The sequence below is a fragment of the Sciurus vulgaris genome, assembly GCF_902686455.1.
Source record: "Sciurus vulgaris genome assembly, contig: HiC_scaffold_632_arrow_ctg1, whole genome shotgun sequence".
In the NCBI taxonomy this organism is placed as follows: Eukaryota; Metazoa; Chordata; class Mammalia; order Rodentia; family Sciuridae; genus Sciurus; species Sciurus vulgaris.
Window position 1 is genome coordinate 2,012,715 of NW_027632957.1, and position 72,089 is coordinate 2,084,803.

The following is a 72,089-nucleotide window of genomic DNA, read 5'->3' on the forward strand; positions in this document are numbered from 1 at the left end:
GTTTCTAGAGACATATGAATTGCCTAAACTGAACGAGGAGGACATAAACAATTTAAATAGACCAATTTCAAGTACTGAAATAGAAGAAGTCATCAAAAGCCTTCCAACAAAGAAAAGTCCGGGACCAGATGGGTTCTCAGCCGAGTTCTACAAAACCTTTAAAGAAGAGTTCATTCCAATACTTCTCAAGGTATTCCATAAAATAGAAGAGGAGGGAACCCTCCCAACTTCATTCTATGAAGCCAATATCACACTGATACCTAAACCAGACAGAGACTCATCAAGGAAAGAAAATTTCAGACCAATATCCTTAATGAACATCGACGCAAAAATTCTCACCAAAATTTTAGCAAATCGCATACAAAAACATATTAAAAAGATAGTGCACCATGATCAAGTGGGCTTCATCCCAGGTATGCAAGGTTGGTTCAACATCAGGAAATCAATAAACGTAATTCACCATATTAATAGACTTAAAGTCAAGAATCACATGATTATTTCAATAGATGCAGAAAAAGCATTTGTTAAAATACAGCACCCCTTCGTGCTCAAAACACTAGAAAAAATAGGGATAGTGGGAACATTCCTTAACATTGTAAAGGCCATCTATGCTAAGCCCATGGCCAATATCATTCTAAATGGTGAAAAACTGAAAGCATTCCCCGTAAAAACTGGAACAAGGCAGGGATGCCCTCTTTCACCACTTCTATTCAACATCATTCTTGAGACTCTGGCCAGAGCAATTAGACAAACCAAAGAAATTAAAGGGATACGAATTGGAAAAGAAGAACTCAAACTATCCCTGTTCGCTGATGACATGATTATATATTTAGAGAAACCTGGAAATTCCACCAGAAAACTCTTAGAACTCATAAGTGAATTCAGTAAAGTAGCAGGTTACAAGATCAATGCCCATAAATCCAACGCATTTTTATACATAAGTGATGAATCTTCGGAAAGAGAAATTAGGAAAACTACCCCATTCACTATAGCCTCGAAAAAAATAAAATATTTGGGAATCAATCTCACAAAAGAGGTGAAAGACCTCTACAATGAGAACTATACAACACTAAAGAAAGAAATTAAAGGACACCTTAGAAGATGGAAAGATCTTCCATGTTCTTGGATAGGAAGAATTAATATTGTCAAAATGGGCATACTACCTAAAGTGCTATACAAATTCAATGCAATTCCAATTAAAATCCCAATGACGTACCTTACAGAAATAGAGCAAGCAATCATGAAATTCATCTGGAAGAATAAGAAACCCAGAATAGCTAAAGCAATCCTTAGCAGGAAGAGTGAAACAGGGGGTATTGCAATACCAGATCTTCAACTCTACTACAAAGCAATAGTAACAAAAACGGCATGGTATTGGTACCAAAATAGAAAGGTAGATCAATGGTACAGAATAGAGGACACGGACACAAACCCAAATAAATACAATTTTCTCATACTAGACAAAGGGGCCAAAAATATGCAATGGAGAAAAGATAGCCTCTTCAGCAAATGGTGCTGGGAGAATTGGAAATCCATATGCAACAGAATGAAACTAAACCCATATCTCTCACCATGCACGAAACTAAACTCAAAATGGATTAAGGACCTCGGAATCAGACCAGAGACCCTGCATCTTATAGAAGAAAAAGTAGGTCCAAATCTTCACCTTGTTGGTCTAGGATCAGACTTCCTTAACAGGACTCCCATAGCCCAAGAAATAAAAGCTAGAATCAACCACTGGGATAGATTCAAACTAAAAAGCTTTCTCTCAGCAAAGGAAACTATCAGCAATGCGAAGAAAGAGCCTACAGAGTGGGAGAATATCTTTGCCAATCATACTTCAGATAGAGCGCTAATTTCCAGACTCTATAAAGAACTCAAAAAACTCTACACGAAGAATACAAATAACCCAATCAACAAATGGGCTAAGGAAATGAATAGACACTTCACAGAAGAAGATCTACAGGCAATCAACAAGCATATGGAAAAATGTTCAACATCTCTAGTAATAAGAGAAATGCAAATCAAAACTACCCTAAGATTCCATCTCACCCCAATTAGAATGGCGATTATCAAGAATACAAGCAACAACAGGTGTTGGCGAGGATGTGGGGAGAAAGGTACACTCTTACATTGCTGGTGGGGTTGCAAATTAGTGCAGCCACTCTGGAAAGAAGTGTGGAGATTCCTTAGAAAACTCGGAATGGACCCTGCATTTGAACCAGCTATCCCACTCCTTGGCCTATACCCAAAGGACTTAAAATCAGCATACTACAGAGATACAGCCACATCAATGTTCATAGCTGCTCAATTCACCATAGCCAGATTGTGGAACCAACCTAGATGCCCTTCAATTGATGAGTGGATAAAGAAACTGTGGTATATATATACAATGGAATATTACTCAGCCATAAAGAATGATAAAATTATGGCATTTGCAGGCAAATGGATGAAATTGGAGAATATCATGCTAAGTGAGATAAGCCAATCTCAAAAAGCCAAGGGACGAATGATATCGCTAATAAGTGGAGGATGACACATAATGGGGGCGAGGGAAAGGTTAGTGTTAGGGTTAGAGTTAGGGTTAGGGAGGGGGGCAAGTATGGAGGAAGGAAGGACTGTATAGAGGGTAAAGAGGGGTGGGAGGGGTGGGGGGAAGGGAAAAAATAACAGAATGAATCAAACAACATTACTCTATGTAAATTTATGATTACACAAATGGTATGCCTTTGTGCCATGTACAAACAGAGAAACAACATGTATCCCATTTGTTTACAATAAAAAAAAAAAAGAAAAAAAAAAAGAATATCTGGGGATGTGTCTTAGTGTTTATTTGACCCTGGGTTCAATTTCTGGTTCAAAAAAAATAATTTGTGATGAGTTTAGATAAAATTGTGTATAGAAAATGACAAGGAAAAGGTAAATTTGAAACATAAGTATTACACATTTTAATTCTATACACATAAAAATAAAAAAAATTGATATAATAAATATGCACAAGAGAGTTTCATAAGATCATTAATTTTCTAAAATATTTTAAATTATTATGCATACTTTCCTCGGTTTATTTCTTCTCAGAAATCACAAATAGGAACTCAAACTATTATAAAAAACAAAGAAATACCTTTTCTTTCTAGAAAGACTAAGCCCCTCCTATTACAGCACTTACAATTTATTTGGGGTTTCAGTGGGCTTCAGTAGATGTAAACACATGCAAAAGTTCGTTATTAATCCTCTTTGAATTTTTTTTTTCCTACTGAGGAAATGAGACCATTAATAGAATTAGTCAAGATAATTGTTAGAATGGAGTAAGTAGGTTGCTTTCAACTTAGGGATGTATTTATTATTATTACTATTATTATAGCTACTCCATAGGAAATGCTGCATGTGATCTCAAAACTCAGTATTGTAAACCATGATTACAAATATGTAAATATTTCAAATATAGTGCCTTCTGAAGTCAAGAAAGTATAGAAAACATCATCTTTAGGAATGATAGAATGAACTGGAAAGTTATTTTCTAAAAGAACATAAAAATATCATTTATATTCTTGGCTAAATATATTATATTGTTCTTTGTCTAAGTAGCTTGGCCTAGCTATTTCCCACATTTGCTAATGGCAATATATGGTTTCAAGGCAGTTTTTTGCTCTAAATTTTACTTTTTCATGTTATCTTCATAATCCCCTATACGAAATACTCACACCATAGGCATATTTCTTGCTTGTAAATTTTCTGTTTTCAGAAACTATGCCAATTACTATTAACAAACACTTTGTTCATAAAGCAAACAGAAACAGCTACCCCTTGACTCCCAGAAAATCACCCTTTTGAGTGAATTTCTTTTTATAGACTCTGTGCAGAATAGTATCATGTACAAAACTAACTAGAGTGAAAACTTATTAACCCTCTGAAGTAGGGATCAAGAGCTCTTTGATTAATTTTTTTTTTTACTGGAATCAAATGAGAAAAATAACCAGTTTACATAGATAACTGATCTAAAATTGATCAAAATTGATCCTCACAATCTACACCTAAACAAATTCCATTGAAAAACTTTTCCTCAGGTATTTAAATGTGATGTGTTCTTTGTTGTATGATAAAAAGGGAAAGAAATGTTGATATGATTTTGCCACAAATATTTGGCAAATTTAGAGTCTTTTATAGAATTTTTTATTCATTAACTTAAAATGTATTCTAAATATTTTTATTATAGTTTATAGTTCAGTAAATATATATATTTATTTTATAATTTTGCACTCTTCAATGTAGCTGAATTTTTTGCAGTATATTTTTGACCTGTTCATAGCTGTTTGTGTTTTTTTTACCCAATGGTTCTTTAGTTCTTATGCACATGTCCTCATCATCTTTTTCTCACTTTTTTCCTTTTCTTTTTGATTAAGGTTTTAAGACTCTCAAGTTATTCAGTGCAAGAATTAGCTCATCTATTTACTCTGACACTAAAAATGATCATTTTATACATCAATTATGCCTCAGTTCCTCACTTGTAGCTGTTGAGACCAATCTCCTTCATTTCTTTATTACATGCAGATAATCTCTTTCATTTTCCCTATAAAAGATTTTAGTATATAATTTAGAGTAATTATTGTCTTGAATTAAACAATTATTTTCCAACATAATTTGCCTGAACTTGTTAAACCCACAGCCTTCTTAGAAATCAATCCATCTCCCCACCACCAAAAAAATAAAATAAAATAAAATTAATACAGTTCTAATTTTTTCTATATACATTGAATTAATCTTATGTAACTCAGTAATTGAGAAATTCAAGTATGTAAGGGAAATATTACATTTTTGTGTACATTGTCAACAGTTTCTGGTTTTCTATCCAACAATTTATTTGAAGACATCTCTGATGGTGTTTTTATGCTGTTTTTAGAATTTTATATTAGAATGTGTTCATGTGAATTGAGTACCTTTCAATAGTGATACATGTATGATTTTTACCATGTTACTTTCTGGCATATTACCAAGCACTGCAATGATTTAACAATCATTCTCTTATAGATTCAGTGTCTTGCAAATAAAATAGATTTCTTCAGAAAAGTAACCTATGTGTATCCATTCTTTAATTCCCAGTCAGAGACTTTTCTACTGCATTTTCCATGTAGGTTCAGTTGACAATTATTATCCATGTCCCATGATATTTAGTGCTCTTTTGATGCAGTTCTGTGCTCTTATAACTGTCCAGTTATGTTTCTGATCAATGTAGTTTTGAATTTACAAATCTCCCTGCATTTATTCTGCTTACTATTCATTTCTGCTGATATAGTTAATTGTTCAAATAATATTTTTAACATCTTTTCTCTGATGACTAATATACTGATATGTCACCATAAGTTTCTTCACTTTCAAATTGTTTGAGCAACTTTCCTTGAATAGGTAGAGTATAAAAACAGATTTACCATTAAATACAAGTAAAATGCTTGACTAAAACAAAAAAAAAAGTACATGTTAGGTGAACTACACTGGAAAACTTAGAACATATATAGCAATTTGTAGCTCTGTGAACCTGAGCAATTAAAATTTTTAGCCTCAGTTTCCTCTTATAAAACATAAAGAGAGGAGTAATTATGTAAAGTCTGGGAGAAGAATGAACAAATATATGTAAAGTGCTTAGTTTATCTCACACATTGGAGTCTCTTGGCTTTATATAAATATTGTTTTACTTATAATACTCACAATATTTGTAAAACTATTGAGAAGTTTTGTGAGGGAAGGAGGACATTGAGCATGTGCACAAATGATGTAATGGAAGAGAATACTCACGGGAGGTTAAATTACATAAAAGTAATTTCAATATTATTTAAAAATGAAAACATATTTTGGTTGGAAAAGTAAACATCTGTAACACAGACCTGGGAGCAGTGTATGACAGCATGGTACATATGAATAGAACTAGTAGAAAGTTAATGTATAAGTTTCTCTGACAAAGAGACAGTTTGCATTCAATGGAGAACACAAGTGTTGCAAAGAAAGAGAGTTTAAGTGTCTTCATTTGATTTTGAGACAATAGGGAGATTTTGGACATAATTGTTTTACAGAATGAAAGAAGAGGATTGATGTTGAATCCTTTGAGAAGGCTATTAATTGTTGGTTTGTGTTCTGGATTACTGGAGTAATAACAAAATGGGCATTGTATAAAACATTTATGTTCCATTAACACGACTAGGAGGAATAGAATTCATAGATACAAAGGCATTGTTTTTTTTTTTTTTTTGTTTAAAGCAGTGGAGAAGTACAAGGATGTAGTGCAATTATCTTTCCCACATTCTCTGAAGGCAGACTGAAATAGAAAATTATCTTTGAAAAGGAAGTAGTCAGGAAATGCACATAAAGGAAGGGGATGGGAATAAAAAAAGAAGTTATTTCAAATGTGGGAATAGTTTGAGAAACACAGAAACAATATTAGAAAGACATTCAGTAAATACTTATTGCTTGTTGGGCTTATATTTGTCTGATACATAATATTAAAATGAAAAATTATAAGATCATAAACACTTAAAAATGAGTGATTGACTCATACATGCTATGCTTTATTCTGAAATAACAAATACATAGCCAGATTTTATGGAATCTAACCAATTGAGTGAAGTCAACCTCCCACATTATTAAATACTATGAAAAAAAATACAAAACAGTAATAAAACAGAAAACAGTAAAAATATCTAGGTGGTTTATCAGTTTAAGAATAGCACCAAAATTATGAATCCAAGATGCCCTTGCCTATAAAAAGGATAATATCCTACTTCTACTAACTAAAACATAAAATTACTGATTTCTGAGTTGGAACACATCATCCAAATATGTGGATGAGTTTGATTTTGGTTAATGCATACCCTAGTGTTCAGAAATGTACAGTGTTTTCTCTGCTTTTCTTTTTGCATTCACTACAAAGATTCTGAGATTCAATCTTTTCAATTAGACATCATGCTCAATACTGAAACTTTCAATGGTATCTAAGTGACTACACAAGTTCCAGTCTATGGTAAATTTTTCTGGACCCTTAAAGACCTTACATTAAAGTTGAAGTACATTAGAATGGGTTAAGAGAAAGTCAATTCTGGTGAGAAAATCATCAGCAATATCTACTATGGGAATAACTTGCTACCTCCTGTAGCCAACAGAATTTTTTTACTATAGGAGAAATATTCAGAAATAATTTTGTGCAGAAAAAATATTTATTCTTTTTTTGGTAAGGTAAAGAAGCATATCACTTTGATATTTGAAGCACCTGATTTGTTCATTTGATGTTTTCTTGATAATCAAAACAGTTTAACTCTTCAATCAGGACCATTACTTAATCCTTCCATGTAAGTATTTGTATGTTGCATTTGCATGGGTTAGAAATTACAAATGAGTTACAGTGAATTAAGTTTTGAAAACAGCAGGTTATTTACTTTAGACATGGTCTTAAAATCTGTCATCATAGTTTTATATGTTGGTACAGAATTTTGGAAATAGCTTTATGACCTAATTTATATACCCTGCTTAATTATCAACATTTATTCTGAGGTTTCATTGTGTATGCTATATTATTCTTTAGTCATCCACAAGAAACAGAACATAATAATAAACTAGTAGTTAGATTAATGTAATTGACAACAGTATCATAAAATTACATTTAATTACTTTGATAATTTGGAGAAAAATATATCTCTAAATTGTGAATGTTTGGATGTTTCTGTATCAAGTTTCATTAAATAATATTAAAATATATATAAAAGAAAACTAAGTTCTGTAGAAAACAAGTTTCTGAAAGCATCCAGAAAACCACTCTGGATGCAGAAACTCACATAAGAGATTTTATGAAGCAGAAGAGCAGAGTGTCATGGAGAGGGGGAGGGAAAGAAGGAAGGAGAGGGGGAGAAGGAGAGGGTGCAAATGGTGGGGAAGATATTCTTAAGTAGTGGAAGTTCTCAGGCTAAAAATCTAGAAAGTTAGTGAGTTATCTCAATTATTGTTTACAGTCAGTAACAATCTAGGTTGTAAAATGGTGGGGGGCAGAATCAGGGAAGAAATGGTGGCATCCTTGCCAACCAATCATCCCTTCAGTTTCAACACAAGAAAATAAAATGTCATACATCAATGGAAAACAGAAGTTACCATGCAAAAATCACTGCTGTATGAGGGGGTGGGGGAGAGAGAGAGATTTGGTTTCTTTACACCCAACAATTTTGAAGGTAGTGTAAATTATAATTGTCTTCTCTGGAATGATCTAGGTCTGATTTATAGAGTCCAAGACTGACAAACGGGGGTAGAAATTGTCATAGCTCAACTCAAATCTGGCTTAAGGCTTTGAAGAGATATTATATAGTTATGACCACAGTAAAGTTGTCCACTTTCAATTTATAGAGCACAGTGATGGATGCCACTTTGAGAGCCTTGAAGTGATATGTACTAACTCCAAACAGTGAGAGAGACTTCAACATTTTCAACAGTATCCATCAATTCATTGCCAAGAATGAATATGCTGGTTTTGTGTATGCCTTAATTATTCCATGGCAAAAAATTTGCAATTTCCTAGAATGATTTTGTTACCTTCTTTTATAAAAAGAAACTTATCTCGCTCTATTCGTAACACTGCAGCATAAAATAGAGAAGAGTTTTCTTTTATAAACAGAAACATGAAGCAATGCTAATAGGTCTCAGACATTTTATTTTTCTCTGAGATATGGATGAATTAAATGCTTTATTTGTCATTATGCATTTTCAATTAGCCACAAATGAGGTGATGTGTGTCGAATCACTTCTAGATTGATTCCTCTCTTATGCCATATTCTGCTCTTTCTCTTGGTCCCTATCTAAGTTAACTGATACTGAAATGGTATTTCATACATTTGTGTTCTTGACCTTCTTCCCATAACTTGCTAATTTTTCCCCTTGTGAATGATTACACTAGATTCCATTCAACTTGAATCACTGTGATTGATTTTCTATGGTTTTCTAGCACTCACTTCAATTAATCAATAGCATCAGTGTGGAGCTATCTTCTAATGATTGATGCTTTCTTGGATGATAACATTTTTCCTTGGGTCTGTTCCCTCCAAAAGTCTTACTATTTAGGTAAAATTCACCAAAAACCTGAGTAAATTGGAATCCTGAGAATCTTACATAATTTTATTTTATGATTATTTAAATTCAAGCAACAACCAAGCTATGACTCTTCAACTTTATGTACTCATACTCTATCCTCTCCTTCTCATCAATGTATACACAGCCTTAATTTAAACTATTGTAGTATTCACCTCTAATTACCTTCCTACACCCCAAATGACACACAGTGTAAATTGATCAATAGGAATTCCATGCAAATCTGTTAATTTTTCTCCAAAACCTATAATAGAGTGTGGTCCTTAACCTTGCCCAGTTACTCCCATAATTTCACAACTGGAATGGTCAGTTTAAGCTCCAAAATGGTGGATATGAGGACAATTCCTTATATCAGCAATATGAAATTAAATATAGTTTCCTGAACTCATAATTCTGTTTCATGCCCCAATTAAATTACACCTGCAAATTCCTGTATCTAAAATGTCCCTCTATTCTTTTCTCACTTAAATAATCCATATTCTTCCTTAATACACATTCTTTTGCTTTTACTCGTGAAGGAGAGTGTACATCTACTCTTGTATCTGAAACTATGTGAGAATCTAGTTACATACAAACTCATTTGTAAACTTCTCAAAAGTCTAAATGGACCATATTAATGCATGTAGGCAGAAATTTTAATTTTCAAAATATATTATTTCTGTGGCACATACCTGTAATTCAAATGGCTCAGGAGGCTGAGGCAGAAGGACCAAAGTTTCAAGCTAGCCTCAGCAACTTAGTAAGACCCTAAGTAATGTAGCAAGACACTATCCAAAAATTTAAAAGAGTTCTGGGGATATGGTTCAGTGATTAAGCACCCCTGTTTTCAATCACCAGTATCCCCACAAAAATATGTGTATATATATATGATTTATATTACATTTATAATATAAATATAATTTTAAAACAATTATTTACTAATGAAATTGGTAATTGATATATTAAGAATCTTTTGCATATTCATATCACTTTTTTAAAAAGTAGTGATATTTTAATGTATGAATTCAAAATTAAATATTCCACTGTGTAATAATGAATATAATACAACATACATTTATGTATATTTGTGAAAATAATGGGCCAATTAGTTGCATCTCCTGTTATCCTTGAAAATACAATATATAACAGGATATTTAAAAATCAGGTCCGAGGATTTTAGTCACTTAGTTGATTTATTATTTCACATATTCTGTACATAATTTTTGTTTGGAAGGGAGAAGCTTTTAAAGATGTTAATAACTAAACCAAATAGAATATATTGTACATGCTAAACATGATAGAATCACAATTTAGAATTTACAAAATTCACATAAACAAACCTTAATTTATTTACAACCTTAACTAGCATTGGTGAAGGTAGTTTTACTATTCTGAGAAAGTCAATTTTATATATTTTTGAAGAAGGATTTCTGTAATTAAACAGGCTCAGAAAATGGACTCAACCATGTTAGATTTCTGTGAGCAGTAGTCTTCAGAGTTTTTATATTGCTAACTTGATGAAATATTTCATTTGCCAAAAAGAGTAAGCCTCCTGACATTTGACCATGTCATGCAGCCACATTATTAGACTATTTTACAAAGCTAGTTTCCCCAAAACGCCACCTTGAATATGTCACGTGGATGCTTCCATTGTTATTCAATATTTAGTTAATTATAATAGTCATAATAATGTCATAATAGTCATAATAATGACTGTTATCATTCCATGAGAGTCAACAATGAGAAAACAATGAAACAGTGGTCAAGGGAAGATAAAGAAGGGAAGTCATTTTGAAGGGATCACCAGTCATGAAGATAAGAATTAATCAGCAAGATATCATTATAAAACCATTGGGGATAATTGGGAATTTTTTTTTTTTTTTTTTTTTTGGTAGAGATGAATGTACTGGAAATGAAAGATTTAAGACTCTTTATGGAAAGAGGTGAATTCTAAATTTCAGGGAGAATAGAAAGAAAGAACAAAGAAACATAAAGAGGTTTTCAAGATGGCAGATTAGAGGGTGACTGCATCTCCTGGCGCTCCAGAACTCAGGATTCAAGAAGGGGAGGTATTGAGAGATTCGGAGACACTGGATGAGTCGCTCCCACCAGGTGAAGCTCGGCCCTGGCAGCAGGCCTGGACAGTGGGCAGCTTCCCAGAGCAGGGCAGGGCAGTGACAGGATTTCCACCAGCAGCCCGGCTCCATCAGACAGCAGGCCCAATTCACTGCCAGCTTCTCAGAGCAGACCCGCCCAATGAGAGGCTTTCTGCACACACACAGTCCCCAGTGGCGGGCCCTGGTCCTGTCTACAAGCAACTTCTCGGACCAAGGCAGGACCGTGAGAGGCTTTCCTGAACAGCTCTGCTCCATCCGGCAGCAGGCCCAGCCCACAGCCAGCTTCTAGGAGCAGACCTGCCTAGTGAGAGGTTTTCTGAGCATACCCAGTCCCAAGTCCCACACCCAGTAGCGGGGTCCTGATCGCCAGACAGCTTCTCGGACTAGGGCAGGGGGGCAAGAGTCATTCCCCAGCAGCCCAGCTCCATCCGGCAGCAGGCCCAGCCCTCAGCCACTTTCTCGGAGCAGGTCTGCCCAGTGAGAGGCTTTCCGCGCATAAACAGCCCCAAGTGGTGGCCTGGTCCAGTCCTCACACAGCTTCTTGGACCAGGGCAGGGCGGCGAGAGGCGTTCCCCTGCAGCCCGGCTCCATCAGGCGGCAAGCCCAGCCCTCAGCCAACTTCTCCGAGCACACCCACCTAGTGAGAGGTTTTTCAAGGATACCCAGCGGTGGGTTCCGGTGCTCAGACCACTTCTCGGACCAGGGCAGGGCGGCCAGAGATGTTCCCCAGCAGCCCGGCTCCATCCAGTGGCAGGCTGAGCCCACAGCGAGCTTCTCAGAGCAGTTCCCCTAGTGAGAGGCTTTCCTCCCACACCCACTCCCCAATGGCAGCCCTGGTTCCGTCCTCAGGCAGCTTCTCAGACAAGGGCAGGGGGGGGTCTGATGTTTTCCCAGGCAGCCCGGCTCCATCTGGTGGCAGGGCGGGTCCACAGCAGGCTTCTCGGAGTAGGCCCACCTAGTGAGAGGCTTTCCCAGCACACCCATCCCCCAATTCTGCACCCAGCAGTGGGCCAGGAGCAGCTTTCTTCTGAAGCACTGCATTATCAAGTTCTTCTAAGACTTCAGGCTACTGAAGGTTAAGAGGTGATATGCTGGAAATTTACAGGGACACTATAAGCCAGTAAAGGAAATCTCCAATATCTCAGAGTCCCACTGATATTTGAACAATATGAGAAAACAAAAGAAGAAAATGTACCAAAATAAACTAGATGCTATATCAATAAAACCCAATGACAGCATGGCAGAAGAAATGTCAGAAAGAGAGTTCAGAATGTACATAATTAAAACAATCAGGGAAGCAAACGAGGAGATGAAAGAGCAAATGCAGGCATTGAAGGATGAGATGAAAGAGAAAATGCAGGCATTAAATTATCACACCAATCAACAGTTAAAAGAGGAAATACAGGAAGCAAAAGATTATTTAAATAAAGAGTTAGAGATACTGAAAAAAAAAAAACGAACAGAAATCCTTGAAATGAAGGAAACAATAAAACAAATTAAAAACTCTATAGAAAGCATAACCAATAGAATAGAACACCTGGAAGACAGAACCTCAGGCATTGAAGACAAAATGTTTAATTTTGAAAACAAAGTTGAACAAACAGGGAAGACGGTAAGAAGTCATGAACACAATCTACAAGAATTAAGGGATATCATGAAAAGGCCATATCTGAGAAATATTGGAATAGAGGAGGGCACAGAGAAATAAACCAAAGGAATGAACAATCTATTCAATGAAATAATGTCAGGAAATTTCCCAAATATGAAGAATGAAATGGAAAATCAAGTACAAGAGGCTTATAGAACACCAAATACACAAAATTACAACAGACCCACACCAAGGCACATTATTATGAAAATACCTAAAATACAAAACAAAGGCATAATTTTAAAGGCTGTGAGAGAAAAGAATCATATTACATTCAGGAGGAAACCATAAGATTATCAGCAGATTTTTCAATCCAGACATTAAAAGCTAGAAGGGCCTAGAACAACATATCAAGCCCTGAAAGAAAATGGATGTCAACCAAGAATCTTATACCCAGCAAAATTTACCTTCAGATTTGATGATGAAATAAATTTCTTCCATGATAAACAGAAACTAAAGAATTTACAAAAAGAAAGCCAGGATTACAGAACATTCTCAGCAAAATATTCCATGAGGAAGAGATGAAAAACAATGATGCAAATCAGCAAAGGGAGGAACTGGCCTAAAAGAATAACCAAATAAAGGAGAAACCAAGTCATGTCAAAAAACAAAAATGAGCCAAATGACTTGAAATACAAAACCTATCGCAATAATAATCCTGAATATTAAAGGCCTGAACTCATCAATTAAAACACATAGACTGGCAGATTGGATTAAAAAGAAAAATCCAACAATATGCTGCTTGCAAGAGACTCATCTCATAGAAAGAGATACCCACAGACTAAAGGTGAAAGAATGGGAAAAAAGGTACCATGCACACCGACACAGCAAAAGCGCTGGAGTATCCATCCTCATTTCAGATAATGTGGACTTCAAGCTAAAGTTAATCAGAAGGAATGAAGAAGGACAGTTCATACTGCTTAAGGGAAGCATAAAACAGCAAGACATAACAATCATAAATATCTATGTCCCCAACATTGGTTCATCCATGTATATCAAACAAATCCTTCTCAATTCCAGAAATCAAATAGACCACAACACAATAATACTAGGTGATTTTAAAACACCTCTCTCACCACTGGACAGATCTTACAAACAAAAATTGAATAAAGAGTCCATAGATCTAAATAACACAATCAATAATTTAGACTTAATGGACATATATAGAATATACCATTCAAAAAAGAGCAAATAAACTTTCTTCTCAGAAGCACATGGATCCTTCTCTAAAATAGAACATTTTATGCCATAAAGCTAATGTTAGCAAATATAAGAAGATAGAGATATTACCTTGTATTCTATCAGATCATAATGGAGTGAAATTTGAAATAAATGACAGAATAAAAAACAGAAACTACTCCAACACCTGGAGATTAAAAATATGCTATTATATGATGAATGAATAACAGAAGACGTCAAGAGGTAAATAAACAAATTATTAGAAATAAACGAGAACAAAGACACATCATATCAAAATCTGGAACACTATGAAAACAGTACTTAGAGGAAGATTTATTTCATGAAGTGCATTAAATAAAAGAAGAAAAAAATCAATAAATAAATGACAACACTACAGCTCAAAACCCTAGGAAAAGAAGAACAGATCAACACCAAAAAAGTAGAAGACAGGAAATAGTTAAAATCAGAGCTGAAATCAACAAAATCGAAACAAAAGAAACAATAGAAAAAATTTAAAAAATAAGCAGTTTGTTCTTTGAAAAAATAAACAAAATTGATAAACCCTTAGCCACACTAACAAAGAGAAGAAGAGAGAAGACCCAAATTACTAAAATTCAGAATGAAGCAGGAAATAGCACAACAGACACAATTGAAATACAAAACATAATCAGAAGCTATTTTGAAAATCTATACTCCAGCAAATCAGAAAATCTTGAAGACATCATCAGGTTTCTAGAGACATATGAATTACCTATACTGAACCAGGAGGACATACACAACTTAAATAGATAAATTTCAAGCAATAAAATAGAAGAAGTCATCAAAAGCCTACCAACAAAAACAGTCCAGGACCAGATGTGTTCTCAGCCGAGTTCAACAAAAACTTTAAAGAAGAGCTCATTCCAATACTTCTCGAAGTATTCCATGAAGTAGAAGAAGAGGGAACCCTCCCAAACTCAATCTATGAGGTCAATATCACCCTGATACCTAAACCAGACAGAGACACATCAAGGAAAGAAAATTACAGACCAATATCCTTAATGAATATCAATGCAAAAATTATCAACAAAATTTTAGCAAATCGCATACAAAAATATATTGAAAAGATAGTGCACCACGATGAAGTGGGTTTTATTCCAGGGATGCAAGGTTGGTTCAACAATTGGAAATCAATAAACGTATTTCATCATATCAACAGACTTAAAGTCAGGAATCACATGATTATTTCAATACGTGCAGAAAAAGCATTCGATAAAATACAGCATAACTTTATGCTCAAAACACTAGAAAAAATAGGGATAGTGAGAACATTACTTATAATTGTAAAGGCCATCTATTCTAAACTCATGGCCAATATCATTCTAAATGGTGAAAAACTGAAAGCATTCCCCCTAAAAACTGGAACAAGGCCGGGATGCCCTCTTTCACCACTTCTATTCAACATTGTCCTTGAAACTCTAACCAGAGCAATTAGACAGACCGAAGAAATTAAGGGGATACGAATAGGAAAAGAAGAACTCAAACTTTCCCTTTGCTGATGAGATGATTACATATTTAGAGGAACTGGGAAATTCCACCAGAAAACTTTTAGAACTCATAAGTGAATTCAGTAAACTAGCAGGATGTAAGATTGATGCTCATAAATTCAATGCATTTTTATACATAAGTGATGAATCCTCCCATAGAGAAGTTAGGAAAACTACCTCACAATAGCCTCAAAAAAAAAAAAATACTTGGGACTCAATCTCACAAAAGAGGTGAAAGATCTCTACAATGAGAACTACAGAACACTAAAGAAAGAAATTAAAGAAAACTTTAGAAGATGGAAAAATCTCCCATGTTCTTGGATAGGCAGAATTAATATTGTCAAATGGCCATACTACCAAAAGTGCTGTACAGATTGAATGCAATTCTAATTAAAATCCCAATGATGTACCATACAGAAATAAAACAAGAAATCATTAAATTCATCTGGAAGAATATGAGACCCAGAATAGCTAAAGTAATCCTTTGCAGGAAGAGTGAAGCAGGGGGTATTACAATACCAGATCTTCAACTATACTACAAAGCAATAGTAACAATAACGGCATGGTATTGGTACCAAAATAGACAGGTAAATCAATGGTACAGAATAGAAGACATGGACACAAACCCAAATAAATACAATTTTCTCATACTAGACAAAGGTACCAAAAATATGCAATGGAGAAAAGATAACCTCTTCAACAAATGGTGCTGGGAAAACTGGATATCCATATACAACAGAATGAAACTAAACCTCTTCTCTCACCCTGCACAAAAATCAACTCAAAATGGATCAAGGACCTCGGAATCAGACCAAGACCCTACATCTTATAGAAGAAAAAGTAGGTCCAAATCTTCAACATGTTGGCCCAGGATCAGACTTTCTTAACAGGGCTCCCATAGCACAATAAATAAAAGGAAGAATCAAGAACTGAGATAGATTCTAACTAAAAAGTTTTCTCTCAGCAAAGGAAACTATCAGAAATGTGAAGGCAGGGCCAACAGTGTGGGAGAAAATCTTTGCCACATACTTCTAATGGAGTGCTAATTTCCAGAATATATAAAGAACTCAAAAAACTCTACACCAAGAATATAAATAATCCAATCAACAGTTGGGCTAAGGAAATGAACAGATACTTCACAGAAGAAGATGTACAAGCAATCAACAGATATATGAAAAAATGTTCAACTTCTCTAGTAATAAGAGAAATGCAAATCAAAACTACCCTAAAGTTCCATCTCACCCCAATTAGAATGGTGATTATCAAGAATACAAACAACAATAGGTGTTGGCGAGGATTTGGGGAAAAGGTACACTCATACATTGCTTGTGGATTTGCAAATTAGTACAGCCACTCTGGAAAGCAGTGTGGAGATTCCTCAGAAAGCTTGGTATGGAACCAGCACTTGACCCAGCTATTCTACTCCTCAGTTTATACCCAGAGGGCTTAAAATCAGCATACTACAGAGATACAGCCACGTCAATATTCATAGGTTCTCAATTCACCATATCCACATTATGGAACCAACCTAGATGCCATTTGAATGATGAATGGATAAAGAAACTGTCATATATTTATACAATGGAATATTACTCAGCTACAAAGAATAATAAAATGATGGCATTTGCAGGCAAATGGATGAACTGGAGAATATCAGGCTAAGTGAGATAAGCCAATATCAAAAAATCAAAGGAAGAATGATGTCGCTGATAAGTGGAGGATGACTCATAATGGGGGGGCAAGAATGGAGGAAGGAGGGACTGTATAGAGGGAAAAGAGGTTTGGGAGGGGTGGGAGGGGGTAGGGGGAAAAATAACAGAATATTCAAACATTACCCTATGTAAATGTATGATTACACAAATGGTATGCCTTTACTCCATGTACAAACAGAGAACCAACATGTATCCCATTTGATTACAATAAAAATAAAATATAAAAATTAAAAAAAAGAAAGAAAGAACAAGGACTGCTAAGTGATATTTCATTAGATATTAAGAATAGTCCATAGGATGAATGATTGATGGAGATGAGTCATTTGGACACAAACATAGTGGGAAGATATAGTAAGAGAAATCACAAGTCACCTCTCTACTAGGTTTTTTATTTGAGCTAAATGATGATTCTGAATGTATGCAGTATTTCAAAAGAGATAAACAGGATTAAGAGAATAATAATCTAATGCTATGAAGAACATTGGCCTGTGATATCTCTGTATGAACCCTACTCTAATTTTTGTGAGAAGAACCCAGTATCTGGTGCTTTCTGCTCATGCAGGCCTACAAAATCACTGGGCCTCTTCTCTTTGCTTCCTGGCCTTCCTTTTGTCACTTTCAGTCTGTGTGACCTTAAACTGAATTCATATAAAAATTGCTTCCAAATTACTTTTTCCTACATGAACCTACTATCTGAAGTTTAAATGGAAACCCTCTTAAATATCCATTTGAATTTTTGAAATATATACTGACTAAAACTGGGTTTTCTGATCATTTTGCCTCCAAACCTGCTTCTCTCAAGTCTCTGCTACTGAAGTTCATAGCAACACTTATCTACAAATTGCAGGGGCCAACATTCTTCTTAAGGGAATCTTTTAGTATCTTCTTTTTTTGACATGATATATGTATATATTCATAAGCAAAATATGACTTCAAAACATGTTTAACCACTTCTCATTGTTCTGACCTTGTCACTCAATCTCCCACCTAAATTACTGCAATCAACAGAATTCTTTTATCTTTTGTATCTAAAACCCAGGTATTTCATTTACAGTTGAGTGTTTATAATAGAAATCTACTAAAACCAAACACATATTATTTGATTCCTCTAATAAAAGTAATCTAAATTGTTGTTTATATGACTCAGATTAAAAGCACAACAAAAAGCCCATGATAGTTTACAAATTATTGATCTTGTGTACCACATGAAGGTTCAGCTTCCTTTAGCAACCAAGGACTTCTGTTTTCTGAACACTGGCAACGTTCTATCAGAAAATTGTATACTCATGTTCCCTCTTCCTTAAAGGCTCTTCTGCCTTGTATTTCCATGACTTGCTTGCTTGCTTCCTACAATTATTTATTCCTATAATTATTAGCTTTCCAATAAATATTTCCCTTTCTATTCTATTTACAATCATAATGCTTGTACTTTATCAAATATTTTTCTGTAAGCCCTACCACATAAATTTCAACATATTTGTTTTATATGATTTTTTGGGTTTCTAACTTATGCTTCATGGAGGCATTGAAATATTTTGGTTTTGCTTTACTATTTTATTGCCTGTACACACACCTGACACAAAATTTTAATGATTATGTGTTTGCTTGTTTGTGTGCATGAATAAGTGTTTGAACCATGTAAATTCCTTACTCTCTGTGATCGATCAGATTTGGGTACATTTGACAGCACCTTTGAATAAAACGTTTTGTTTAGTGACCCGAAACCTAGGATCAAGATTTTTCTCAAAAAAGATGAGCTGAATCAAGCTGAAATTCATTGGAGCAATTTGAATGGATAACTACAAGAATGTTGGCAGAATTTTTTGAAAGAAAAAAATAGGAATATTATTATATAAAGGAGGCAAGAACAGGTGACATGGAAAAAGAAAATGGACAGAAGAAAAAGGGCTTGTTTGAAGACAAAATGATATTCTAATGAGGTGGTGGAATAAAACTGATGGACAAGAGTCAGACTCTAAAGATGTTGCCATATCAGTTACAGATTCTGTCCTCAACATTTGACTAAAACTTCTATTTCAGAAAACATCAATCCATTTGTTTCTTACAATTACACAGGATGTGCATTTCAAACTGACTCAGCTGAAAACACCATTTAACTTCAACTTTTATAAAATCACCTTGATATTGCTTTCCAATTTCTCTTTCCAAGCTGTCTCTAAACTCATATTTAATTATTTATTTTTCTTTTGGCAACACTACCTTGATGGTTTACCTTAGATTTTGTAAACATCCAAGGTATTTGGCATTTTGTTCAGGGAACCATATTTTTGTTGTTGAAAGTGATTTGTTCCATCCTTATTAGTCCAAAGCCCCAAGGGATTTGGTATTCACATTCCAAATATTGAACATTGGAATTTTAAGTGTGAGAATCAGCAGGCTGCAAGGACTCTGGCTTCCTAGAAATATCTCAGAACTTTTTACTCTGAGAAACTTCCACATTCTTGGACAAGAGAAAGAGACAAGTCTTTACAGCTTGTAGAGCAGAAAGTCAAATTTCTTTCTCTCATTCCCACAAGTGCATTCTACTCAGGTTATTTTGTCTCAGAGACACATTTCATGTGCTCTCAAGGAGCAGGTAGGGCACTAGGATATCTTTTTTTGAGTCCATCCTTTTGGAAGACCAGGAGAGAGGCTGCTTCTGCTTTCAGTTCTGCCAAAATTAGTGTAGAATAAATCAAATAGCCTAGCTTATAGCAAATAAAGTTAATATTATTGTGCAAATAGGCCTGATTTATGGAGTGTATGGGTCTTTTAATAATGAGGTATACACAACAAGATTGTATGGTGTAACAGAATGTCCTCAATTTATAGAATATTGGAAAAAACAGATGGAACGTTTGTAGCATTTTCTGTGTTCTTACATAACATAGTTTGGTCATTATTATTTAATTAATAATTTAAATAATTATTTCCCAATTTAACTAATTCTATAAGCATCCAAGTGAATTTTAAAATTTGGATATAATTTTAGAAATTTTTATGAAATAAAAAAGGTATGTAAGCAATTCTACTGACAACACAAATATATTTGATTTAGAGAAAGTCACAAAGATATATATTCAAATAAGTGACTTTATTGACAATATTCATTTCTGACCTGGCTAGGGTTAGTAACTATACAGCTAATTTTCTAACTGTATTCAAATCTAATAATCTATATTTTATTTCTGTCAATATGAAGTGAGTTACTCATCTTGAAAATATAAACTAAGATAGTGTCTATATCTACTACATGTGATATTCTAAAAATTACCCAAGTTGATCATAAAAAATTTAGAAGCTATTAATGAAAATGGCAACATTTAATAAATGCTTTTGTTAGTATGGACAAACACATTCTAATTAAATTCCCTATTTTCTTTCATTTCAATTTGTCACTTACTCCAACAATGATGTACTTTTATAACTATTGTAGGCGTGGTCACTTTAATTCTACTAGGATTTCTGCTGCTTCTGAGTTTTTAAAATTAATTTTACATTGGATAAATTTACATATTAGGTAGATAGTGTTAATGATAGGGAAAATAGAGAGCTGTAGTAGACTTTAAATATAAAAGATAAATCCTTTAATTATAAACATAAAAACTTGATTTTGTACTGTGTATGATAACTTGACAAGAGTGATTTAAGCAATAACCTGCACAATTTGACTAAATTTAGTATTAAAAGTTTTGTTGCAATTAAAGAAATTGAAGGTGAATGAAAGGTTATGATGGTTTTACCATAGAGAAAAACAAAGCAAAACACAGAATAATTTCATATAATTATATATAGTTTGAATTAATGAAGTTGTTTGATAAATTCCAGTCTAAAAATGTGAATCAACACATATATTTAAAATGAGTGATTTACTGGACTAATAAAATCAGCCCTTAATTATTATGCACAGGAAGTCCTTTAAATTTGGTCAATCTGATGAGCACAACAAATGTTTGGTAACACATAAAAATTCATTTGGAGAAAATATAATAAGATTTCATTGAATCATAATCATAGTTTATGTTATCAGTAAGATATAACATCTTGCCACTTTTATTTCCATACTTTTGTGAATAAGATTCTTAATTTTTTGTTTTTATTATTTATTAAATATTATTTTTTCATGAGAAATAAAGTAATAAAGTAAGATAACTACTATATATAAATGTATATAACTGATTTTCCTGATGATTCCTTAAAATTATCCTTTAGCACATTTATGTCAACCAGAAAAACAAAGTTTAATGTAACTATGATATAACACCCTGAAATGTACCAAAGTGAAACTAAGTAAAATCTAGTATGAGGTGATTAGTTTCCCAAAATGAGGAGACTGTGCAATTTATAATCCATACCAAGTAGATTAGAGTGTAGATGTTTAATTATACCAGTTTTACAAAAATACACTGATACTGTCTGCTATAAACCAGGATACCACAGATGATGATGATCACCATACAAACGAATGTAAAAAATGCATACTTGTATTTTATTATACAATATATATGTTATGTATGTACAGATATACACTGGTATTTTATATTATTTATGTAGTATATATAAGTGTATATAAAATTCATGAAAATGTGCTCATGTGCACATTTATATGTTTATCTGTTTAATGAATGCTTTTTAAACTGTTAGGTAAATACTAAATGGAAGAAAAAAGCACTGGTCCAATTCAAATAATAAGAATTGCTTTTAAATAGTTGCTTTTGTACAGTTCTCTTTAGAAATGACCGAGTTGAGCAGTGTCTTCAACTTGCCCTTTCACAAAAGCAAATACCTTTTTTCTTTCCTTTTTAAGTTTCTCGGCAAATTTCATTGGTAGAAAGAACTCCCTCCATAGACACCTAGTGCAGTTGTGGCAGACTAGCTCTAAAGTTGGTAAGGAAGTGGAGTCAAGACCCCAGGCTGAGGGAGTTGGGTGGAAGCAGGTCTGTGGTGAGCAGCCTGCAAACTCAATAATCGTGGGAACAGCAATACATTGTATAGGCTTCTAGCCCAATCACAATGTGCCATGGGAGATCAGACCACCAGGTTTCCATATGAGTTCCCTTGGTAACACTCAGTCAAATTGGGGCAGTTTTATACTTTTCTAGGTAGGAAAAGTGGAATGCTCCTCCCTACAACTTTTCCTTACACACTTAGGACATCCACTGCTGCCAGCCAACAACTAGGATTTCTCCCAACATTTCCCCCATTTTTATTAATTTGGACATGGGATTCCTTCAGGAGGACATGATTGACCTGAACCCTTGTGATTCTTTTGTTGAAAGTGGACCACAAACATTTTATAAATGCAAGTATTAGAAGAAAGTGTATGTAGGGTAATTCTAACATTATAGTAGGATTTATATTAAGCAGGATCTATTTAAAGGTAATAACATAAGACTTCTCCCGGGAGGAAGAAGGGGGCCATGGCTGATGTTCTAAAGTCCCAAGAAGCGAGCACACACTACATCCTTTATAGGTTAAGTTCTCTTTTATTCTCCAGTACTTTCCCCCTTGTCTCCCCTTCCTGTCAAGGTGACTAGGCCTGATTGTGCAGGAAGATGCATAAATAGAGAAGAAATTGGGCAGGGGAAGGGAAAAGTGATTCAGTCAGGTAAGTCTGGTAATCAATGGGCTCTGCAGATTATTGACATTCCATTCTTCCAGGGGCAGTCTCCAACTTCCAGAGGCAGATGGCTTTCATGGACTCCATTTCCTCCATTTGACTTGATCCCCTATTTCTACACTAACTGCCTGTCCACAATTCTGGCTTCATTTCCCCCTTTCACTTTAGAAACTCTTTACTGCTGTAAGGAAAGAGAGTGATGACTGCTCTGGCTCCTTTAAGCTGGAAGGGAACAACGTGGGGCAAGCAGTTTGGAGTTCCCTTTTAGAAACTGGGTCAATGGAGGGGTCCATGGTAGAAGTCTTGATGGGGAAGAGCAGGTTGCAAAGTCATCTGGCGGTGGGTGCTTCTATGAGAGAGAAACAAACGATGTGAGTATTGAAATGAGATTAATACTAAATAAATGTTGCAGCATCTGGAACATGAAATGAAGATGACAGAAGTCAATAATCCCTCACTTGGAGGTGGAAAAACTGAGAAATTGCTTCCATAACAAGGCCTAACAAAGGCTGGAGAGAGCAAGGTCTTTATGGGCCTTGTTATCATTGTTAACATTGTCCAAGTTATAAATGTAAACACCACATTTAACTCGTAATGTCATTGATGTACCCAGAAAATATAACTAAACTAATTTGTGTCATCTGATTTTGTAAAATATCCTTTTATTGGTATAGCCTGTGTTTAATAGAGATCTCTATTTCAGTTACTTATGGCTAGATAATCATACTAGCAAACATAAATTAAGCCTACCTGTATAGCTTAGGAAGGTCTGCAGGCCTTAAACTGACTTAAAATTTCTGACTGGCCATTTCTCTTGATAGTTATCAGTCACATTTACCTAAGAATCACTCTTTTGTAACTTCCAAACTTTACTTATTCTAGTGGGCTAACACAAGTGTATTTTATAAGTTACATTTAACTATTGATCTTTTAAATGTCCAAGAATGTTTTAACTGTTATTCTAGATGTTTATGATAAAGCTGATAAAATTGACTTGTTCCTGACTTGTCATGAGTCAGCTGAGCTCCCATAGGGCTCACTCGTGGGGTACTTGAGAGCAGTTTCTTAGGTCCTTTATTGCCATTTGCTAGATAGGGTCTCCTTGATGAGATGGATTCCCTTGGAAGCATCAGGGATGTATCCATTTTCCAATGACCCTTCTCTGCAGCAAGTGCACTGATTCGCTTTCCATCCTCCAGTGATCTCACCAATTTCCTTGATTGGGGAGGTCATGTGATGCAGATTTGCAAAGCCCCACAGAGAAGACCTCTTATTCCCTGGATTCAGGCTGACTTTGAGGGCAAGAGCCGAATACTGGTTTTTCTTGGCCTCTGTATTTAATGTCAATCTCTAAATTTGATCTTAAATATCAAGGAAGCCAGTCTCACCAGTCATAAAGTAAGAGTAGTGGGCTTTAACATGAGTGTCTATAAGTTTACAGTTATTTACCTTTTTTTTAAACTGGAGTCTGTATTAGTACTGGAATTTACCATTACATACTATCTGTTCTGAAGGTGATGGCTTATTATCACAAGTTACCTAGGTTGTGTGTTCTTGAAGCAGTACCTCTGCAAATATTAACTGGTAACAGTTTTACAAAATGAAATTAGCAACAGTAAAAATACATTCAGCTTATATAATAGCTATCTTGAATTTTGGCTGAGCATTTTGGCTCTACGATATAACCCCTTTTGAGATAACAGTAATTCCACAACAAGAACAAATCCTCTGACTATAACTTTAATTTTTTAATATTTTTTTTTTATTTTTACAGACACACTTTGATTCATTGTACACAAATTGGGTACAACTTTTCATTTCTATGCTTGCACACAATGTATAGTCACACCATTCATGTAATCATACATATATATAGGGTAATACTGTTTCATTCTACTGTTTTTCAATCCCACCTCCCCCCAACCCAGTTTCCTCTACACCCTCCAAAGTATCTTCAGTCTTCTCTTCCCTCTGCTACCCCCATTGTTATATATTGTCATGCATTTATCAGAGAAAACATTCCTGCACTACGGGGGTCTCGATAAGGAAGTATGGTCTTAAACCAACATGATGGAGATTCGGGCCTACATTTTCTCCTATTTGGTGAAGGGTCTCAGGTCTAATTCCTATATCCTTGATCCACTTTGAATTGAGTTTTTTACACTGTGAGAGATAGGGGTTTAGTTTTATTTTACTGCATATGGATTTCCAGTTTTCACAGCACCACTTGTTAAAGAGACTATCTTTTCTCCATTGTAAGTTTTTGGCACCCTTGTCTAGTATGAGGTTACTGTACTTATGTGGGTATGTCTCTGTGTCTTATAACCTGTACCATTGGTCTACCTGTCTATTTTGGTGCCAATACCATGCCATTTTGGTTACTATTGCCCTATAGTAGAGTTTAAGATCTGATATAGTAATACCTCCAGCATCACTCTTCTTGCCCAGGCTTACTTTGGTTATTCTGGGTCTTTTGCTCTTCCAGAAAAATTTTATGATTGCTTTTTCTGTTTCCATGAGAAATGTTATAGGAATTTTAATTGGAATTGCATTAAATCTGTTAAGTGCCTTTGGAAGTATGGCCATTTTGACAATATTAATTCTGCCTATCCAAGAATATGGTGATCTTTCCATCTTCTAAGGTCTTCCTCAATTTCTTTCTTCAATGTTTTGTAGTTTTCATTGTAGAGGTTTTTTACCTCTTTGGTTAGATTGATTCCCAAGTATTTTATTTTTTTGAGGCTATTGCAAATGAAGTTGTTTTCCTCATTTTACTTTGAGATGTTTCATCTGTTGTGTATATAAATGCTTTAGATTTATGCATGTTGATTTTATTTTGCTTATATTTTGCTGAATTTATCCATGAGGTCTAGAAATTTTCTGGAGAACTTTTCTGGATCCTCTAAATATAGAATCATGCCATCAGCAAATAGTGACAGCTTAAGTTCCTCATTTCCTGTTCATATCCCTTTAATTACTTTAGTCTGTCTAATTGCTCTGATTAGTATTTCAAGGACAATATTGAATAGAAATTTTGAAAGAAGACATCCCTGTCTTGTTCCAGTTTTTAAAGGGAATGATTTCAGTTTTTCTCCATTAAGAATGATGTTGGCCATGGGCTTAGCATAAATAGCCTTTACAATGTTCAGGTATGTTCCTACTATCCCTATTTTTTCTAGTGTTTTAAGCATGAAGGGATGTTGTATTTTGTCAAACGCTTTTTCTGCATCAAAGGAAATAACCATATGATTCTTATCCTTAAGTCTATTGACATGATGGATTACGTTTATTGATATACAGATGTTAAACCATCCATGCATTCCAGGGATTAACCCCACTTGTTCATGTGCATGGTTTTCTTAATATATTTTTGGATACGGTTTGCCAGTATTTTGTTAAGGATCTTTGCATCTATATTCATCAAGGATATTGGTCTAAAATTTTCTTTCCTTGATGTATCTTTGCCTGGTTTGGGTATGAGGGTGACATTAACATCATAGAATGAGTTTGGTAGGGTACCCTCCTTTTCTATTTCCTGGAATACTTTGAGAAGTATTGGAATGAGTTCTTCTTTGAAGGTCTGATAGAACTTGGCTGAGAATCCGTCTGGACTTGGGCTTTTCTTGCATGGTAGTTTTTTAGTGGCTTCTTCTATTTCATTGCTTGATATTGATCTGTTGTAATTGTGTATGTCCTCATGGTTTAGTTTGGTAGGAGCATATGTTTCTAGAAATTCATCAATGTCTTTGGTAGTTTCTATTTGGAATACAGATTTTCAAAGTAGCTTCTCATTGTGTTATGTATCCCAGGGGTGTCTCTCTTGATATTTTCTTTTACATCACAAATTTACTAATTTGAGTTTTCTCTCTTCCTCTCTTTATAAGTGTGGCTAAGAGTTTGTCCATTTTGTTTACTTTTTCACAGAACCAACTTTTTGTTTTGTCATTTTTTTGAATTGTTTCTTTTGTTTAAATTTCATTGATTTCAGCTCTGATTTTAATCATTTCCAGTCTTATACTACTTTTGATGTTATTCTGTTCTTTTTCTAGGGCTTTGAGCTGTGATGTTAGATCATTTAGTTTTTGACTATTCATTCTTTTCTTGAATGTGCTCCATGCAATGAATTTTCCTTAGTACCACTTTCATGGTGTCCCAGAGATTTTGATATGTTGTAACATTTTTCTCATTGACCTCTGAGAATTTTTTATCTCCTTACTGATGTTTTCTGTAATCCATGTTTCATTCAATAGCATATTATTTAGTCTCCAGATGTTGGAGTAATTTCTGTTTTTTATTTGGTCATTGATTTCTAATTTCATTGAATTATGATCTGATAGAACACAAGGAAGTAACTCTTTTTTTTTTTTTTTTGCTTTTACTAAGGGCTGCTTTGTGGCATAACGTATGGTCTATTTTAGAGAAGATTTCGTGTGCTGCTGAGAAGAAAGTGAATTCGCTCATTGATGGATAGAATATTCTATATATGTCTATTAATTCTAGGTTATTGATTGTTTTATTGAGTTCTATGGTTTCTTTTTTATTTTTTGTTCGGAAGATCTATCCAGTGGTGACAGCAGTGTGTTAAAGTTGCTCAGAATTATTGTGTTGTGGTCTATTTGATTCCTAAAATTGAGAAGGATTTGTTCAATTTACAGAGATACACCATTATTTGATGCATAAATATTTACCATCATTATGTCTTCCTGATTTATGGTTCCCTTAAGCATTACAGAATGTCCTTCTTTATCCCTTCTGACTAACTTTGGTTTGAAGTCCACTTTAACTGATATAAGGATGGAAACCCCTGCTTTTTTACTGAGTCCTTGTGTGTGTTGAGTTTTTTCGCATCATTTCACCTTTAGTCTGTAGATGTCTTTTTCTATGACATGAGTCTCTTATAGGCAGCATATTGTTGGGTCTTTCTTTTTAATCCAGTATGCCAGTATATGTCTTTTGATTGCATAGTTTAGGCCATTAACATTCAGGGTTATTATTGAGATAAGATTTGTATTCCCAGTCATTTGGGCTTATTTTGGGTTTTTAACTTGGCTTAGTTTCTCCTTTGAGTGGATTTGTCTCTAAGGTAGTTCCTCCCTTTGCTGACCTGCATTGTTGTTTTTCATTTCCTCCTTATGGAATATTTTGTTGAGAACACTCTTTAGTGCAGGCTTTCTATGTGTAAATTCTTTTAACTTTTGCTTGTAATGGAAGGATTTTATTTCATCTTCAAATCTGAAGATTAGTTTTGTTTGTTATTGGATTCTTGGTTTGTGCCCATATTCTTTCAGAGCTTGAAATATGTTGTTCCAGGTCCTTATTGCTTTTAGAATCTGGGTTTTGAAAACTGCTTCTCTCCATATTGGTTTCCCCCTATATGTAATCTGATGCTCTTCTCTTGTGGCCTGCAAAATCCTATCTTTATTTTGAATGCTAAGCATTTTCATTATAATGTGCCTTGGTGTGGATCTGTTGTGATTTTGTGCATTTGGTGTTCTGTAAGCCTTTTTTTTTTTCAGTGCTGGGAATTGAACCCAGGACCTTGTGCTTGTGAGGCAGGCACTCTACCAACTGAGCCACATCCCCAGCCCTGTAAGCCTCTTGTATTTGATTTTCCATTTCATTCTTCAGCTTTGGGAAATTTTCTGATATTATTTCATTGAATAGGTTGTTGATTCCTTTGGTTTGTATCTCTGTGCCTTCCTCAATCCCAATAATTCTTAAATTTGGGCTTTTCATGATGTTCCATAAATCTTGGAGATTCTGTTCATTATTTCTTACCATCTTCTCTGTTTGGGCAACTTTATTTTCAAGATTAAATATTTTGTCTTTATTGTCTGAGGTTCTGTCTTCCAAGTGGTCTCTCCTTTGGTGATGCTTTCCATTGAGTTTTTTATTTGGTTTATTGTTTCCTTCATTTCAAGGATTTACATTTTTTTTTTTTTTTTGAGAATCTCGGTCTCTTTGTTGAAATGATCTTTGCTTTCTGCAGTTGCTCTTTCAACTGCTTGTTGTTATTATTCTTTGCCTGCATTTGCTCTCTTATCTCATCCTTTGCTTCATAATCATCTTAATCATATATATTTGAAGTCCTTTTCTGACATTTCTTCTACCATACTGTCATTGGATTCTATTAATATAGGATCTAGATTTGTTTGGATCACTTTCATCCCCCATTTTCTCATGTTGTTCATGTACCTTCCCCTCTAGCAGTGCAGATCTTTGGTATTGCAGTTTCCTCCCTGTAGGCTTATAGTGGCCCTGTAGGTTTCCAAAACCTTTTCTTTAAGGGGAAATCAATATTAGCAGTGCCCAATTCAGACAATATGCAATCCTAGACAAGATAGCCTCTATAAGGACACTAATAATATTGTCATAATATACAGAATGAGTTCAATTATTATCTTCAATAAAACAAACAGATTTGTAATAAGTTTTGCACTTTCTAATGGAGGACAAAGAGGATGCTGAAGGATGTAGGATGTAGCTGCTAATGGGATAAGAAAAGAATATACAGAAGTTCTAGGTAATAGAAAGGGTGAGAGTATAATCAAAAGAATTAGCATGCAAAAAGTAGAAAGAGACTCTGAGGGAACAGGTATACAAAAGGAAAAGAGAACAAGAAAAGCAAAGAAATAAAAACTTAAAATTGTTCATTTAGGAGAAAAAATAAAATCTACACTATAACAGTCATATAGTATTCCAACCTCGCAGTCTTCAGTAGCCTGATGCATGAGAGGTACCAGACAATGAGCTTCAAGTCTCCAGCAGGCATCTTAGGATGGGATTTGTCCCCACCTAAATATGGGAGCTATGGCTTCCAGGATTATCAAAGTTGGACACTCTGGCATTCAAATGTGTTGGCAAATGGGGAGCTGCATCTCAGGGTATGAATGTGGTTGGCTGGAGGTCCTGGAGGTAGGGTATGGTTGGTCAGGCAGGGGTCCTAGAGGTTAGGTGTGTTTGGTGTGGTTGCAGGATCCTGGAGGTGGGTGCAATCAGTTGATCTGGGGTCCCGGTGATAGGGCGCAATCACTTGGTCTGAGGGTCCTATTGGCAGGGAGAAGTCAATTGATATGAGGGCCATGGAGGCAGGGAGTGATCAGTTGGACTGAGGGGTCCTGATGGCAGGGCTCAGTCAGTCCTGCCAGGGGTCCTACAGGGCCTGGCTGTTGTCTCAAAATGGCAGCAGCCCAGGTCTATCTTCTTGGGAAGACTTAAGATAGAATGAAGCAAAGTAAATCATTGACTCAAACCTGATTGAATGTGTAGCTAATCTCTACAGCCAGATCTCCTCCAGAATTCCCAAAAATTATAAAGACTTTTTCCAGCCAATGCCTCTGGGTTTTTTATAGTCTCAACTATGGAAGTACTGTCCTTTGAACTTTTCAATTCCTGCAAGAGAACAGAAAATAATTTTTGGATAATAGTTTATATGTTGGATATCATTTGTAAAATCATTCTTCTGTAGAATTTAAAGTTGAAGCACATATTCTCCATATGATCTCCCTTTTTTCACCTATTCTTGTCATTCTGAATACTTTTGATGTTTTTTTTTTTGCATAGCCCCAGAATAGTAACTTGTGATTCCTTTATCATAAGTAGTTTGAATTTTGTATTTGCAGACTCACAAATCCAAACTGCCTCAGAAAGCTGCCATTCTTTTTTGTCTTTTCATTCCCTTAGATGCATACTCCCATTTCAATTAGAGTATATATGTTTCTATATACTCTAGGATATACATAAAGTGCATTTTTTAAAAAAAGAAATTTCAGGGCCCAAACTGAAATTAAATCATTCAAGCTTTCATTTAACCCTTAGAAATTCAATATTTATTTGTTTCCTATCACTGAAAAATTCCACATCTGAACCAATGCTGGGTAAGAGTTCCACAGTCTTCCTTTTTGATCCTTAAGAAGACCAAAGTCATTGTGAAACTAAATACAATCATGTTCTACTTGTCATAAATTTATTCATTCTCAAAAGTTTGATGTAAGTTGGTTTCATTATTGTGAAAACATCACAGAAGTACTTACATAAGCATAGATTGTTTAGACCAGTCACTCAGTGTGGCCTCCTGATGCAATCAAAACCCACAGTAAACATGAGACATGTGAGGCTAGTTGGTGTAACATGGCAGTCTTCTTTACAGTAAAAGTTTCTATAAGTAGAAGCAGTATACTCTACACTAAATGCAGTACAATAAATACATAAACCAGTAACATGGTTGTTTATTATTATTATGTATCACATACATAATTGTTTGAGCTATAATTTTATAGAACTGACAGTGCAGATGGGTTTGTACATCAACATCACCATGATATTATACGGCTATGATACTACTTACCCAATAGGAATTTTTCAGTCTGCATTATAATCTTATGGGATCACCATTCTATATGTAATCCAGCCTTGACTGAAATGGCATTATGTGGTGGCATGATTGTTCACAGACCTCTAAACTCTAAAATTACCATTGCGCAAATGGCAATAATACAAATTATCCCATTTTCAAGCGAATATGAACAATTAGGGTAAGACATATTTCACCCCAAAGTAAAAATCACTCAGATCACAACCTTCTATTCCTCAGTGTCAAAGGTATGGTTTAAGGGTCACTCTCCTTTCTGGTAAGTCACTCACCTGGAAAGCTTTCCAGGGGTGAGCATAAGTGTGATGGCCAGTGCAAACCATTACTCCATCAAAGATATTAACCTTCTTTTTCCCTTCACACTCAGTGACTAACTCCCATTGGCCTGAAGTAGAGAAATCAGGCCCCTTCTTCACACTGTACACAGTGGTCTTAAAGAAAAGTTACATACACAGGGGACAGTAAGCATAGCCAATACAGTGTATATCTTCCCAGACATGACTTATCTTGCAAAATGTTACACAAAAGGTTGATACCACAGGTACCATCACATCATTAGGATCCTTCCAAGATTATTTGATTTTCATAGTCCAAAAAGAACAGTTTAATTTGAGGTTGTGGTCCAAATGAGAAGACTTCCATAAGGCACATAAAGTAAAATTGAGTTGACAGACTAATGTATTCTCTTGTGCCTCTACAAAAGTAGGATTTGTGAGGATTTTTAGTCTCTGCCTTAAGGCATTGTAGCACCTGAATAACTCCTGAATTTATCCTGTACTTCTTTGACACTCTGTGCAATAACACCTATTCCTCCACTAACCCCAGACATCCTCAAACTCTCTGATGTCTTCTGACATCCAAATCCTGTTCTATTTGACTAACCTCAAACATGTGAATATGAGGCTCCCTTTCATGTTAGAGCAAGAAAATATTTCAGTGGATCTTATTTTTTTAAAGGAATCTCTCTTTGCTTTTTACATATGCCCACTTTACATGTAATTATAGAGAAAGAGTCTGTGAGTGATATAATTTTTAGTTTTTCAAAAAAAATCAAAAAATATGAGTTACTCTGCCAGCCTAAGGAAACATCAAGAATATATTCCAATGAGCTTCTAGGGCCTTGGCTATAATGTCTTGGTTGAACAATAGAGACACTAAGCCTTAACCATCCTGTATTATTTATAGTTCCTGTTATGTGTTTTAACACAAGCTGGTGCTTCTACTTGGAACATCCTTTTATTCCTTTTTCATTTGGTAGACTCCTATCTACTCAAGACTCAGCTTGGACACTATATTCTCTAAAACTACTTCCTGCAACTTGATTCCTCTTCCCTGATGGTTTAAACATCCCTCTTCTGAGCTACAATGTATAGATCTCTATACCACTTATCACTTGGTTTATTTCTTATATGTATAATAATAATTTTCTTCATTTTTTCAGTGTCTTTAAACACAGTTACTTAGTTAAGTTACTTATGTTTTTTTTCTCTTTGTCACATCACTGCTTAGTAGAGTAATAAAATTGTTCAAGAATTGTCGTTTAAACAGGTCAGAGATGTATCACTGGGCTGTAAATGACTGGCTTTCGAAATTGTCACCAGATATTACCATTTTATTATTGTTGCTAAACAGAAAAAGGTGCAAGGTTTGGGCTTTAAGCCAGGTGATATATCTGCTTATGGTCATGATTATAAATTATGGGAAAATCACAGCAGACTTTAGAGAAGGAAGAAACCAAAGTCATAGAGTACAATCATCTTCTTTTACATAAAAAGAAAATTATAATAAATTCAAGTTGAGAAACTAACTCATCTCATGTCAGAAGTTAATTAGTGGTAAGGACAAGGGGCAGAATTCAGGGTTTTGTTTCCTAATTCAGTGTTCTACTCTCTCCATCAGATTTAATTTCTTTGCTTCCTCAGTAAGTTCCCAGTCACTAAGTTCTTCACCAAGTTGTATTGGTGATCACATGAAATAATATGTTGAAAAGTGACTCAGAAAGTATAAAGGAATAAAGCAATAGTGGAAAAGTTGTGGGACCAGAAAGATTTAAAGTTCCCATACCTATTCATTCCCCTCATTTCCTTTATTATAAGCAGAGTGTGAAATGAAGGCAATGAAAATACTGGTGGCCGGTATCTTTCTGTATCTGTAGCAATAATATATAAGACTTTCCCAGGGTTATTGCCCCGGCCCACAGGACATCAACGGGTTCCTGGAGGGGGGTGCTGGGATTGAGTGAGACAAGAGACACGAGAAATGGAGACAAGACAAAAGCCTGATCAAGTCTCATTTATTAGAGTAATAAACACAGTTAATATAAAGTACAGAAACCAATCAGAGTAAAGCGTGCGAAGGCAAGACTAGTCTCGCGCCAGAACTCCAATAAGGAAGTGTAGTTGTCCAATCATGAAGCACCACGCAATCTAGTCTGATGCACCTGGTATTGTCTGAAAGGTATGTAAACAGGTAATGGCACACCCCACCAGCATCTGGCAGGCGCCATCTTAGCTCAGCATGAGGTGAGGCAGGGGGCGTGACCATGAGTCAAAGCACCTGACCATGAGCCAAGGCGCGTGACCACAATCCAAGGTGCGTGACCTTGAGGCAAATCAGGGTGCATGACCTGCCGGCTCTGGACAGTTCCCCCTTTTTTATTTTATAGAGCTGGAGTGACAATCCCTCCGGAACTGCGTCTGTCTTAGGTTGTCCATGCCAGAGCAGCATCCTTACCCATCATTGGATAATGAGACTCTTGCCCTCATTTCCTGTCTTAGGTTGGTATGCACTCGCACGAATCTTACCCATCATTGCCTGACCAGTTCAGCACACAGGGGTGATGGTCTATTATGATCTAATATTGATCAAATGTTTCACCATCACAATCCATCATCTCCAGCCGATGGTAATGAACCTGAATAGGTTTTGCCTGTATAGCCTCAATTTGAGCTTTGATGAAAGCCATAATCTTGTTGAATATCAAAGGACCTATAGATAGGACTAGCAGCAAGCAAAGGAGGGGACCTAAGAAGGGAAGGAGATAGGGAAGGAGTCCACTGAATCCAGTCCACAGTGGATTATCAGCCAGTGCTCGTCGGCGTTTTTCTAGGTCTTCTTGCAGCTGTTTGATCTTGTCCTTAACAATTCCTGACTTGTTCGCATAGAAGCAGCACTTCTCCTGCAAAGCCAAACAAATGCCTCCCTGTTCGGCAGTTAGAAGGTCTAAATCTCTTCTATTTTGTAGGACCACTGCTGCCAAGGAATCTACCTGATCTTGAAGGTCTTGTATGGTGTTTGAGAGTATCTGTACATCAGAAATCAATTGTCTGGATAATTTATTATATTGAGTAAGAGAGACCCCCAAACCAGCAGTACCTGAGGCCACTGCTGTAGTTATTCCAAGTCCTGCAAGTAGAGGAATGAAAGTGACAGCACGTTTAGGTCGCCCTGTAATGTAGTCAATTGTTGGTATAGGGGCAGGCTCATCTCCTGGAATAATGTCTAAGTCTGGGAGTAAGGCAGCTAAGACACATAGTCCAGTCCAGTTGATAGGCAGTTGAGTAAAAGCCTTATTACCTCCACAAACAAACACAGTGCCATTAGGGGGCACAATGGCTGTGAAAGATTGAATGTCTCAGAACAACCACTAAAGGTTATAGTCCCTACATCTAAATCCCAGGTATTATTATAGCCAGGTGAAAAAAAGCAAGTAGTATTGGAGTACATGAATGGCTGTACTAGAAATGGTGGAGTCAGTAAACAATTTCTACCAGCAAAACTGGACCAAGATGCATCAAGATTGGTCATAGTTTTATAACTTATCACTTTGAGGTCGGTAGCAGAGTTATTTCTATAATCAATTGGGATAGCTAGTGGAACAGGCTATCCTTGCTGAAGGCAAAGCCAACAATCTACAGTCAAGGGAGAGTTGGACTGATTAAGCAAGGTGTGAGTGGCCTCAAGGATATCATGTGTGGCAGGGTCTATCTCAGAAGGTCTGTGGTTGGGTAATGCTAGTGGGTGATATAACAGACTGGGATGCAGTTCCTCGTACATCCATTGAATTTTTTCATGGACTTGCTTGGCTCTATTAGAATCTTGGGGGCCTCCTCCATCAGACACATGTAGGGGTGCCATAGTAGACCAGCAAACTGTTTTCCCCACTAGGTCTGCAGGACATGAGGCAACACTTAATTTTCCAGGGTTATTAGACCAATCCCCTCCAGTTGATCCTGGATGGGACTTTATTAATGTAGTAGTAAAATAGGTTTTGTTCCCTGAAGAACAGGTCTGAGCTGAGGAATAACAAGAGCTATAGAAGGAGGTGTGAAATGTCGTGCACGAACAAGGTGCATATTTGCATTAACTGAGGTAATAATCTGTGGTATTTTGAAACAGTACCACAGTGTATGTGTCGTCCAAAATGTGATGTGACTGCCACAATCTATCTCTATGCATTGTTTCGGGAGATTACTGATGTATGACGGCTTGTAATTTGTCTCATCAGTACGCATTATAAATTCTCCCTCACACTTACATGGTTTGTTTTTGAGCTCCAGTAAATACTCACGAGCCTTAGCAGGGTCCTCAAACCCTGCATGGCTGTAGGAGAGCAGTGAACAGGCAGCCATCATCCAGAAAAGCAATGTTTTATTCATTCCTGTGGAAGGAAAAGAAAAGACTCTCAGGGATGATTTTTATCCTGGAGGAGGTATTTTCATTAACTTGGCGCAAAAGGTGCTCTGGCAGCCATCTGCTTTTTGAGAGAAGATGCAGACTGAACCTCGACCCCAGAATAAGACTGGGTCTGCACCATGCCATGAACCATCCAATGGATCTTTCCATTTTACCATGGCAAAATGCTTTTGAGATTCCGGGTGCCAGAAACGATCAGCAGCAGATTTCCCATGATCATCTATTTTTTTAAAAATTGAGAATGAGTAAAGCATGATTGAGTATATTACAGGGAGAACCCTTGATTGGGTACCATTTTCCCTTTTTTATTTTATCAATAGTAGTTTTAAGAGAGATGTGCTTTCTCAACCATTCCTTGGCCTTGAGGATTATAAGGAATTCCGGCGACATGTTGAATTTGTAATTTTTCACAAAATTTTTGGAGGGTTTTTGCTGTATATCCAGGGCCGTTATCTGTTTTAATTTGTTTAGGTATGCCCAAGACTGAGACCCAATGTAATAGACGGGCAATTACGTGTTTTGTTGCTTCTCCAGCCTGAAGTGTAGCCAATATAAATCCACTAAATGTGTCTATGTAAACATGAATATATTTTAGATTACCAAACTCTAAAAAATGAGTAGCATCCATTTGCCACACAATGTTAGGAACAAGGCCTTTAGGATTAACTCCTAGATGTGGAATCGGTAGATGAGTAGCATACGTGGTACAGCCTTTTACTATTTGCCTTGCTTGTTCCCTAGTGATTTTATAGAGTAACCTAAGAGAGCAGACATTTAAATTATGTAGGTTATGAGTGTCTTGAGCTTGCTTAATATTATCTGAAAAAGCTACTGCAACCATTTTGGTGGCTGTGTCAGCAATTCTGTTGCCCTTAACTAATGGCCCCGGAAGGCCAGAGTGAGGTCTGATGTGTCCAATAAACAAAGGCTCCCTTCTATTATGGATGAGTGTCTGACATTGAAGGAACAGTGATGCTGTTTTAGAAACATGTCTGATCTGAGAGACAGTTTCAAGGAGTGGCACCGAGTGCGCTAAGTAGGCACTGTCTGTGTAGATATTAAGGGGTTGATTGGGAAAGGCAGATAAAACTGCAATAAGAGCCTGTAATTCAACAAGTTGGACAGATGTACATTTTGTCTGGAAAGTAACAGTTCTATCAAGGAAGGTGTAAGCAGCTGTTCCTGTGGATGACCCATCAGTAAAGACAACAAGAGCGTTGTGTAAAGGCTCCCTTCTAATAATACGAGGGAACACAAAAGGATGTAGTTTGCAAAACTGAACCAATTTATTTGGTGGATAATGATTATCTATATCACCTGTGAATGAGGCACAAGCTATAGGCCAGGTGTCAGTATTTTGTAACAGCCAATTGACCTGAGATTGGGTGTAGGGTTGAATAATCTTATATGGCTCTATTCCAAAATATTTTCTAGAATCTTCTCTCCCCATGATAATCAGATCAGCTACTGCATCATAATAAGGCAATAGCACTTTTTTGGGTGAGGAAGGAAGATGAATCCACATAATAGGATTATCTTGCCAGAAAAGACCCGTTGGAGTGATGGAAGTATTAAATATAATGAGCGTTAAGGGATGAGAATAATCAATATTGGTAACAAGTTGACCTGCAATAGCATCCTCCACCTTTTTAAGAGCAGCTAATGCATCAGGAGATATAGTCCTGGATGATTGTGGGTTAGGGTCTCCTTTTAATATCTCAAACAATGGTTTTAACTCCCCTGTGGTTAATTTAAGATATGGTCGAAGCCAATTTATATCACCTAGAAACTTCTGGAAGTCATTAAGTGTATTTAAACAATCTCTCCTGATTGTTGCCTTTTGATTAATAATCCTAGGCCCATTGAGCAGGAAATCTAGGTAAGTATAAGGGTCTTGTAGCTGAACTTTTTCTGGAGCAATTTGTAGTCCTACTGCAGTCAGCTGCTGTTTAAGTTGTGTGAGACATAGTAATACCTGTTCTCCTGATTGTCCTGCTATGAGTATATCATCCATATAATGAATAATATACATTTGTTTTCAAGAATCTCTAATAGGCTGTAAGGCACGAGCAACAAATTTTTGGCATAAGGTTGGACTATTAGCCATTCCTTGTGGCAATACCTTCCACTGATATCTTTTCATAGGTTCTCTAAAATTTATTGATGGTAGACTAAAAGCAAATCTTTTTTGATCATCTACATGTAGAGGGATAGTAAAAATACAGTCTTTGAGGTCAATAATTACCTTAAAATATCCTTGAGGGATGGCTACAGGAGATGGCAGCCCTGGTTTCAGGGCTCCCATGAGCACCATAGTGACATTGACAGCCCTTAAGTCCTGTAGTAATCTCCATTTACCAGATTTTTTCTTAATTACAATTATAGGAGTATTCCAAGGAGAATTAGTCTCTATGATATGTCTGGCTGTTAGCTGTTCCTGCACTAACATTCGAGCAGCTTCAAGTTTTTCAGAAGTTAGCGGCCATTGATCAACCCAAACTGGTTCATCTGATTTCCAAGTTATTGGATCTGCACACAGTTGGGGTGCAGGCATGTCAATGGCCGAAATCAAAAATTTCCCAAGCCTTTTCTGTCAATCTGTCTTAAATTGGGAATGGGATGTAAAATACCATTTTCAGCCTTTCCTAGCCTTTGTCCTGGTGTATATCCCTGAGATAGTATTTGGGCAGCAACCATTTCATTGGGGCTGCACATGATTACTTTCATCTGAGATAATAGGTCTCTTCCCCACAAATTAACAGGCAAATGAGGTATGATATAAGGCTTAATGAGACCTGTATTGTTTTCTTTGTCTCTCCAAGTGAGGTATTTAGAACTCTGCTTTGGTTTGTACTTTGACCAATACCCCTAAGATTAGTCATAGTTTCTGTGGTAGGCCAAGAAGAAGACCAATTCTCTTGTTTAATTATGGTCACATCTTCTCCTGTATCTATTAGACCTGTAAAGGACTTGCCATCTAGCCATAAGGTCAAAGAAGGTTTTTGATCAGTTATGTGTTGTACCCAATATACATTAGAGGATCCAAAACTTTCATTTCCTCTCCTAGGATTTTGACCTGGGTGTTTGGTTGGAACTAATGGTAACAGTATCAGCTGTGCTATTTTTCTCCCTGAGTAACAGTAATAATGTTGTTATCTGTTTTAGCCATGATCTTAATTTCTCCCAAGAAATCTTGATCTACAACTCCTGGGAGTACTTGTAAACCTTCCATGGTAGAACTACTTCTTCCTAAAATTAAGCCAAAATAACCTGAGCAATGGGCCAAAAATTCCAGTATTCAAGGCTTGAGGGCCCATGTCAGGAGTTAATACGACATGGGAGGTGGAACTGAGGTCCAATCCTGCGCTCCCTGGGGTTGCTCTACTGAGGTCTGAAATGGATTGTTTTTGCTGCTGTAGGCTGGAATGAAACTGATTGCCCCATATGCTTGTTTCGGGGCCTGAGGCGGGCCTCTCCTCCCGTTTCCCTGATTGTCTCTTTTGGACTTGCATTCATTAGCCCAATGTTTTCCTCTCTTGCACCTAGGGCAGAGACCAAGTATTTTGGCCTCAAGAGTTTTTTGTAAATCTGATCTGCAGTCTTTGGCAAAGTGTCCGCCCTTGCCACATTTAAAAGACACATCTGTCTTTATTATTAAGAAAATCCCTCTCTGTCTGTCCAATAAAAGCAGCTGCCATTTCTAAACCCTGTTGATAAGAAGGTCCTATATCTGAGCACAGATGAATATATCCTGTTAAATCTGTCTTCTTTCTGTATGGTCTTATAGCAGCTTGGCATGCAGGATTGGCATTTTCATAAGCAAGTTGCTTGACATATTCAAGACCTGCATCAGAACTGACAAAAATATGACCAGCTGTTGTTATAAGTCTGTGAACAAAATCAGCAAAGGGCTCATCAGGGCCTTGTTTGACTCCTGTAAGAGACATGCTGATGTCTCCCTTAACAGGCAATTTTCTCCAGGCCTTAGTGGCTGCCGCCTGTATCTGAGCATATGCTCCAGGGTCATACTGCATCTGATTGTCTGTGGTTTCATAATCACCTACTCCAGTGAGCATATCAAAAGTCCACCCATTTCCTGCTTGTTGATTTCTTTTAGCTGTCTCTTTGCAATTTTCAAAATATTCAGACTTTCAAAGCAAGAAGTCACCTCCAGTCAGGGTGGCTCTAACTAAATATTCCAATCCTGTGGTGTTAACCAATTTTCTGCTATGGAGTCTAAAATAGCAAGGGTGTATGGTGCTGTAGCTCCATACTGAGAAACAACAGTTTTTAATTCTTTTATAATAGTAAAATCAAAGCCAGTGTGGTGCCTCCAGTGTTGTCCCTGGTTATCCCTTGTCTCAGTAACAGGGAAAGCACTTAGTGGAGGGGGTTTTAAATCCCTGTTGATTAAGGGAACTCCTCCTCTTGGACACTGTTGTCCAGATAGAATTTGAAGGCGAATATCCCTTTTAAATCCATCAGGACTGGGCACTGATTCATTGCCTGTCTTTAATTTTTGTAACCTGGTAATCAGAGCTTGGTATTGTTCCTCTAGATTTATTTGTTCCTCCAAATGTTTAATTTTTTCTTTAAGGTCTTCCTTTGGATCTATCACCACCATTGCCATAGGAGCAGAGTGTGTGCGATAGGGAGGTGGATATGAGAAAACGGACTTTCCTTGTTTAAGTGGGCAGTCAGGATTAGGATATTTTGAGGCCTCCTCATTTATGAAGTCCAAATCAACTTCCTCATCATCTATTTTATTCTCATTTGAAGGGTCTTTAAAACGAGTCAATGAAGGATAAATTTTAGGTGGAGCTTCGTTCTGATGTTGAGTTTTCTTTTTAACATCTGTGGTGCCTGCATCTGGAAAAGGACTTGTAACTTCCTCATCTTCACTCTCAAGGGAAATAAGATCTACCTCTCCCTTTTCCTCGGAGGGCTCTCCCTGAAGATCCTGTTTTGATGCTGCTTTCAAAATGTCCTCTGTCTGAGTAACTTCTGCTGCTATATCAGAATTATTTGTTGTATGTTCTAAAAGTTCCTTTATGAGACTCCAGTAAGCAAAAGCTGTAATAGGAACTTTATCTGGGCCAAACTTTCTGTGAAAATCTCCCAAAGCATCTCCCACCCTATTCCAACTTCTTATATTAATGCTTCCTTCTTGTGAGAATCACGGACAGGTGTCCTTAATAAGGTCAAAAAACTTAAAAAGATCATTACTCTTAACCTTTACTCCCCGTGTCTTTAAAGCTTCTTTTAATTGCTTAACAAAAACTTTATGCTTACTTAATTCTTGTCCCATAGTTAAGCGCTACTGTACCTTTAAGAACAGTGCGGCAGGCTCCCTTGGCGAACTTTGTGGAACTGACTTTCACTTTCAGTTTTTTTTTTCTTCGGCCGAACACTTACACGCCTCTTCCCTCGCGAATTCCCCTGTATCCCAAGCCACACCGTTGGGCGCCACTTGTCCCGGCCTGCAGGACATCAACGGGTACCTGGAGGGGGGTGCTGGGATTGAGTGAGACAAGAGACAGGAGAAATGGAGACAAGACAAAAGCCTGATCAAGTCTCGTTTTTTAGAGGAATAAACACAGTTAATATAAAGTACAGAAACCAATCAGAGTAAAGAGTGCGTAGGCAAGACTAGTCTCGGGCCAGAACTCCAATAAGGAAGTGTAGTTGTCCAATCATGAAGCACCACGCAATCTAGTCTGATGCACCTGGCATAGTCTGACAGGTATATAAACAGGTAATGGCACGCCCCGCCAGCATCTGGCAGGCACCATCTTAGCTCAGCATGAGGTGAGGCAGGGGGAGTGACCATGAGCCAAGGTGCATGACCTTGAGGCAAGGCAGGGCGCATGACCTGCCAGCTCCGGACAGGTTATTTTAGAGGGAGAACAAAGAGTGGAGATTTTGTACTTGAGCATATCAAGCTAATATTTATACATAAGCACTGGTAAATGAAGCCACATTATGCATTTACTTCATGAAGAATTTCAAACACAAAGATACCCACAAAACTTCCTACCTTGAACTGGATATACTTTAAAAGGTTGAAGTCTTTGGCATACATCCTGAAATACTCGAGGACCTGGGAATTGTGCGTGAAGTTAAGATAATGATCTGGGATGGTGTAGTCACTGAAGCACATCATCTTCTTTGAAGTATTGATGATCACCAATTTGTAAATACTGACTTTCCCTTCTTCAGAATTTTCCTGTAGTAAATTAGAAGTATTCATGGCAACTTGAGAACTAATTTCATGATTTACATATAGCCAGTGAACAGTTGAAAAATCTCCTAAAAAAAATGACAATTCAAACAAATGACACATACACCACCTCCACACCTCTCCCAGTACTTGTGCCTCTGTATAGTTCCTTCCCCTTGAATCTCAGTATCTTTATGGCTTGCTTTTGACCAAGAGTGTACAGTTGAAATGACACTGAATGACTTTCAATACTAAGTAAAAAGTAGCCTTGAAGCTTCCACCTGGGTGTCTTAGAAGGCTCACTTTGTGGAACCCAGCAGCCATGTAAGAAGTTAGCTTTTGTAGCTGTGACCCAAATACCTGACATTCAGAAATAATTCTTTTGGCTCAAGGATTCAGAGTTTTCAGTTCCACTGCTTTTGGCTTCAGGCAAGGCAGAAAATCATGGTGAAAGGGTATGGCAGAGGAAAGCTTCTCAGCTCATGGTAGCCAGAAAGCAGGAGTTGGGGGAAGAGGCCCAGGACAAGATATAGTCCCCAAGGGTAACCCCCAAACCTGTAATCTGCTTTTTAACCATGTCCCACCTGCCTGCAGTTTCTACCACTGTCTAGTAATCCATTCAACTGTCAATGAATCAATCCATTGATGATGTCAGAACCCTAATGAATAAATCCCTTTCCAAAAGACTCACCTTTGGACAATGCTGCATTGGATACCAAGACTTGAACACCTGGGCTTTTTGGGGATATTCTAAATCTGTACTATAAAAACTCCAACTACATTGAGACCACAATACTGTTAGGAAGCCCAACCAAGGCACATGGAGGAATATACCTATTATAGAGAAATATTCAAATAGCCCCCAGAAATTCTAGCTATTCCACCTAAAATTCTAAACATGTGAACAAAGTAGTCACATCAAATTCAGTCTTAGCACTCAATGGAGGGCAATCACAAGAAATTCCAAGTGAGAACTTCCCAGCTGAATGAATAAGTCTCAAGAATTTTCATATATATTGAGACATTGCCCTCAAGAAAATGTACTACTAAGTCTCTTTCCATTATAAGTTGTTATTTACCCCATTGTTACTATTGTTGGGTAACAGTCATTTAAATGAGTAAAAATGGGTTAGATCAAAACATACTAGGGAGAGTATAAGTTAGTATATTTTCTGAGTAATTTTGCAATGTATATAAAAATTCATGAAATTTACATGGTCTTTTAAAGAAATATTCAGACTTCCAAAGATTATTGTTAAAGGATGTTACTGTCAACAATATTCATAAAATAAAAAGAAAACAAGTTAAATGCTTAAGAAAAAATAACTGAAATTTGAGAGCCACTGTTCTAGATCCTTGCTACCCAAAGTGTGGTCTGTGGACCAGCACAAAGGGGATCACTAGGGGCATTGTTAGAAATGCAGAATTTTAGGCCCCTCCCTAGACTTACTGAATCAGAACTAACATAAAAAAATCCTCAACAGATTCAGATGCACATGAAAACTGAGAAGCACTGGTTCAGATGACATTAATCCCTAATTCAGTGTCTTCCTTCCTACAACAAACTTTTTGCTTCCTCAAAAATTTCCAGTTAATTACTTCAAGGGGTTAAGGTGGTAATCCAATAAAATAATGCGATATGATTTCAGCCTATTATTCTGTCACTGAAACATCACAAACCACAGGTTTTCAAATCTATTACATTTAAATTCTTTTTGGTTATAGAAAATCACCGTAACCAATTTAGACCCTCTCCTTCCTTTGTATTACAGAACTGAATAAATATTAGGAGAGTGGGTATTACAAAACATTAAATATCCACAAAACAGAGTGTTGGATTTGTCCACATTCAGGTTTATTTTCCTCCCAATTCTTATTAAAAATTATTTAGTCTAGGAATCCAAAATTGATCATACTCATTTGTCTGCCCCATAATTATTACATTTTGACTGGCAATAAGACATTCAGGAGTCTCCTTTCAAGTCTTTTCTTATTTATTTTATCTATTTCAAATAAAGTATTCATTTAAGGTGTGGTTGTGACTATATCTCTGCCCTAATTAACATTTTAGCTGTTTACATTTCCTATATTACCTAGCAAAGAAGTTTATTAGGACTCCAGATCAACACAACCAGAATCTCATAAATGGGCTGTCATCATTTTTGGTTAACGTTCTCCCAGTGATTAATTCTTATATATGTAACAAAAGTGGACAACTACACACCTTTAAGTGTTTTTTAATCCATTTATTGTCTTATTCTCTTTTATGCCATTTTTTGAGAAAGGAAGAGTTATGAAATTTATGGTATTTTTAAAAACATATTTCATTAATGGGTGTATATTATTTCATTTTCTGATTAAAGAGTAACAGTAACATTTTATATTTTGTGCCAACATGGCATCTATTTGTATGTCTGTCTATACTTTAAAACTTTACTATGTGAAATAGTTATCTTATCATCAGTATAAATATCACTTAGGGCTTGTCAGAAATGGAGAATTTTGGTATAATCCAAATTAATTTATGAGAATCTCCAGTAATTCATGTGTATATTAAAGTTTGAAAAGCACAATTTAGCATGCTTTAATAATTTTTAGGTATGCAGTTTGACTAAAAAATATCAAGATTATTTTATAGCATTGAGTACTTATTAAATTCTTAGCATTTTGAAAGAAATGTATTAACTTTTCAAGTAATTTCATTCATAAGATAATATCAAAATAAACTGATATATATATATATATCATATCAGAACCTACTTTTACCGTCAATCTTACTTAATGTTAATGAAGTGATCAAGAATTGATTGAAATTAATGTATTGAGAGCTCATATAATTATTATTAGAAAATTTCCAGCTGTACAAGGAGGAGACAATGCCAGTTTGGTAGGTGGAACATGATCAGAAAATAGAAATGGTGGTGTCTGAGAAAACAATTGTTTGGCAGATAGAAAAATGAAAGAGGAAACATGATAGAAAAGTGCAAGTGGTACTACCTGAGAAGAAAATAAAAATATACTGAATCCCAGGAAACTGTCACAAAAAATGAGAAAATAGAAACCCTGAATTCCCAGGGTTCTTATTGGACACCTACCAGTGGAGGTGGAATTTCAAAGTGCTTAGATCAATTCTACATATGAAACCTCTAACAAATAATAAAAAATGTTTTGGGGAATGGAAGGACAACTAGACTCCAAATAATGATCATGGGACTGATAGAGAAGTACATCTCAGGATAAAGTTCTCAAGGTAGCCATCAGCAACATGCAAAATATGTTCAGTCCATTAAAGGATGTTTATAATATCTTAGTCTCCACAGCTATGTAACTAAAAAATGTGAAAAGGAGGGTCTATAGCTCCATAAATATTCTTAGCAGCCACTCAGAACAGCTTCCTTCTGAGAAATCCAATTATTAAACAAATATATTGGGGTAGGAAATATATGCCAGGCATCATTCTTGGTTCTAGAATATAATAATGAACCATATAGGTATGTCTGTGTTAAGAAAAGTCAGAGAAGTCAGAGCATTATGATGAAAGTTTATTTTTTTTATGGAAGTCATTCATAAGGTGTTAAAATTTTGCCCAGAGGATAATAAAAAGAGACCCCCATGCTGTATATTCTGCGGATTTTAATTTCAAATCCACTTAGAATTTAAAAACCACAAAATGATAATCAGGCAGAATAATGGCTACCCTCCCAAAATGATCCCTGCCTCAGTTGATTTCACTGTTGTTCAGTAATTGCCAAACCTGGCTAGGATGCTTAAGGAGACTCAAAATGTGGGGGGTCTCACTGTAGGCATGAATAATAATTGACATGTAACCATATGCAGAGCTGTCACTTTTATAAGTGATTGATGTAATTTTTCTTTCAATTACTCGCTATGATCACTGTACAAGGGGGGTATTACTATTATCCTTCCTAAAGATTAAAAAACAGTGGGCCAAGAGGTTTAATGATTTGCCCAAGGCCATATTTCTTGTAAATGACAGTCTTTGAATCTAAAACAGTGCTCTTAACCTCTACACTAGGGTGTGACTCGTTTCAAGAGTAGAATTTTCTGTTACTAAAAACAAATTAACAGGGTTTTCAGCCCACATCCGATTATGATAAAGGTATAGGGATTTGCTAAGGGGAATCATTTTAGATCTGAATAAGACTATAATCAGAATTAGTTCCCAAAATAGAGTCAAGAAACAACACATTTGTTCAACTAAAAAATGTCATAAGGCCACTTTTAAGTAGCTGGCCAATACTGTGTTAGTTTTTATGATGTGAAATATATCTGTGACACCTCAATTCCATTCACTTGTTTAGAACATGAGTTTAAAAGTAAACCAAGTTAATGATCAATGAAAGAGACTACTACTTTTTGGCACTTAATAAGCATACCATTTAAATAGATGATATTGTCAATGGTTACTAACAAGCTGCAGGGTTGGATGTGCATATTAAAACAACTTAACATTAAAACTGAGTATGTGTAAGGACAAGAAAACTCATTTGCAGGTGCCCTCCACCCTCTTCTGGAAGACAAAGGACTTTGAACTTCTCAAAGCAAGAAGTTTACAGCAAACAAAACTGTCAAATTTTATACCTTATACAAGGATAAGACATGTCAGAAAAATATCTGGAGTTTTAATAGAAAAAGTAATGTTGAAGATTATAGGTTGGTTTTCCTGGAAGGAGTTGTTAGCAGGTAATTCTAGCTCATTTAACTTAAAAACATATCAAAAGCAATCACTCTACATTTTCTAAAAACTCTGTGATTCTGTTTGCTTTCAGAGACCACATCTATGTGTCATGACAATGGGTAAAACACTGCCTGTGGACTTCACAAGCTAAGGAGATTGCCATGGAACCTCAACCATGAAGGATAACTCCTGATCTCTTGAGTCTTTACTGGTGAGATGCAGACAGTTGGGTGATCTCCAGATTTATTTTCAGCTAAAGTATTTTGGTCTTTTACAATACCCTGGAAATTCAAAATTGTGTTTTGTTTCTTATTTTTAAAAAAACGTTGGGACTGGGGTTATGGTTCCTGATAGAGCACTTGCCTAGCATGTGTGAGGCACTGGGTTCATTTCTCAGCACAGTATATAAATAAATGAATAAAATAAAGGTCTATCAACATCTAAAAAATAATTTTTAAAAAGTTGGTCTATTTAGTTCTCAATGTTTTAGGACTACTATTATTGTCCTCACTATGAATTTCTATGCATCATGGGCCTTTTGGAAGCACTCTCAGGTTATTTAAGTGCTCTGAGGTTGAAGATTATATTACATTCCATTTTTGAGCATTATGGGGTATCAAAATGGGAAACATCCTTGGCTAAATGTTACAACTGTACCTCAGGAATACAGATATATGTGCAACATGTAAGTTCATTTTTCAAACCTAAGACCAAGGCTTTGTGCAATTAGGGTATAAGATGGCTTTGGGGATCTTATAAACCCAGAGGAAGGGGAAGGTCACAGAGTGTTCTTAGGATTTCAGCATAGGCTGAATCAGGAGGAACTTTTGGCTTTATGCAATTTTACTGCTGAGATGATCCACTCCTTACATGAAAATCTGTCAGAAGAGTTAAACTCCAGCAGTACTACACTCAAAGACTTCAGGGACTAGCTAGGTAGATTGCATAAATGTATTCCTGCTTGACCAAAAAGAGTGAAATTACTTGTAATCAATTTGAACAAAGTATTAAATTAGAATGAAAAAAAAAGTTGGGCGAAATGGCACAAGCTTGTCATCATAACTACTTAGGAGGCTAATGCAAGAAGATCACAGTTTGAGGCCAGGCTTGGCAACTTAGCCAAACTATCCATGCCCCAAATAACATAAAATAAAAAGGAATGGGGATGTATCTCAGTAGGACAGTGCTTGCCTAACACCCATAAAACCTTGTGTTAAATTCCAGTACTTTAAACAAATGAAATAGGAAAACACGAACTGCTCTGTCAAACAAAGGAGACACAGACAAGTTTCAGTGCAAAGTTATGTACAATCTCTGACCTGTGTTCTGAATAAATTTTTGATACTTTTTAGTATGTCCCTTACCTTTGGTTTTGAAAGGAAGTGACAATTCTCAGAGGTGACTGGGCAAGATTTCTGTAAAGCATTTCCTGCCATACTTAAGTGCACAGTCTCATTGGTATATCTTCTCAGGCACTTGGGCACTTATTATATAAGTCTAATGTCTGAGATATATAATTACATCAAACTCAAGTGTAGTTTTTCCTTGCTTGGGAGAAAGAAAACCCAAATTGCTTTCAACTCAGTGTAGGGCACTGACCTAATCCTAACCTTAGCCCAAAAATCCAAGTTCATGAATGCAAGCAGAGGTCTGAAACATTTTTCCCTATGGTCACATCTTTTACTGAAGCTCGATATCTGACACACTGTATGCTGCCAACTAGTATCCTACTGTAACCCAGTTGATCAAGGACATACTGGACAGCAAATAAAACCTGTACACTAACCAGTGCTTTAATCATGTTGCTTTGGTTGGAGATGATGCTGACTGAGATCTATCAAAGGCATGATTTGGTTACTGTTAATGTTACTGGGTTGCTGTTGTCAAAGGACATTCCCCTTTGTGGAGAAATAAAACAGAATTAATAAAAGCATTATGACTATATAGCCTGAGCAATGAATGAAAAAGGAATTGAGCTAGCCTTCATTCTGGCAGTTAATACTGACTCACTAGAAAATATTGAACAAATTTCCTAAACTTTCTGTGCCTTATTTTGCCATTTGTTAAATGTCCTCTCTTTTCCTCAGGGTTCTCAGGGTTATAACAATCATAGGTCCTATATTTTCAAACTGTTCTAAAGGCCCCTCAGTCAAGTATTTAAGAAAATTTTCTCAGTTTTACCTATGGGCCAGACACTGTTCTAGGTACAAATCAAATACATCCTTAAGGCAAATTTATTATCTTCCTTCCCTCAAACCAAATTTTCTCTCTTATAATCCCTCAGTGGTAGCAAAAACATCCATATCCCAGGGTAAACACCTGTGGGAATCCCCCTGAAATCTGTTTCTCTCACCTTCAAACATGTGCTTATCAATGACCAAGTACCTACAAATGCATCTTCACTATTTTTTTTCTTTCAGCATTAGAGATTGAACCCAGGGCCCCACACATGCTAGGTAATTGTTCTACCATTGAGCTACATAGCTTTTCATTTTACATACCTTTTATTTCATTTTACAGTCATTTTTACTTTGAGACTGTCTCACTAAGTTTCCCAGGGTTACCCAGAACTTGCCATCCTCCTATCTCACCTTCCCAAGTAGCTGAGATTACAGGTGTGCTCCATTGTACCCAGCTCTGTCACCAATTTTTAAATATATTTATTATTCCTTACAAATATTGTCTCAATGGCTTTGCCTTTGTGATCCCTCTGACCTAAACTTTCCTCCTCTGATTTTACAAAACTGGCTTCCAATCATTCAGACCTTAATTTGAATGTCATTTTTCTAGTGACATCCTCTTCAACCCACTCTACTCAGCTCCTCCCCAGTCCTATTCTCAATATCATACCTTCTTAGTACTATTCTACCTGACAGTTTATTTGTACTTTCTTTACTTTTTATATTTCTTCATCACTAGAACCTGAGCTCCACAATTGCAGGGACCTTATCTATCATGTTCACCTCTATTCTAGACACTGGGGATATGATCAACTTTATTATCACTCTCTATTTTATTCATATGGCAAATATCCAACCCTGGTAAGACTCAATTCCCTAACTCTTCCCCAACATACACCATGCTGCCTGGTCTCCCGATCATCAACTTCATGTGGTCCTCACAGCTGCTTGGCAATCGTACCATATTCCTCTTGTGCTTTCACTCTCCACTTTCCTAGACAACTATTTCACATCTTTATGTCCTCAAACCCCCAACACCCCTCCCACACAAGCTCACCAGATGCCATTTTTTCTTATTTCATTGAGACAATAGAGGCACGAGAAATCAGGTGCTGTCACTACAAATCTGTTTTCATACTGTGCCATTTACTGTCTAGACCAAACCCTCTACTTGTGCATTATTAGATCCCACCTCCTCTCACTCAAGATACCCTGGTATCATTAGATTTTATCTCCACTGGATCATTTCCATCAGCATTCAATATGCTCTAACATCACGATCTTAAAACAAAATAAACTGCCCTTGATCTGGTAGTTACTGCTGCCAATTTTTTGCTTCCTTTTACATCAAAACTCTTCAAAAGGGGTGAGATAGGCTCTCTCCACCTTCTTTCCTCTCATTCTCTTTATGTAATCATTCCAGTCAGGCACTGGACTCCTTGCCAAGACCATTGAAAACCATAATGTTGATCAATTTAGTGCTTATTTTCTATTCTATCTTTACTCCATATCTTAACTGCATTTGATGCAGACCATCACTCTTGAAACCCTATTTCATTTGGTCTTAGAAGTAGTATATTCTTAGTTCTCATACTGTTTCACTGGCTGATCTTAGTCTTTTATGCTGCCTTATCCTCTCAATTTCTAAATATGAGTTGACCGAGGATTAGTGCTTTTTATAGTTCCAGTCATGGTCTTGTGGATATTATAACTTAAGCTCCATCCTAAAATTATGAATTCCTTATCTGTGCTTAGTTCTAACACTTTCCCCTAAACCCTAGAATAGTCTATCCAGTTAACTATACAAAACCTGTACTTGGATCTGTATTTCTGTCTCATTATACTCTGTCCAAAATTGAATTGTTTTTTCTCAACATGAATTCCTTTTGTAAAAAGCTTTCAATACATATATTTTACAAATTTTAATGGACATAATAATTGTACATATTTATGGGGTACAGTGAGGTTTCATTATGTGTATAGAATGTGAAATAATCAGATCCAGGTAATTGATTTATCGATCACCTCAAATATTTATCATTATATTGTTAGAAACATTCAATATCCTCTATACTATTTTGAAATATTCAATTAATTATCATCAACCATAAGAACTCCATTGTGCTAGAGAGCATTAGAAGTTATTCCTCCTATCCAGCTGTACCTCTGTCCCCATTAACCATCCGATCTCCATTCTCTTCTTCTTCTTGCTCTTCCTAGACTCTGGTAATCATTATTCTCCTCTCCACTTCCATGATATCAACTTTTTCAGTTTCCACATTTAAGTGAAAATATGCAGTGTTTTTTTTTGTGCATGACATATTTCACTTAATGTCCCATAGGCTCATACATGTTGCTTTAAATGATAGAATTTCACCATTTTTAGCTGAAAAATATTCCATTGTATATATGTGCCACATTTTCTTTATTCATTCATTCACAAAAGGGCACCTAGGTTGATTCCATATCTTGGCTATTATAAATAGTGCTGTACTAACCATGGAAATGATACCTCTTTGACATACTGATTTCATTTCCTTTGGATATACACTCAGTAATGGAGTTTCTGGATCATATGGTAGTTCTATTTTTAGTTTTTGTTAGTTTTTTTTAGGAGCCCCATAGCGTTTTTCATAATGGCTGTACTAATTTAAATTCCCACCAGCAATGTATGAGAGTTCTTCTATGTCTGCATACTTGTCAGCACAAAAAGGAACTCATGATGTTCCCCAAACTCTTCATTCTGTCTTCCTCCTTCCATATGGCAACTCCAATGTACCACATGCTAATGTTAAATCCTTGAAATCAACTTTTATTCTCCTATTTCTCCCCAATTCTCAATTTGTGAATCTTCTAGGCACTACCTGTGTAATATATCTATTCACCACACCACTATTACCATGCTGGCCCCAAATTATCATCTTTTTCCCAGACTATTGCAATTTACTCCTAACTGAAGTCTCTGCTTCTCCCCTTTAGGCTCATTTCATACAGCATTCAGAGTAAAACTTCTAAATGTTTTCTGTGACTTGCACACCTGGAGTCTCTTAGCTAGCCTTTCTCAACTGTATTTTAAATTCCAGAGTCAATATATCAATGCTGTACTTAGCTTATAGCTAGAACCCCATCTCTGAAACGTTTAAGTTAAAAATAATCAGTGTCCTCTTGTTTAAGTGGCAGGTGGTTGATATCATTGCTTTACAAGCTAGATAAATATAGTGCATGAGAATCTGGATGGGAGAAAATAAGTCAAACATAGAACAGGATGCAAAAAACACCCAGTAGCAGTTTCATAGAAGAGAGGATCTTCCAGAGAAGCCACCAAAGGATATAAATCACAAGGTTTTGAGAAAACACCCAAATAGGGGAGTAAAACAGGGACTTAGGCTGCCTTTGCTAAAAGCCCTGTCTCTTCTTTTGGACTTGCTGATGCCCAATGGGCAACTAAAATCAGGATGAAATTTGGCATCTCTGTCTTCATTTAGTGTTTCTCTTTTATTACCTTATTAAAATTTGAGTCAGATTCCTGCTCAACTCTGATCATATGATATTTCTATTTCTAGTTGTTGTTGTTGTTTTGAGGAGCCCTAAAGCATTTTAATAATGGCTATACTAGTTTATATAAGCATAAGCATGTTAATCATTAAAGGAGTATTCATTTAAAGTTGATAATGTGCTTCCTATAAGGCTGAAGACATTAAGATCAGAAAAAAATAAGGTATTTTCCACAAACTGCCTGCTTTTACTGTGTCCTGTTCCATGGCCCTGGAGTAGTGCCTAGAAGTCTTCAGTCATTACCCTAAATTTCCCACAGTAGGTCTTGCAGCCAGATCAACCATGAAGAGGTTGCCCTCCCTCAACAGGAGCAGTATAGTCCCATGGGCACTGAATTGTCCCCCATTCCAGGGTCATAGATCTAATAGATATATAATCTATGAAGCAGGAGGAAATTGCCCCTGGAACTGCTGCAATTTCCTCAACACCAGTAAGAATTGGTGTGATCGGAACTCAAGAAAATGATAAACCACACCACAGTTTGACCAAGCCTGATTGTGACCCATACCTCTTGTCTCCTACCCCAGTTCTTTCTCTATTTAAGCCAAAGCTCACATCAAACCTGAAAGACAGGACTGAGATACTTGACATCACTTGTCTTTCCAATTCAGCTACACTGAATAAAGTTCCTTTTTTTCTTTTCCCCATTATTTTTTTCCATTTGGTTTTGGGGCATTTCAAATTTGTTAGGACCCCTAGCATTAGGCCTCTGGCATAGGACTTGGGTAACAGGAAAGGTACTGAACAAAATCAATGTGACCATATGCCGTGACAAAGATTTTTCATCTCAGCATTGATCTTAGCTTGGATTACTACTGGATTTTTATTGTTTGTCTTTTCCTTCCTTTACAAATATAAGCTCCATGAGATTAGTAGCCTCTATCTCTAGTATCATAAGGAGTGCTTGGCACATAAAGAAGGTGGCTCAATCAGTATTCACAAAGACTCAAGACACAAAATAAACTTCATAAAACTGTACTTTGTTGAGTTTCTATGAAAAAGCAACGTAAATTGAACTCTTTTATAGTTAAAAATAAATTTATTGAAGGGAGTGCACTTCTAAAATGGAAGCACCAAGATTAACTTACATGGAAATAATATTCTGATCATGTTACTTAGAAAATAATTGTTTCTGACAGTAGGTCCAAATCTTCATCATGTCAGCTTGGGAGCAGACTTTCTTAGCAATACTCCCAAAGTACAAGAAATAAAACAAGAATCAGTAAATGGGATGAATTCAAACTAAAAAGCTTTTTCTCAGCAAAGTAAACAATCAATAATGTGAAGACAGAGTCTACAGAAAATCTTTACCATACATACTTCAGGTAGATCACTAATCTGCAGAATTTATAAAGAACTCAAAAACTTAACACCAAAAAAATAAAATAAAATAACCCAATCAATAAATGGGCTAAGGAACTGAGCAGGCACTTCACAGAAGAAGATATACAATTGATCAACAAATATATGAAAAGATGTTCAAAATCTCTAGCAATCAGAGAAATGCAAATCAAAACTACTTAAAGATTGATTCCACCTCAATCTGAATGGCAATTATCAAGAACACAAGCAACAACATATGTTGGTGAGAATGTGGGGAAAAAGGTACATTCATACATTGCTGGTGGGTTTGAAAATTGGTGTAACCACTTTGGAAAGCAGTATAGAGATTCCTTCAAAAACTTGGAATGGAACCACCATTTGACCCAGCTATCCCACTCCTTGGCCTATACCAAAGGTCATAAAATCAGCATACTACAGTGACACAGCCCTGACAATGTTTATAGCAGTTCAATTCCCAATAGCTAGATTGTGGAACCAACCTAGATGCCCTTCAATAGATAAATAAATAAAGAAATTATGGTATATATTCACAATGGATTATTAATCAGTCATAAAAGATGAATAAAATTATGCTTTTGTAGATAAATGGATGGAGTTGGAGAATATAATGCTAAAAGAGATAAGTCAAGACCAAAAAACCAAAGGTCAAATGTTTTCTGGCATAAGTGGATGCTGATACATGTGGGGGAGGTTAGGAAAAAGAAGGAACTTTGGATTATGTAGCGGAAAATGAGGGAATGGAGGAGGGAGGAGGAAGGAAAATGGTGGAATGAGACAAATCATTACCCAATGTACATGTATGATTACATGAATGGTGTGAATCTACATGATATAGAAAGATAGCAATGAAAAGTTGTACTCTATTTGGTATAATGAATCAAAAGACATTCTGCTGTTGTGTATAACTAAGTAGAACAAACAATAAAACAAGAAAATAATACAGTTTGTGTTCCCTGTTTTGCCAATTTCCATTCAAAGTCATAGTAAATAGGACCTATTTATAGGTTTTTTGTGGTGGGCGAAACCCAAGGCCCAGGGTTACGCCAGGTGCATCCAAAGATGGTGACTAGCAGAGAGCAAATGGCATTCTGAATATGCATGGAGATAAGCAGAACATGTTTACAATTGGCTGTATTATAATCAATTCAGCTGCCTAGCACGTGGACTGATATACTTTACATGTATGCTCTAGCTCGTGATTGCTTGACCTTTAACAGGATTGGATGGACATATTTGGTTACAATTGCTTATGCATGAGGCTGCTTATATATTGAGGGTGTTATTTGAATAAACAGGAAGCTGCTTCATGAACTTCTAAAGAGTACGTGTCTTCTGTCCCGCTGGATGGGCTGAAAGCCGTAAGCAGAGCTGCTTGGAGCAGCCGGCAAAGAAGCCGCAGTCTTTCGTAAGAGCGGCACGAGCCCCTTCAAGCAGCCCATTGGCAAGCAGCAGCGGCTTTCCACAGTTTTTGTGAGTATTAAATAAGAAAATATGTGAAAACTCCTTAGGGTAGCACCTAGAACTACATAAATAAATGCAGTTATTTTGTTATTATCATATTTGTATTACTGATATATTCCATCATAAAATCACTCAAAACTGGAGTTGAGTCACCCTTAAATTAACACATTGGTTAATCTACTCCCAATGGTTTCCTTGAAACATCCTTTGTGGCATAATATCTTCAGTGATTTCAATTCACTACATTCATAGGCTTTCACCTGGCCTTGAGCTAACAGGGTACAGATCAGGGGATTTCAGAGTCTAAACCAATTTATCACTAGAGTCAACAGAATTGAGCACGCTCCTGAGAACCTAGTAGCCATTCCAGCACTCTACCCAAGAATTCCCGGATTAACTGTGAGGCTGACTCACAGCTCCAGCTCTGAGACGTCCTCAGCATGCACCCCCTAATGGCTGCGCGGTGCCCGCCAGGTCCTTTCTGGCGCAGCTGAAAGGCCACGTGCGCAGGGCCCCTGGGCAGAGTCTCTCGCAGCCAAATGGAGGGCGAAGTGCAAGGCTTCTTACTAGCTCATCAGACAAAGGGCATACCTGAGGTGGTGCAGATGTGGAAAAGCAGGACTTATGCCAGTGCAACCTGATGGGTAAGTGGGCTCCAGCCTAACAACTGCTCACACCCGCCAACTCATGGCATTGGCCTGTTGCTGGCAGGGTTTTGAGGGCAGCTTTCCCGGGAGTCCAGGGTCTTTGGTCTACCAGCAGTGGGTGGGTACAGATGGTGCCAAGGCTGAGCTGTGTGCACAGAGAGTGTAGCTGGGCCTAGGCCCCATCCAGGTGGCCAGGCCGGTGGGAGGGGAAACTTGCAAAGAAATGGCGGGAAGTATAGGTCTCAGAGCAGAGACTGCTTCCTGGCACCCCAGGCTGTGTGATTGCCCTTCAGGTTCCGGTGGTTTGGAGGCCTGGCCTGTGTGGTTGCTTAGGTAAAACTCTGAAAACACATGTTCCATTTTGATTTCTTCTCCATTGACTGTGCAGGCACAGTTGATGATTTTCCACTGGTTAATCCCCCTCATAGTTGTATTTTGACAAATGCAAACAAGCAAAAGTTTGTAGGCTCCTTACCACACTTGTTGTCAATTTAAGGTCCACCTGCCCTCCTTTTAATCTTCTAACCTGGAGAGTGCGGGGAGTGACCCATGGTGCCCACCCTCCATTCAGCCTCTCCCAACCTCCTGGTCCTTATTTATCAGACCCGGAATGTGGTGGTGCCTTTGCAGGATGACAGGATTGTGCTCAATAATTATATAACCATTTACTCATCATTTTATTGAAATGCTAGTGAGAACATGCTATTGGGTGTTGGGTGTGGGAGACAACAAAGCCGAGATGGTCCCTGTCCACCCAGTTTCTAGATTAGTGAACAATGCTTTTCAAAGTATGAAAGCAAGCGTTCATTCAGCTCATACCTATGCACTAAATACCATGGGAGTGTGAGGTGCAGATCAGGTGTGACCACTCTTCCAAAAAACTAAACATAAAAGGTAATTTTGAAAAATATGCCAGGGCCTCTGTCCTCCTTTTTTAGATCTTGCAACATGCATATATTGAATCCTTTTGTTGATGTAGGGCAGGAGAGGCTGGACACCTGAGGAGTTTTCAGGAAGCAGATTCATTGACTACAGGGTCCAGGGTGGCTCTTGCCTAAGAATTATTCCTCTGAACAAAGATTTTGGAAAATTTTTGAACTTTATATCCAGTGGGAGGAGAGAGTTGGAGGTTTTACATCATTACTGCTTTCTGATCCATCTCCTAGACTAGGTTTCATAAGTTTTTATCAAGAAAACAGAGATAATATCTTTTTGTACATAAACTTGCAGACTAACTCTGTCACACCTTTTGTGTACAAACCTGGCATTAACAAGAAAGAGGAAACTTCAAACCCCAAGACATCCTGCTAATCTGACACGAGGAGAAGCTTACTTTTGGCAAGGGTCTTTTGGGGGGGGATACCTAGTCTACTTCACTATAGTCACCTCCTTCTAATCACAACTGGTAAAAGTTCCCCTTTACTAAAGATGTATGTGATTAGATTGGGTAGTCCAGGATAATTCAGTACAATCTTCCCATCTCAAGTCCCTGAACCTTAGATTTGTCTGTGTAGTCCTTTTTTCCAAATAAAGTAACATACTCACTGTTTTCAGGGTCTACACATGAACGTACCACTCTTTATCTACCACTCCAACATTTTACTTTTGCACTATTTATTGATAGATGCTCATACATTTCCATTCTTATCTCTGCTTCTCTTTTGAAGCATGCAGTCCTATTTTCATGTTGTCCTTAAGCATGTGTCACTCCACAGCCCAGTTGTGCTAGGTTGTGGAAAGTCCAGAGAAGGTGCTTGAGGACAGCATGGGACACATGAATCTTTGGGAAAACTTATAGCAGATCAGTGGCAGCTCCAGGAAGAGTTCCATGGCAACAGACTGACTGAGAGCATCTGTGTCCCTTAAGGTGTTTCTCCAAGCAGTATCTTTTTTCTTGTGGTGTTTTGCCTAGTGGCAATGGCCAAATGAGTGACATGTATCCTTTACCCAATGTCCGCAGTTCTTTGTTCATCCCCATTAAGGAGGTTTTAAGTGTTAGACTGAAGAAGCAGTGACATCAGCATTAGTTTGCTTGTATGACCAGCATTCCAAGGAGCAACTGACCCAGTGTACATGCAAGAAACTAGCTTTTTACACATAACACTAACTTTCCCTAGTTCCCAGTGTGCATGAGAGAAGTCCAGTGTCCTTTAAGATAATATGTATCTGGACTTTTCAGATCAGGCTTGCTCTCATTCTTCTCTTAATCTTGGTAGGTTTATGGAAACAGAATGGGAACATTCGTGGTCATAGTGTCTTACTATTCCCATTTTCATTAGTAACAACAGAGCACAAATGGCAAATTAAAATGGGTGCCATTAAGCAATCATGTAAACAATCCATGTGTTGTTTGTTAAGTTGCGTCATTACTGGGAGCACTTCATTTCCAGAAAAGGACAATGGCATGAGCTGGGTATTAGAGAACAAATCCCAAGCTGAGTTTCTCATCTATCAATTAACACTGATTATATAACACTGACACACTATTTTAGGGCCTTGATTGGTGACCCAAGTCTGCACATAAAGTAATTTGGAAATCAGTTGGTTTAATACATAGAATTTCCCAGTAAATGATATGGGCAGTAAAGTTTGAGATTAAGGGAATGTAAGCCATGCCATTCATTCAAAGTCTTAGAGCTTAGCCCACATATATGTCTACTCTCTGGTTTTGATGTATTTTTTATTTTTGGAAATTCATCTATGCTCTTATCAACTGGAGGGAGTCAACTGGCTGGCCCAACACTTCTTCTGTCAGAATGACTGCATCCTGGGAGATGAGATGGGCCTTGCTAAGACCTGCCAGGTATGTTAGTATGGAACAAGCACTTTTCAACTCCACCGAAATACCTCCTCACACTTCATTACCATCTTAGCTGTTAGCTACAAGATCTATTTTTACACTAGAATGTAAAATGCCTCACTTTTATTAAAAGATCACAAACTTGAAATTGATTTCTCCAGTTGTGGGAGTGGTTAAGAATCATGTCATTACCCTTATTTTATCTGAGCTTTGACATGTATCTGTGAAAATAGTTAATTACTTGAGTTAGAAGTGCAGTTAATGGGCCCAGGCTTAGGGCTTTTCTCTGTGTTAAGCATGTATACTTACCCAAGGATAAAATTGACTCTAACCTCCTTAGTAACACTTTATGGCCTTACCTGTATTTCTTCTAATTTTAATCTCCCTTCCTCAGTGGGAGTGGTTTGGGGTGGGGCTGCTTCCCCTCTTTATACTGTGATAGAGAAATGAAGAGGAAGTACACTGTTTTCCAAAATACAACTTAGCCATCTAATGGCCTTAAAAGGGGGGGAGGTGTGGGGCTGGGGTTTTATCTCCATTAGAACACTTGCTTAGCATGTGTAAGGAACCTTGTTCAGTTCTTAGCACCATATATAAATAAATAAAATAAAGATCCATTGAAAACTAAAAAAAAACATTTAATAAAGTGTTGCAGGTGAGGTACAGCCTAGAAACGTGGAGAATCATATGTGGCCCCCTTGGGCACTGATCAGTAGGTGATGTGTTGAATTTGATGCTTCTGTCAGGATAGTCATCAATACTGCCCTGTGTTGATGTATGTGGGCTTGGATTGATGGAAAATCAGTCACAACACCCCTTGGGTCAATCACACAAGGATTACTTACCTGAAGGATTCAAACGATATCCTGGTGTAATTATGATATATGTCACAGGAATCTTGATCAGAAATTAGGAAGGGAATGGGGAGGTAGCTGAGTTGGTAGAGTGCTTGCCTTGTAAGCACAAGGCCCTGGGTTCAATCCCAACACTCCACCAAAAAAAAAGAAAGAAAGAAATTAGGAAGATGAAAACTTTCTATTCCCAACAAAGTTTCACCAGTGGTCACTGGTGAGAATGAGCAGGGTCTCATCTTTTTAGAAGTTCAATCTCCCCTCCAATGCTCACCTTACGTATATGCTGGGGTCCAGCCCTAGCAGCAGTCCATGGCTTCCACACTGGTAAACGGGGCGCGGGGAGACAACATCTGCGATGGATGGAGAATGAAAGACGCAGACTCTAGTTCTGGTGCAATCAATCCCACTTTATTCTGGGGAAGGCTGGGTTTATATACATTTTTCTTCAGGCTATGATGATAGGCTTATGATTAATAAAATCAAAGAAGTTTCCAAAGTATAGGCAGAAATTGTTTTTACTGAAAGATTATGAGAAAACAGGAACCTTACAGATTATCCTTACTTAATCACAATTATTTTAAGAATATCTAACTATGTCAATGAGCTAATACAATGTTTATTTCCTTAATATCTAAACTCTATATGACCTAAGACTATTTTTATTAGTTTTGCGGAAAAATGATAGACAAATAATGTCATGTGACCATCTCTACTAGGTCCTTCTGGTTAATATCTAAATTGCTGAGTTAAGGGTTACAGGAGGGCAGCAGTCCCAATGGTTATTATGTACCAACATTTATTATAGAGGTGACATATTCTTTGTAGGAAGGAAGGAATGTTATGAAACCTTATTCTTTTACCTTAGCACCATACATAAACAAAACCATCATCTGAATTAAACCACCCTGTAGGAGACAGGGGGAGATCTGTATCTACTTTCTCTAAGGACTTGCCTTTAGGGGGTACCAGGGCTTGCCATAGATAAAATAAGCTAGTCCATATCTAGTAGCTACTGTGGGAGGTGCTTTGTGCTTAGAACTTGGGATAACATTGTTATCTATAAGTTTCTGTGCCCCCACAGGTTCTGGCTGTGCCAGTAAATGCAGTGTTTGATTTTTAACATAATAAGAACATTCTTCTGTAGTGAGGTTAACATCACAGGGTTTCAACATGTGCTTTTGTCTCCATGATGTTTTTCTGGAAACTTGTAGAATTATTCCCATCACCTCTAGCAAGATCCTCAGACTGAAGTGAGTAACATGTTATTAGGAAAACTCCACAGAATAACATCCAAGCTAGGGAGGCATACATCTGGCTACAATACTTTAAGGATGAATCTCTGCAATCATCCTTGAGTGGAACTCTGTCAAGCACTGCAAGGAGAGCCAGGTGTCCCCGCACACACATAAGGTTTGAGCTGGAGCAGTGCTATATGGAGGCTTGTCTGATCATATGTTGAAGGCTACTTTACTTAGACCAGGTGTACCTCATCAATCTTGGCATTATTCAGAACACAATATGACCCCTTAGTAAGGCCCCCTGAGATTTATCAGTGATTCATATTATCTTTCTTGTGCAAAGAAAATGTTCCTGGTGTATTCCTGAACTGAGAAATATGAACCTAGAATAAATCTCAGATTCCGGGAGGTGTCCTACCTATAATCTCTTTTGTCTCAATCATTGAAATTGTCCTACTGACTGCATTGAGAGTCAGAAAATTCCACTTCTCTTTTGCTTTTTTAGCTCTAGTTTAAATTATTTAAATATATACCAACTCCCAATCTGTTTTGGTAAAAATGTGTTTAGATATCACTAATAAGTGGAGGATGACACATAATGGGGGAAGGGAAGTGTTAGTGTTAGGGTTAGAGTTAGGGTTAGGGAGGGGGGCAAGTATGGAGGAAGGAACTACTGTATAGAGGGTAAAGAGGGGTGGGAGGGGTGGGGGGAAGGGAAAAACTAACAGAATGAGTCAAACAACATTACTCTATGTAAATTTATGATTACACAAATGGTATGCCTTTACGCCATGTACAAACAGAGAAACAACATGTATTCCATTTGTTTACAATACAAAAATAAAAATTAAAAAAATGTGTTTAGAATTTTTGCATCTACATTATGAAACATATTAGTTTGCATTTCTCCTTTCTTATATGTTGTCATCTGGTTTTAGTAAATCTGGCCTCATAGAAAAATTTGAAAAGTATTCCTCCTCAATTATCAGGAAGAGTTATGTAGAATTGTTACTGTTTTTTTTTTATTATTTTAGATGTTTGATAAAATTCACTAATAACTCCAAATTCATTTTGTAGACACTTCTGATTTTTGGTAATAAAAGGTAAACTTTTTTCTAAATTGTATCCTCAGGGAATGCTAAACAGAGTGATCTTAATACAGTTAAGTCACTTAATACAGGGTTGCTCTTGGTACAATTTGGGCTGTGATATTTACATGAGAAAATCATTTCCTTTATAAAATTAATATGATCATATCAAAAAAAGTGAACTGCCACTCTCTCATCACAACAGTCTAACCACTGGCAAGCAGCAAGGTATGTTTTATATCGATGAAATTATAGTGCACGTATATCTCATATGGTTTCTATTTGTTAATGTACCACTGACATTTTAATGTTGCATTTTATTATATTCTCGATCATTTTCAACTGGCTGCATAATATGCCCTTAGGAGAATTTATTATTATTATTTTTTATTTATTTATTTATTTTTATTGTAAACAAATGGGATACATGTTGTTTCTCTGTACATAGCGTAAAGGCATACCATTTGTGTAATCATAAATTTACATAGAGTAATGTTGTTTGATTCATTCTGTTATTTTTTCCCTTCCCCCCACCCCTCCCACTCCTCTTTACCCTCTATACAGTACTTCCTTCCTCCAAACTTGCCCCCCTCCCTAACCCTAACTCTAACCCTAACACTAACCCTTCCCTCCCCCCCATTATGTGTCATCCTCCACTTATTAGAGATATCATTCGTCCTTTGGCTTTTTGATAATAAATTCCAAACAAAAGAATTTATTATTTATTTAAATGTTATATTGATGAGGAAACATGAGTTCCCCCTTTTGGGGGGGTTAGTTAAGTTAATTTTGATGTGAACATCTTTGAGCTACAGTTTTCACAGGATTTTGAATATGATCCTTAAGGCATATTTTTTTTTCCTCAGAAATAGCACAGTATTCAGGGATGCAAGCTCTTCAAGTGCTTTTGTTTATTGATAGTATTCTTTTTCCTTGTATATCACAACAACTTTAGAGTTATAACTGCCTTCAGGCATCTCCTGAAATATGCCCATTTGATTTTACAAAGTTACATTTTATACCCTTACTTCTTATGGGAATGATAATAAATTCTACTTTCCCCATTTGAATGTGTGTTCTAGATATAGCATATACAAACATGGCATAAAAATTTCCACTCTCAGTATAATCATAAGGCACCAACTAAAAAAGACCAAGGGCTTTTATCTGTTTTGTTCACATAGAACTTGAGCCAATAGAAGGTACTCTATAATCTTTTACAGAAGGAAGGAAAACACAGAAGGTGGGAGACAGTTGGGAAGAAAGGAAAGCACTTTCATCAGGGCAGCTAGGCCATTGACAGAAGCCACAATGTGTGAGTCCTTTTTATAGTCAGGTCTTAGTCCTTCTGGCTTGATGTTTTCAGGTACACCTGCTCTTTTCCAACAGTTGGGTTGGTTTCATTGATTTCTGTTTTTCCTGACTTTTGTTTGTGTTAGAGGTTCAATTACATAAATATTGAGACTTATTCCTTGTTAACTCCTGAAGTAATCGAACACCATCAATTCCCTTGGCAAGTTCACTGAGTCTTACCTGACTTTTCTCTAGGAACATACTAGTGTCCTAATGTGTGAAAGATTGTACATAATTTCTTTATGAAGCAAGTCATATATAAGAGTTTGTGATTTCAACCCACAGCTGTGGGAACTTTGTTGTTTCTTATGGGGAAATGTGATAAAAACTGCCTCCTTGTTTGTTCCAGACAATTGCTCTCATCATTTATTTGGCAGGAAGGATAAAAGATGCAGGACCATTTATGATTCTCTGCCCCCTATCTGTTTTGAACAAGTGGAAAGAAGAGATGGAAAAGTACAGAGTAGATGTAGCTGGACTTGTATTATTTATGTTGATATTTTTCTAGATGAAGTGTAAAATAGCGTAGATCAAACTCTTGTCATATTCAATGTTTTTATTCCAGAATGCTTGAACCAAAACAGTGTAGGTTAAGACACAGGATCTGATGGAGGAGGACCTAATGGGTGTTACTGTTACCATTCTGCAATTTCAAGGCTAGTACTCACTTTTTTTGTTCCTTTATTTATTCATTGCTGCCTGATTTTGAGGTAAATAGATATCCTCTGGCATACCAATTGATGTCTTTGTTTCCTTTCTTTTACATATTTTTGAAATATTTTCTTAATTGTTGCTCTAGTGATTATAATAAACATCTTCACTTAATATCATTTTGTACAGATTGATGGCAACAATTTCAATAGTATGCAAAGCTTTGCTTCAATATAGTTTTCTCTCTCCCTTCTTAGTGCTCTTATTGTCATATAAATTGCATCTTTATGTATCATAAATAAATTTTACTTATCAAAAGGAGAAACTATCCTTCCAATAGAAACATAGTAACTAAAATGAGAAACATCATTGCATTTTCAGTTCGCACAAGACCCTCTTAGACCTGATCCTTCTCCCTGCTTACCACAGAAATTCCCCTGAGGTTTAATAATTATTCTAGATAACAATTCAGACTCCCAATATTCTTTCTGGTATCAGCACTTAATGAATGGTGCCTGTACATTGAAGTCCTTTCATGACATGCACACACCATCTCATGACTTTAGCACTTGGATTCATCTGCCTCTTTTCTTGGATTTAAATTTGCTCCATTTCTTTCCTGTGTAACATATGCAGGGGACAAGGAGGATAGAGCACATCTTCAGCAAGACCTAAAGCAGGAGTCACATTTTCATGTCCTGCTGACTACCTATGAGGTATTCATTTGTTTCTGTAAAACAAGATTTCCTAAACTGGATCCTTAGAAGTTGTAAAATTCACTGAAAATATATTTAAATTTTTTAATAGCACACATTTTTCTAGGGGGACAGTCTACCTACATTCTAAAAGAGGGACTATTACCAAACAAAGTGAAGGATCACTGTGCTTCAATTTAGCTGGATACATTTTTCTCTGGTTGATCAAGGGGGAAACCTTCCCTGGAAAGTGACACTTTAGCTTCTTCTTTTGGTGACTCGCAGGAGGCAGGCAGGCAGGTGAGAGGGTTCTGTATAGAGAGGCATCATGTCTTATAATGGGATTATAGGAATGGAGGATTCTTAATTCCAGTCTCAATTTATATCCTTGTTTAAACTAAGACTGGGTAACTGTAAGACCTTCCACTTAATCATACCTCCCTTCTGTTCATATGATAGTGCTACTTTAGGAATTGGGCTTACATTTTTTTTTTTAACAGAATTAACAAGTTAAAAGACTTAGATCCTATGGTTTATGAGAGTTAAGAAGAAATAAAAAACTAGCTTATTAATATCAGAATTTATCAATTCCAGTGTTTTTATTATTTTAATTTCTTATTTTTTAGAACCAGGGATTGAGCCCAAGGGTGTTTAACCACTAAGCCACATATCCAAAACCTTTTTATTTTTCATGTAGGACCAGGTCTCACCAAGTTTCTTAGGGCCTCATTTAAGTTGCTGAGGCTTGCTTTGCACTGGTAATTCTCTTGCCTCAGTCTCCCAAAGTCATTGGGATTGCAGGTATTTGCCACCACTCCCAACATTACCAGTCTTTTTAATGTGTCTTCCTTTATTTTTTTCAGATTTGCTTTAAAGATGCACCATTTCTAAAATCGTGAGTATATTTTACTCTGTCAGAAACTGCTGTGTGTGGAAGTCTTCTCTTCTTACATTGTTTCATACTTTGCCACTTTCATGATATGTATGGTCTGTCTTCTTTGGGTCATGTTTATTCATAATCAGGCATAATGGAAGTCTTGCTTTCTAATCTCTACTCATTAGCTATGTGTCCTTGAATTAGTTATTGAATTTCCTTGAACTTCTGTGTCCTCAATGGTAAAGAAGGGATAACGGTCTTTGGATGACTGTTGTGAGAACTGAGATTACATCTACATAGTTGGTGTTTAGTAGATTCCTAGTTTTGTTGTTGTTGTTGTTAGTTTTCATTTTTGTACTGGGGATTGAATCCAGGAGTTTTCTACCACTGAGCTGCATCTGTACTCCTATTTCTCTTATTTTAACATGTTCAAACAGGGTATCTGTGAGTTGCCAAGAATGGCCTTGAATTTGTAATCCTCCTGCCTCAGTTCCCAGAATCTCCAGGATTACAGGTGGGTTCCACTGCATCCTTCCTAGACACTAGATTCATTACCTTGTAACTTTCATAGACATCGTTCAGGACTGCTATTTGGTGATTTTACTGTAATATAGGAGGCTTTCCCTGGAAATAACAAAGTTCTGTGGTATATATAGATGATGGAATATTAATCAGCCATAAAGAAGAATAAAATTATGCCATTTGCAGGTAAATGAATGGAATTGGACAATATCATGCTAAATAAAATAAACCAATCCCCAAAATCCAAAGGTTGAATGTTTTTCCTGATCAGTGGATGATAATACTGAATACGGGTGGGGAGTGGGGGGTAAGAGAAGAAGGGAGGAACTTTAGATTATGTACAGAGAAATGAGAGGGGGAGGGGTGGGATATGAAAGATGGGGGAATGAGATAGACATCATTACCCTGTGTATGTGTATAATTACACTAATGGTGAGAATCTATATTGTGTACAATCATATAAACAAAATTTGTACCCTGCTTGTTCGTGTACAATAAATTAAAATGCAGTCTATAAAATTTTTTAAAAAGACCTTAGAAAAAAGAAATAACAAAGTAGTAATCAGTGTTGTAGAATTAACATTTTAGAAAGGATGTTTGAAGTATACTTCTAATTCATCCTTTTAAATTACATTTTCATAGTAGGGATTGAACCCATGGGCACTTTACCACTGAGCTCCATTCCTGTTCCTTTTCATTGTTTTGTTTCAGATAGTCTCACTAAAGTTCTTGATGCTGTCCTCGAATTTTCCATCCTCCGGCTTCGCAAGTAGTTGTCATTATTGATGTGCACCATCCTGCCCTGTGTGCTGCTTTGCCACTCAGAAGGTTTTGTTTTCAGAGTGCCTTATCAATATTTTAAATATATTTTTTGCTCATCCAGGTTACTGTGCATGGATATCTGTTGTAATCTTATTTTGAAGTACTAAAGACTAGGTCATAGATTTTATGAATTTGTCCAGTATTTTGTTTTATTTAATTTACATTTATATGTGTATATTATCTTTCTTTCAGAAGAGTATATCCTTTTCCTCTTTTTTCATTCTTTTACTTTATTTCTTTAATGTCATGTCATGTTAATTACATGTCATTTCATTTTATGATGCTGGGCTTTGAACCTCAGGCCTCCCACATTGTATGCAACTGCTCTACCACTAGTTATTCCCCAGCTCTAGTTTATATTCTTAATATCCAATTTAACTTTTTCAAAGTCTCTCCATGGAAAGGAACTGTTGAGTTACTGGTAATAACCAGGAAAGTAAATCACTGAGCTACACCGTGAGCCAGTAGAGGGATAAGAATTATAAAGATATCCATGATACAAGGTAATATGTGGCAAGTCTCAAAAGATAATAAAATTGGTACATAAATGTTGTTGAGTACTTTATATAAATTATCCCATTTAGATTTTATGAAAACCCTGGTAGGCTGGTATTATCATTAATTTTACAAAGGAGTAAATTAACAGATCAGTTATCCCAATAAGGCAGAGCAGATATTTGAGCAGACATTCAAACCCATCACTTGGTGCCATGGTCCTTCTTTCTAAGAGAGATTCTCTAATTATGTAGAAGTACTTGAGTGTCACCTTATTTAGCAGAAATACATTTTTATATCTAAGTCTTTTCTGAATGCATTTCTGAGTGGAGTAAAGAACCTTACTAACAAAGGGATATTTATAATGTTTACTTATATTAAGAATCCCAACAACATACATATATTCTTTCAGTATGTTTAAGGTTATATTTCTCCATTACTATATTGTACATTCTGAAAATAATTTCCTTTGATCAGTGATTCAGCCACTTTCATTCACTGAACCAAATCCACCTCACTTGGCCTTCTGCATTGAATAAGCATTTTTAGATATTTGTGTATATACAAATGTGTGTCTAGTTCTTCCAATGGAGTAAGATCTAATCTATTTTGAATGATACTGTAGTATGGACACTCTGCACCTATTTCATAACCACCATCCAACCTTGCTCGGACACTCTCTCCTTTAAATTCTTAAATGCATCCTCTGCTTCCGCTGCCCAATACTCTCCTTGGACTTCTGCCCTCTCTTTGGATCCTCAAATCACTCTTCACCTATTCCACTCTCATTAGGTGAATGGCAGTAGGCACCTCTGTTACTCTGAATTTTCTCTGTAGCCTCAGAGGAAGAAGCTTTCCTTTTTGTAGGGCAGCCTCTACACGGATCTTTCTTTTAATCTTTCAGGAATTGTCCTTCTTTATTTACTGTTTTGCTTGATCCACTTAGTTTTAGAAGTACAAAAACAATGCAATGGGTTTATATAATGTTACATAGAAAATTGAAAGTTATAAATTATGTAACTTATATTTTACTATCTTTTGCATGATTTCACTTTTTAAAAAGAATACTCAATATTTATATCTTTTTAGTTATACAAGTATTTTTGCAGCATAGTATTTATCATCTTATCACATATTATTGGATATTTAGTTTATTTTTCAGTTTTGTTTTATATTATAAATATTGCATTTTAGAATATCATCCAATCATTTACCATATTTTGGATTGCTTTTAACAGCTTTCCACCAATAGCATCTGTTTAAAATATGATTTTATGACTGAACTTCTTGAAACATTGTTGTCATAACCTGTTATACTATAAAACATGTTCTGGCAACAGCCAGGGATGACCTCCATGTTAACAAGTCCAGTGGCAGCATCTTCCTGGACATCTCTATGATCCTGTTCACCACTCCCCCATTTTAAAGTCTCTTGATGTTTTTTATTGGATTGAATCTTAGCTCTACCTTTATGATTTTGACCTATTTCCCTAACCTTTCTGAGTTTTAGTCTCTTTGTTGGCACAGTTATGGTCGCTTATCTTATTCTTTTGGATTAAATAACACATGTAGCCAGAAGCACAATGTCTGCTGCATAGTACAAGATTATAAATGTATCCTTTTCTTTCTCTGGCCCCTTACTTCCTGTATAGGTCTTTCTTATATTGGCAAAAGAATAAAAAGCACTTGGTAACCTCTGAAATGGGAAAGTCATGATTTCAGGTATATTTCTAACAGAGTGGGCTTACTATTAGTCTTTCTAACAAGTCACAATTTTGTAGTAAGTTGTGGTTGTGAGACATGTGTTTGAGCTACCTAAAATGAAAGTTTGGATTTTTTCTCACAGCTTCACATGTTGTGGATGAAGCTCGCAGACTGAAAAACCAAAGCTCTCTGCTGCATAACACACTTTCAGAGGTAAACTCAAAGGATAGTCTTAGTTTTTAATATAACCCTCCTTTATTTTTTAATTAACTTTATGTTTTAGAGCAAGTTATTTCCAACAAAATTGAGTAGAAGGTACAGAGAATTCCCATATGTCCCCTGCCCCTTTACAAACATGCTCCCCCATTCTCAGCATCTCTCTGAAGAGAGATGTTAAAACTAATGAACCTGCATTGACAACATCAGAATACTCAAAGTCCATAATTTATGGATTCGCTCTTGCTATTGCACATTCTTTGAGTTTGGACAAACAGGTTATGACTCGTAACCACCATTATTGTATCACACAGAATGGTTTTGCAGGCTTAAAAATCCTATATCCAATCTATTCTTCATTTCTTCTCCTCTCTCCCCTTTGAAAACATGTAGTTTAGTCCTATACATAGTCAACTAAATTGATATGTTTTTAGATATATTTCTCAGGGCTAAAGAAACCTATTTTGGGGGGTTAGGGGTAGTAACAAAAGTAGTATTGAACATGGCTAATTATGTTTCCTTTCTCTTTTATAGAGGAGAAAATATTTACTAAAATCCAGTTATCAAATGAGCAAGAACCTACTCCAATAAAATACATTGTATTTTTGGAGATGTTTCTACTCTCTTTTGAGTGTCTAATTTCCTGGCAAAAATGATCCTATAGTTCTGCCTGCAGTCACAGATGTATTGGACATACCTTACTGCCCCCCCATTAACCTATTCAAAAATTTTGACCATTCACATGGACTCATGAAAAGATCAATTTCTCAGAGAACATTGCCTCCAATCTCTCATCTGTCATAATTTTTTGTTTGGTACCCTTGATTTCATCCCCTTATCTCAATCTCTTATATCATTCTGGCAAAGTAGGTGAGAAATACCATTGTAATCTAGTGCTACTCTTTGTTTTCTGAGAAGCCAATGGAATATGAACTACATTCTCCTTGTTTACCTGGTGAATGTTTGCTCACACATGAGACCACACTTGGTAATTTCTGAGATGATAATTGAAATTTGGTCCTCATCCTATAATAAATCACTTAACTTTGAGTTCATTTATTGGAAAATCATAGATCTGAATTCTATATTTAATGGCCTAGAAGTTGCAGTTTTTAGAGTTTTACTGAAGATGTTATCAGTTTTTATTAGTTTCAAATATTTTTATCCCCTGCCTGATAGAACATCCTCTCTCTCTCTCTGGTGTCCTCTTTGCCTTCTTTGTAGGGATTCTTGATTGTGTCTCTTTGCCATAAGTTTGTACTTTAATATTTAAAATAATATACATAAATAGGATATGACTTTTCTACTTTGCTGTATTATTTATTTCTCCTGGAATAAGCTCTTGTGTCAGTTTAGAGGTTGACCTTACTTGGCCTAATATTGTTATTGTTGTTTTTCTTTCTTCATTAGTCTCTCCTATTCTCAGTGTTTTTCCTTTTTTTTTTTTTTTTTTTTTGGTGATGCTGCTGATTGACCAAAAACTTCATGCATGCTAGTCAAGTGATCTGCCAGTGAGCCACATTTTCTGCCCTGTTTCTCAAAATTTAAAGAAATTCTTTCTGTATTGTACTTCTTATGGCAGAATGTCCAGAAACATTGAGAAATCTCGATGTCTTGCATCTGATATACTGTAGTATCTGATGTACTGCAAAGTTTTATAAACAGATATTCTGTTAGTGTATATCTTGTTTCTTGCTTGTAACAGAGAGACCTGATGCTATAGCTCTGGCTTTTCAAACTCCTTGAGTGTATGTGTTTACTGAGATGCCCCAGTTAACTCTCCCTTTTGGGTCATTACATAGTTTGAATCCTTACATAGATTGAATAACAATAACTATAGTGGATAATTGTGTAATACTCAGAGTTCACAAAGTGATGCTACTTACATTCATAATACAGAGTCTTTTTTTACAGATTATTATCACCTTCTTTTAGTTGAAACTGAAGAGACATTATCTCCTACATTAAACAGAGTGTACCACTTGAACTTGAGCCTCCTGTTTTCATGGCCTTAACTCAATTCATTATACCATGCCACTCTGTGTTTCAATAAATGTTGTCATGAGTAACTCAGTTTTGCTTCCCAATGTTAGAGATTTTTAATTGTGTTTGTTTACATATTCTAGTTTCAGTGGTCTTCAGTCTCTTTTTGACTGGAACTCCTATCCAAAACAGCCTCCAGGAGTTCTACTCTCTCCTCAGTTTTGTAGAACCTGAGCTGTTTTCCAAGGAACAGATGGAAGATTTTGTTCAATGTTACCAGGATTTTGAAAAAGTCCAAATAAGGTTAATTCCCATTTAACAAATCATCCCCAGGAGATATTTACACATAAACTTTCCTAATGCATAACAGTTACAGATAGAAAAGAAAGAGAATGAATAACCAGAGGATACTTGCAGTTCTTCAAAGAACCACAAACACAAGGCAGATGTTGGGTCCCTCATGTTGTGTCCAGTTGTCTGCTTTTTATGATTCTTATTTGTTTGTTACATTATTCTACAATAGAGCTCACTTGGTTCATTTTTGGAAGAAGGTATAAAGTATTTACTGATCTGCATGCTTTTATAAAAAAACAGCTTGTAATATTCTTTTTAAATTTTTTTCTTTTTGTGGTATTGGAGTTTGAACCGAGGGGTGTTTTACCACTGAGATACATTCCCAGTGCTTTAGTCAAAAATTGGAGACAGTGTCTTGCTACTGTTTCCT

The 72,089-nt window shown here is 36.4% G+C and overlaps 2 pseudogenes across 2 annotated transcripts in view; one reads left to right on the forward strand and one right to left on the reverse strand.

Moving 5' to 3' along the window:
- Positions 1–30,142: 30,142 nt before the first annotated feature.
- Positions 30,143–55,398, reverse strand: LOC306652071 (flavin-containing monooxygenase 5-like; annotated as a pseudogene). Its single transcript has 4 exons — positions 55,285–55,398; positions 41,999–42,187; positions 31,539–31,697; positions 30,143–30,287 (listed from the first exon to the last, which is right to left on the reverse strand). The product of its transcript is annotated as a flavin-containing monooxygenase 5-like (transcript).
- Positions 55,399–58,738: 3,340 nt separating this feature from the next.
- The window catches only part of LOC306652072 (chromodomain-helicase-DNA-binding protein 1-like), a 33,579-nt pseudogene continuing 20,228 nt past the window's right edge, over positions 58,739–72,089 (forward strand). Inside the window, exons 1-7 of the transcript in view lie at positions 58,739–58,870; positions 63,750–63,856; positions 64,653–64,767; positions 65,610–65,641; positions 68,315–68,325; positions 69,309–69,379; positions 71,509–71,668. The product of the transcript in view is annotated as a chromodomain-helicase-DNA-binding protein 1-like (transcript). The remainder of the gene's footprint in view (positions 58,871–63,749; positions 63,857–64,652; positions 64,768–65,609; positions 65,642–68,314; positions 68,326–69,308; positions 69,380–71,508; positions 71,669–72,089) is intronic.